This window comes from Eptesicus fuscus, chromosome 9 (assembly GCF_027574615.1).
Source record: "Eptesicus fuscus isolate TK198812 chromosome 9, DD_ASM_mEF_20220401, whole genome shotgun sequence".
NCBI lineage: Eukaryota > Metazoa > Chordata > Mammalia > Chiroptera > Vespertilionidae > Eptesicus > Eptesicus fuscus.
Genome location: NC_072481.1, coordinates 21,973,070 through 22,042,950, shown reverse-complemented (window position 1 = coordinate 22,042,950; position 69,881 = coordinate 21,973,070). Strand labels below are relative to the sequence as shown.

The following is a 69,881-nucleotide window of genomic DNA, read 5'->3' as shown; positions in this document are numbered from 1 at the left end:
GTCTCCAAGACCCCCTTTTCTCTGTGTAGCCCTTCCCTTTGGATATCCTCATCTCCTATCCCCCTTTCCTTAAATAAATTCAATTTTTCTTTCATCACCATCTGAGATGGCTATTTAGCCTGCCTGTGCACCACCAACTTTAACCTTTCAGTAACCTCACAAGGTGATTTGATCATAAATTCCTAACTAGGCAGGACATGGTGAGTAGTCAATAGCCTAGACCTATGACTTCTTTAGTTAAAGGCTTATCTTTGCCTTAAGCCCTTTCCATTGTTTCTGTGCATCAAGGTTAATGTCTCTTTGAAATGCCTCTTTCAGACTCCTCCTTCCACAGGGTGAACACCCTCAAGAGAGTACATACTCTCATTACAAGAGAGCATATATCCTGTAATCACATGGCCTTGCTTGGTTTTCTCCCACCTTTACATAATATTTCTCAGGGTCTCTCCTTAATTCCAAATGCATAAAAGAAGCTGCAAACTGTCATTTCTTGGAAGCATTTATCTTACTAGTATAGTCTATTGAGACCTTGCTTCCACGTGTATCCTTTGTTTAACTCTTACAGGTTTGAATGTTTCTTATATCTACAGAGCAGAAAGGGTGGTGGCAAGGAGGAAGCTCAGGGGTGGGGGCTGAGGCCTGAGGCTGGTGGCAGAAAGATTGCTGCTTCTCCACAGTAGGATTTAGTCCTTGGACTCCTAGTGGCCCAGGGTCCCTGAGGGTCCTGCCTTCAGCCCTGGCAGGACTTTTGGGGTAGCAAGTAGAGTGGGCTTGTTACCAACTGGGGTTACTGGCTAGGCCCTCGGTTCTTCTCATCGACGCAGAAAAGATTTTAAGGTCAACGAAAATGGAAGTAAAGCAAAGTGGGGTTTATTGAATATACACGTCAAGGGAGGAGCAGGCAGTTGAGACAATGGCCCCAAACTTCTGAGTTATATGGTTTAAATGATGAATTTTCTGGATGATTTTCTTTATTTCTTTTTTTAAAAAAAAATATTTTATTAATTTTTTACAGAGAGGAAGGGAGAAGGATAGAGAGCTAGAAACATCGATAAGAGAGAAACACCGATCAGCTGCCTCTTGCACACCCCCTACCGGGCATGTGTCTGCAACCAAGGTGCATGCCCTTGATTGGAATTGAACCCGGGACCTTTCAGTCCGCAGGCCGACGCTCTATCCACTGAGCCAAACCAGTTTCGGCTGGATGATTTTCATTTGCATTCTGGGATGATTAAAAAGGGTTATGTAACTATTTCTTCTACACATGCCCCTTACCCATAATGCACATAGAAAAACTCATGGGGGGGAGGGGTGGTAGTGGGGGCGGGGGATCAAAATTGTGATGCACAGTTTATTATGATTAGTCCAAGGCCCTAGTAAGATTGCATAGAGGTCATGTCCTTTTTCCTCTGAGCTTGCTCCAAGAATCAGATGGTTCTGGACCTGCCCGCTGGCAGTCTGCTGGCTGCTGGGCCACCCATAGAGGGGTGGTCTGAAGGCAGTGTTGGTCTGATCTCATCAGAACTCCAGGGCAGGCCCACCCCAGCCGCTCATGCCTAACTTCCTACCTAACATTTCCCCCCTCAAGGTATGGGAACCCAATTCTTTGGGGACTTTTGGGAGAAGACCACTCTGGCTGCTTCAAGCTGATCAGGGCTGTTGTGGGGCCTTGGGTTCCCATACTTGCCAGCTGTTGACTGGGAGAGGTGGCTGCCGATGTCCATCCAGGGCCCCAGAATAAGAAGTCTGTTATGTGGGTGTGAGGGCTTGGTATCCTTCAGACAGAACCATTTGAGGCCACGATTCCCCATCGGGGAGCTTATATTGTGGCCAGACCCAACTATAATAGAAAATTACTCTTTTCTTTTTGAAGGTCTAGGAGTCAAATCACGCCCAGTTAGCCAAGATACAGGCCAGGGGACTCCCGCCTGGTATACTTTGTCGATTCCCCATCTGGAAGGAAGAAAAGGTCAGGAATTAGAGAGCCCAGCGTCCTGGGGTCAATTCTGGAGCTTGGGGTCCCAAGGCTCAAAGGCGTCTGAAGTCGCAGGCATCTAGCAGGGATGATGAGAGACTAAGGGCACCACCTATTCTCACCATAATCTGAGAGGAGGGGAAATCAAGCCTTTCCAAGTGATGGTGTCTCTGCAGACCTGGCTGGGGTGGGATATGCCCAGGAATCCGGGAGCAGGCAAGTCTGCTTGACCAGGGCAAAGGAGCAGAAGGAAAAAAAAAACAAAAACCCTAGTGTGTCCAGAGACAACAGTGTAAAGGGGTTTTATAGGTAGAGGAGGGTTTTGCTAAAAGGGTCTTGATATAAATGAGGTAGTAGACAGTAAATGGAAGGGCTAATGGTTTGAGGTGAATTTAGGATGCCCTTTACTTCCTAGTTGTCTCATACCTTGCCCTTCTGCATAATACCTTATGTATTCCTTTGATGATGTCTATGCCATTTCAGCTGGAACCCTGTGATCCACTCAGACAGGTGATCCACTCAGACAGGTAGACCCCTATTCTTTTTTTTTTAAATATATTTTATTGATTTTTTTACAGAGAGGAAGGGAGAGGGATAGAGAGCTAGAAACATCGTCCACTGCCTCCTGCACACCCCCCACCGGGGATGTGCCCACAACCAATGTAACATGCCCTTGACCGGAATCGAACCTGGGACCTTTCAGTCTGCAGAACGATGCTCTATCCACTGAGCCAAACCGGTTTCGGCGACCCCTATTCTGAGAGTTTTTACATTGTCCAGATTGTGGGAACACTGTGCCTGCCATAATCCCTGACAGGTAGAAATTCTACCACGGTACTTCCTGCCAAGGGCTGTAGAGACCTGACCCAGTTAAACCCTGAGAGATTTTGCAGGCGATAGACAAAAAGATTTACCCAATGGGTCTGGCTGGAAGAACGAGTGTTATCTGCTGGCCCATGAATGTTATCTGCCCAGACCCTTTGGGGTTTCGTACAAAGTCAATGCCTAACTAGATGTGTAAGGCCTCCAGGGCGGGGTAGAAAAGTAGGTAATAAGGACCCTGGGATTATTCCGAAGACATCTCCTATCCCTTCTATCGGCTTGCTCCAAATAGGGAGAAAAGGGTTTTAAGGCTGTGGTCAGGAATTAGTGGTCTAGGAAGGGCGGAGTTAAAGGTTCCCATTTCCCAGGGAGCCTGTATCTGCTGGATGGAGAGAATGTGCTTTCGTGGGCTCTTCTGGGAGGTTCTAAAAAGCCGGGTGGAGAGCCTCAGTATTAGATCTGTTCTTTTCGGCACAGAGTGGGCATCTCTAGATACAGGTTATCGGGAGCCAATTTATTTTTTTTATTTATTTATTTTTTAAATATATTTTATTGATTTTTTGCAGAGAGGAAGAGGAGGGATAGAGAGCTAGAAACACCGATGAGAGAGAAACATCGATCAGCTGCTACTTGCACACCCCCTACTGGGGATGTGCCCGCAACCAAGGTACATGCCCTTGACCGGAATCGAACCTGGGACCCTTGAGTCCGCAGGCTGACGCTCTATCCACTGAGCCAAACCGGTTTCGGCTCGGGAGCCAATTTAAAGAGGTAGGCCAGTGATGTCCCCTACAGTCTCAGGGCACAGGTAAGGAGGAGGTACTATTTTCTGTGTTGCCTCGCCCTCCCAATCCTGGAAAAGAAGGAAAAGTAAAGCAGCCCCTTCTTCAGTCTCAAGGACTTACGGTTTGTGCAATCCGAGTAGCGGCACCAAAAAGATGTTACCAATTGGGGTTACCGGCTGGGACCTCGGTTCTTCTCGTCGACGCAGAAAAGTTTTTAAGGTCAACGAAAATGAAAGTACCGTAAAGTGGGGTGTATTGAAGATACACTGCGAGCGAGAAGCAGGCCAGTCAAGAGAGAGAAGGACCCAAACTCCTGGGTTATATAGTTTCGATGAGGAATTTTCTGGGTGGAGACTTTCATTTGCATTCAGGGATGGTTGACAGGAAAGGGTTATGCAACTATATATCTTCTGCGCATGCTCTTACCCATAATGCATACAGACAAACACACCAGGGGTGGGGGTGGGTGGGAGGGGGTGGTCAAAACTACAATGCAAATTTTATTATAATTAGTCCAGGGCCCTAGTAAGGTCACATGGAGGTCATGTCCTTTTCCTCCGAGCTTGCACCAAGAACCGGCTGGTTCTGGACCTGCCAGTTCAGGATGTGCCCGCTGGCGGTCTGCTGGCTGCTGGGCCACCCATAGAGGGGTGGTCTGAAGGCCGTGTTGGTCTGACCCCTGTCAGGACCCCAGGGCAGGCCCCACCCTGGCCGCTCATGACTAACGTCCTACCTAACAGGCTTGGCTCAGACCTCAGAACTTGAGGATCAGTCTGAGCTGAGTCTTCTCGATTCCCAAAGCTGATAACTGCGCCTACTTGGTTTTGACCCTTGAGGTCGTGAGAACAGAGATCCCTAGAGGCTGGTTCTGCTCCCAGAGCTCGGCTCCTGCGGCAAGGCCCAGGCACTCCCAACGTCCTTTGGATCCATCTGCTGGGAAGGCGGGAGGAATGGAGGCGATGTCAAGGCTGCCCTCACCCGGCTCGTACTGCTTCTTCAGGCGCTCTGGAGATCAGGGTTTGAATGACATGGCCCCTTCCCAGGGAAAGGAGGATCAGCCAAGACAGTGAGTGATTCCCATAACCTGGCCATTCCACCTGGAAAATATCCCTGGAACCCCACCCCTCTCTCCATTCCTATTGCCCTGATCCTGCGGAGGCCACCATCTCAGTGGCCTCCCCAGATGGTCTCCCAGCCTCCACCCTTCCCTGACCAGACCACTGCCCTGCTTAAACCCTTTTGTGACTCCCCATTGCCTCCTGGCCTGGATCACTTCTCCAGCCTCATCCCTCTCCCCTTTCATTTCGTGATCCAGCCAGACTCGACTGGTTCTCTGTGCACTCTTGCTGTGTCCATGCTGTTCCCTGTGCCTGGAGCACCCTACATGCTGAATCCTATGAGCTGTTCAGGCCTTTGCTCCCTGTAGCCTTGTCCCAGAAGTCCCCTGGCTGTCCTCCACCGGGTTAGGTGTTCCTTTATGATCTCAGGGGCTCAGGTACTGCCCCTGGGGGAATTAAATTTTTATTTTATTTTACTTGTGTTAAATAAATACATAAAAGAGTGTTTACCATCTTAACCATTTTCAAGGGTACCATTTAGTAGAGTTAAGTACGTTCACATTGTTATGCAACGGATCTCCAGAACCTTTCCATCTTGCAAAATTGAAACTATTCCCATGACCAACTCTCCACTTCCCCTCCCCCAGCCCCTGTGCATTGCTTACTTGTCTTTACCCCTCCCCGGTTAGACTGTGAGTCCCTGGAAGGCGGACAGTCTTGTTTACATCTCCAACACATAGCCAGGGACCAGGCCCATATATGAATGTATTAGTTCAACAAACCTGTATGGCCCCAGGTGCTGTGGCACTGTCCTAGACACTGGAGAGGAACCAGGGAATAAAAATCCGTCCTAGTGGATTTTACATTCTAGCTGGGGAGACAGACAAAATGAAACTCAGAACGTGTTAGAAGGTAATAAATGCTATGTGGAAAGTACAGTAGGAAGAGAAGATTGAGGGTGCAGGGGGTGGCGTTTTAATTTTGAGCAGAAGGAAGGACACATTCTCACTAAGGGGCTGGCAGCTGACATCTGTCGTTTGTTCGTAGGGAGCCCCGTGTCTCTGGGGAAAATAGCACTCCTGGTTAAGGGAATGCACAGTGCAAAGTCCCTGAGGCAGGAGCATGCCTGGTGTCTCCTCCTTGGGGAAGTGCAAGGACGTCAGTGTGGCTGGAGTGAGGTGAGCTGAGAGAAAGGATGAGTTCAGAAAGGGAGCAGCCAAGGTGTGAGCGAGGCAGTGCTTGCAGGCTCCTGAGCCCTGTGTGAGTGATGGGGGGAGGGCACACCCTAAGAATAGGACCACAGTTGTTTAATGATTATTCACTTTACTGACTACAGATAAGAGGTTATCTTACAGACCCTGGGAAACTGGAGGATGTGGTGCAAGAAGGAAAAACAGAGCTGTAAAAAGATAAGCAACACCTTGGGGCTAGGACGAGTCCATTGCTCAGAAAAGAAAATACATTTTGAGAATAAAGGACAGGAGACACTTTGATTTGGTTGCTGTGCCTAGACTCTGACCCCCCTCAGGGAGTTTGCCTCAGGAATGCTGACTATTCTTGGGTCCTGGTTGGCAGGCTGGGTTTTAACACCATTGTAAGTTAACTACCTTGTTATGAGACTTCAAGATTCTGGAAGGAGACACAGGGACAACAGACCCTGGGGTCATCCCTGTCCCTCCTTCCCCTCCCCCTTTGCAGCCAATCTTTCTTCCTTATCTATCTATATGATAAAATTCGTGCACTGGGCCTCTAGTATATAAAAGCCTAAGCGATCTTTATGACAAAACAACTGAACAACTGGTCCCTATGATGCACACTGACCACCAGGGGGCAGATGCGCAATGTGGAAGCTGCCCCAGCTCGCAGGCCCCAATTGCCGATGGGCTCCCTGCCCCCCCCCCCCCCCCCGCCCCGGCTGGCAGGTCCCGATCGCCTGATCAGGGCTGGGCCCTGGGCTAGGACAGGGAATGGGGGTGGGGTGTTGGTGGGTGGCGGTGGACTCGGACAGTGAGGGAAGGAGGAGGTGAGGAGGTGGGGAACCTGATCAGCCCTGATCACTGCCAGGCCTAGAGACCCCACCCATGCATGAATTTTGTGCACCAGGCCTCTAGTCCCTATATAATCAGCCAGCTAGTAGGAGGTGTTCGAACAGATTTTTCATAGATGGCCTGCTGCTCTCCCATACTGTCCACATTATTGGAATAAATGCTCATATACGATTCAACCCTGTCTCTGCTTAATTGGCCTAAGGAGTGACAGGCAGCCTGGACCCATCTGTTGTCTGGTTTCATGAGGGGCCTTTGGAGGTTTTGGGCAGAGGAGTGACATCGCCTGACTTCGTTTTTGACAGGATCACCCTGGCTGCTGTGCTGGGAATACACTATGGAGGTGGGTGGTGAACAGTGGAGGCCCCCCTTTAATATAGGACTTGTTGTCTAACTGTGGGGAATCTGGTCAGCTGACAGTCTCCAGTGGTTAACACTTTCAGGTCTGCTTCAGCTGTCCAGGTGGCCAATTTCTGCTTGGGGTGGCCCCAGGCAATGAGTGGGCCAACCCCTGCCACCCAATGTGGGGTCCTCTAATAGACAATCTTTGTCTCCGGATATAGAGCTTCCTGCCACAGGTCTTGTTGCTCAGTCTACTTCCTCCCCTTTTCATTCACGGGTATTACTCCCCAGAACACCCTTTGCACTCTTAACCCTTCCTCAGTGTCTGCTTTCCAGGGTCAGGGGCCTGCAGGAGGGAGACTGTTGCCGTAATCCAGGGTAATCCAGGTGAGAGCTGATAAGGAGGTCCTAGTCAGCTCAGGCTGCTATAACAGAATAGTACAGACTGGGGGGCTTAACCAAGAGAAATACATTGCTCACTGTTCTGGAGGCTGGAGTGAGACCAGGGAGCCTGCACGGTTAGGTTCTTGGAGACTGCCCTCTTCCTGGTTTGCACAGGGCTGTCTTCTCAACCTGTCCTCATCCTTCTCTTGTCTCTTCTTATAAGGGCACTAATCCCATTCATGAGAGCTCCACCCTCATGACCTAGTCACCTCCCAAAGGTGCTACCTCCTAATGCCATCACATTGGGGGTTAGGATTTCAACATAGGAATTTTGGGGGAATGCAGACATTCAGTCCATAATGGGACTTGGACCAGGGTGATGAATACAAAGTAATCTCCTATTTACCTAGGGCTGCAGGGTGGCTGTTTCCTCATTCAGTAGATGTGGACTTGAAGGCTGTGTATATGAAATTGAAATCTATCAGATGCACAATTGAAGGAAGCTCATGCAATTGAGGGAGGAAGACATAGAGGTGTGTACCCTGAGCAGAGAAAGCCAAGGGGACATGAGAGCTATCTTCTGGTGACAGTGATGTGCACTGGGGGACTCTGGGTAATGAACATTAGCCCAACACATACTGGATGAGAACAGTATGCTGTGATGCTCAAAATAGCTCCCAGGCCCAAGGCAGGATGTCCAGGACTGGAATGTCCCTCGTCCATGGTCCTGGCCTGCAGCCTGGAGAAGCAGGGTCGGGCTGGAAGCTCAGCCCATTCTGGGATAGCCAATGATGTGCTCTGATTGCTCTGATCGCTAAGCCATCCTTGGCCAGGCATCCAGAATGTCCTGGAAGATGCTGGAGTGCATGGTGGCAGATAGGTGGAGATCCCTTCTCCCTAAGACCTCTGCTAGCATCCAACCCAAGCTGGGGCTGAGGTACCATGTGGCCTGGGGATCAGGCAGAGACTTTCCTGAGCGTGGTTGTACTTGGATAGTTACTGGCTATGTTGTTAGCTCTGTGCTACTGCCTTATCTGCAGTGTCTCCTTTTACCTCTGCAACAACCCTAGGTATGTCCTGAGTGCTGGGATGAATATGTTCCCTTTGCCCCTTTGATCTGCTCTTCCCCCTTCTCCACCCTGCCTTGTGCCCTGGGAGGCTGACTGCCCCCTGGATCTCTGGCTTCTGGTTGGGTTGGGTCAGTGGGAGCCACCAGCAGGTGAGCAGGGGATGGGAGAGTGAAGTTGGGGTATTTATTTGGTTGGATGCAGCACCTGTGTGGCGATCCTGTCCATTGCTACTCTGGTACTAGCCCCAGGATACGGAAGTTACCCTTCGTGGGTTTCCTGATTCATGCCCATACCTTTTAAAACAGTCCCTCTGGGAAACTCGTTGACATTATTTGGTTTGACTGTGCCATCTGCTTCCCGCCAGGACCCTGATTGATACGGTTCCCATTGTATTGGCGACAAGACAGAGATTCTGAAAGCTTGCCAAGGTGTAGCACGGTGAAGCTGTGATCCGGAAGTGGTTAAGTTATGATTCAGACCTGGGGGGTGGATGTCAGCCCTGCCCAGGGACCTTAAACTTGGCTGGCTTATCCATCTCACTAATGGCCACACTTGAGGGCAAATATGAATCACAGCCGCTGTGTCTGCACGATGATCCGACCTCTCCCCGCCTGCACTGGCTCTGGGCTGCCTCCTGGGTTTCTGGCTCCTGGCCTTGGCTTTACTAGTCACTACATGTTCCTCTAGGTCAGTATAGCCTTTGTGCCTCTTCTGCTTCCCATCCTGGTCTGGCCTTTATGTTGGTGTCCCCTAAGTTTCAGGTCCTCACACAGTGCTGGGAGAGGGGCTGAGCCACCCAGAGGGCTGTTACTACAGAAGAGTTTGTTTCTGTCTCCCCCAGGCTCTGAGCTCCTTGGACTCGGCTCCTACCCCCTCTGCAGTCCCAGCATCCCGCCATGGGCCCGGTGTGGAAAAAATGCTCAGGAAAACGAAAAGGGCTGAATAACGCTTGGGTGAGGCAGGGAACACATGCCTGTAGGGGAGAGACAACTGGCCTGCCGGGAGCATATATGCATAAGGAGTGAGAGTATGACTAACAGGGATTTTGTGTACACAGGGTGGGGATGCGGTTGTGGATGGCAGTGCCTGGGTTATAGAGGAGGGACTGTGATTTGTCTATAATGAGAAGGCAGTGATTGTGTGCGCTCAGGACAGCCTCCCTATAAAATCACTAGAATGGCTGTAGCGGGAGCATAGCGCCCTCTTGTGGCCACATCTCCAACCACAGTAGGTTCCACCCCAGCTCCCACCGGTCAATCCCAGCCCCAGCCTAAATTCAGCCCACACCCTAGCTTCACCCCAGCCATGGAGCTCCCTCTCCTTCCTAGGGCTACCTCTCCTGCCCTCAGGGCCTTGTGGGCGGGAGTGTAGAAGAACAGAGGATGGAGCCAACCTGTACAAAACACAGCCTTTATTGGTTTCAAGGACACTGCCGTGGGGATGCTCCTATTAGGACCTCCACCCCACGCCCCACGAAGCAGGGCCTGCAAGGCTGGCACCAGACTGAGCACATTTGCAGGGAGGAAGATGGGAGCGAAGCTTCCTGAGGCTGGAAGAGTGGAGTCTGGGGAGGGGGACCTGCCCTGAGAGCAGTGGGACTCAGAGGACCCCTGGGTGTCACCAGGAGAGGTTGGTGTCACCAGCGCCTCCTCCTCCTCTTCCCAAGAATTCTCAGGCCTCCAGACCTCCCACTGCTTGGGGAATTCTTCCTCTGCAGCGCAGGGACCGAGTGCTTCTCCAAAGGGCAGGAGCATTCTTTTCGGTCTGGGGCATCCAGCTCAGGGCAAGCTTCTCGTAGCCTCCAGGCCACTGCGCCTGCCCTTCTCTCCCCTTGGAAGCACTTCTCACCTCTCTTACACTTGATTTCCTCAGGAAAGTCTCTCCTGATCGCTCCCTCCCGGGTTGGGTAGAAGCCCTGCTATGAGCGCCCTAAGCATCCCCTTGCGCGGTTGTTAATTAGTTCATTTGCTCATTTCAATGTTGGTTTCCCCTACGGGACGGCACTGGGCCTGCGGTGTGACCTATACCCAAGTATTCAGCACAGCGCCCAGCACTCGAAAAGTATCTGCCCCCGCAATGACATTGGATAGCTCGGGGAATTCAAAGTGGGGGCACCCAGCACCTGTAGGACCCCTCCACCGGCGCGATACCTCCCCGCCCGTCCCCGGGGGCAGACCAGGCATCGCTCCCCAGCCCGTGGTCAGATGGGGGTGAGCGTGGGTGCCGAAGCATGCGGCTTGTCATTTTGGGCGTCCAGGACGAACTCCCCCCCCTCCACCAGCTTATGGTGGCAGCGGCAGGTGGAGGCCCGGCTGGCTGAGGATTTGGGGTTGCGGCTGCCGGGGGGCCTCTTATTGCGTATGCCCCTGATGACCCTGTGGAAGATGAGGTAGCAGATCTCGCTGATGGTGAGCACGATGCAGACGGCAGAGGCGCCCACCATGAAGTAGGTGAAGACCTTCTTCTCCGTGGGCCGGGCGATGTAGCAGTCCACGGTGTTGGGGCAGGGCGCCACGTTGGAGCACTGCACGAGGCGCGGCATGCTGAAGCCGTACCAGAGCGTGTGCAGCACGTAGAGGAAGACGAACTCGATGATGAGCTTGAAGATGAGGCTCAGCAGGTAGGTCCACCACAGGCCGCCGTGCTTCTTGCCCGCGTTGTCGTACAGCTTGGTGCACTGGTCGCCGTGCTTCAGGCGGTGCCGCCGCTCCCGCTCCTCCCGGTAGGCCACGTGCAGGATGACCAGCAGCGAGGGGCAGGTGACGAAGATGAGCTGCAGGGCCCAGAGGCGGATGTTGGAGATGGGGAAGTAGGCGTCGTAGCAGACGTTGGTGCAGCCGGGCTGCTTGGTGTTGCAGTCAAAGTCCTTCTGCTCGTCCCCCCACACGCGCTCCGCCGCCACCACGTACACCAGCACCCGGAAGACGAACACCACCGACAGCCAGATGCGGCCGAAGGCGGTGGAGTACTTGTTCACGCCGCTCAGGAGGGACTGGAGCGTCTTCCAGTCCATGGTGCCTGGCGGGGGCGCCGGGGGCCTGGGGCCTGGTGGGGGCGCCGGGGGCCGTGCACACCTGATGGGATAATAGGAAAGACCATATGTTAATGGAGGGGTGACATTCACCGAGCTTTTCCTATGTTCTGCGCTCTGTGTGGATGGACTCATTTGATCATGGCAAAGACCGTGTGAGGTCAGGGATATTATGCTGCCTAAGCCACAGGGAATAGGCAGGGAGGGTAAGGAACCTGCCCAAAGTCACAGAGCTCGTATACCAGGAGGAACAACAATTCCCATTTATCGAGCATTTACTGTGAGCCAAGCACAGAGCTAAACCCTCTGTGTGCAGGATTTCATTTAATCCTTATAACAACCCCATGAGGTCGATGCTATTAGGCTCCTCACTTACCCTTACAAAGATACGGGTTGCAAAGTGCTTAGCACATAGTCAGTGCTCAATAAATGCTGGCCACTCATGAACTCTAGAGAGGTCCAGCCACGCATTTAAAACTAGAGTTGGATTCAAGGCTGGACTGTGGGTGCCGGGGCTGTGCTGTCCATCCCCTTCTCTCCCCTTCTCTGCTGGATGCCTGCCCCAGGTTCTTACAACTTACCTCGCCGATGCCTCGCTACCATCCTGTGAGGTTGGGGCTGAATCTTATTCTACAGAGAGGAAACTGAGGCTGGGGGAGGGGAACTAACTCCCCAAGGTCTCACAGCCGGTAGGTGGTAAAGCTGGGAGACGAATTCATGTTGGGGTGTGTGTGAAGAGGGGTAATGGCCTAGCTCTGGGGAATAGGAGATCCAGAGACTATCGAGCTAGAACTTCCTGCTCCCTGTGCCAGGCCCTGGGGAAGCCCCAGCTACCAGCCATGCTGGGTGCCAGGCCTTTGTTCAGGCCTCCAGATCACGCCAGCCATGCTGGGTGTGTGGAAACATGTTCTGTTCAGGCCTCCAGATCACACTTTTTCCACTCAGTCCTGGAGTGACTCAGCGGGTGTGGATGGGTGGGTCTGCCTAAGTGTACCTAGTGTCTGCGCGTTGCCATGGGTGTGACTCCACGTGTGTATGGGTCTGCACACACGTGTAAGTGCTCCTGGAGCTCTGTATGTGACTGAGCATGCATGATGCCTGTCGGCCCCCTCCGCCCCCCGCCCTGCACAGCTGCTTCTCCCTCCCTACTGCCACCACCCTGGTCCAAGCCGCCATCAACTCTTGCTGGTATTATTGCCACAGTTTCCTTACTGGCCTCTCAGTGTCTGCTCCTGCACCCCTAGGTCCATTAAAGTGGGTCATGCCACTCCCTTGTTTAACACTCTCTACTAGTTCTCATTACACTTAGAACTGCCCCCAGATTCTACCTCCTCACCCTTCTCTCCTGCACGCTCACCCTGTCTGTCTGCTCCAGCCATACTGGGGAACTTGGGGGCTTTGGTATTTTCCCTGCTGCCTGGAATGCTCTTTCTCCAGGACCACGCATGGCTGGATCCTTCCCATCACGGCGGCCTCTGCTCAAACATCTCCTTAGAGCAGCGATTTTCAACCTTTTTCATCTCATGGCACACATAAACTAATTACTAAAATTCTGCAGCCCATCTGACAAAAAAAAAAGTATACTTTTGATTTGTTCACACTGGACAGCTATTGTTGTGTTGGCCGTTGTCATTTTTAAAATTTGACAATCTCAGGGAAAAGAGGTCAGTGCCCCTGACTAAATAGTCAGCTATTGCATGTTTTAAAACTTCTTGCAGCCGGACTGGGATAGCTCAATGGTTGAGTATTGAGCCATGAACCAGGAGGTCAGGGTTCCATTCCCCATCAAGGCAAATGCCCAGGTTTCAGGCTCCATCCCCAGTAGGGGGCGTGCAGGAGGCAGCCGATCAATGATTCTTTTTTCATCATCGATGTTTCTATCTCTCCCTCTCCCTCTCCTTTCTTCTCTGAAATCAATAAAAATATATTTAAAAATTCTTGCGGCACACCAGTGTGCCTGCCGCAACACACTAGCTGAAATTGCTGCCTAAGAGGCCTCCCTGATAACCCCAAATCTGGGAGCCCATCCCCTTCCAGCCACTCTGCTCCCGTACCATTTCTCTCTCTCTCTTTTAAAAAAATATACTTTTGTTGATTTCAGAGTGGAAGGGAGAGGGAGAGAGACAGAAACATCAATGATGATAGAGAATCACTGATCGGCTGCCTCCTGCTTGTCCCCCACTGGGGATCGAGCCTGCAACCCAGGCATATACCCTTGACCGGAATTGAACCTGGGACCCTTCAGTCCACAGGCTGACACTCTATCCACTGAGCCAAACCAGCTAGGACTCCTTTATTTTCTTTATAGCATTTAATCACTATTTGAAATTAAAGTTTTATTTTTTAAGAATTATGAATTTATTAGGTCATCTGGAAAACCAGATGGGCTGAGCCCCCAAATGGTGCCAGCAACCAGGGACGGGTAGTCAGAGATTTTAAAGGACTCTAGGCGGGCTTTTTCTGGGCGGAAAATTCTCTGGGCAGGTCTTTTAAAGGTTTTATTTTTGTTAATCCTCACCTGAGGATATTTTTCCCATTAATTTTTTTCTTTTTTAGAGAGAGTGGGATGGAGGCAGGGGGTGGGGGAGAGAAACATTGATGTGAGAGATACACATCAATTGGTTGCTTCCGCCCTGACTGGGGATGGAACCCAAAACCCAGGTCTATGCCCTTGACTGGGAATCGAACCGGCGACTTTTAGGTCTGCAGGTTGACGCTCTAACCAGTGAACCAAACTGGCCAGGGCGAAATGGAAGTATTTGTTTATTTATTTGTTTTTATTTATTGTCTGTTTCCCCCACTAGAATGCCAACCCTGTCTTGCTTACTACGTTATTTGTGTCTAGTGCTTGGCACAGTGTGGGTACTCAATGCCTGTTGAGTGAATAAACCAATGAATGCTTACAGAGGCAGCGTGGAGGGAGGGGCCGTGAGGACTAGGTAGCCTGGGGGAAAAACCTCCTTTCACTGGGAGAAGGCAGTTCCTTCTCAGCACCTTGGCCCCCTCGATGCCTCTTCTCTGAGAATCCTGGACAAGGTCGGGTGACTGCGCAAGACCCCATCCCTGGACGCCCTCCTCTGCTCCCTCTGAGACTGGCCTCTGGGGACGGCCAGTGGGATGTGCATGGAAAGTGGAGTCAGGTCTGCATTCAGGCCTCAATTGGCCACCTACTTCCAAGCATTCCCTGATCCCCGTGACTCCACGTCTTTCCCTCTAAAGGGAACCGAGTCCCACTTTCTGGAGCTGTTGTCAGAATCCGGAACCAGCTCCTCCCAGCCTGCCACGCACCTGCCGGAAGCTCCAGACGGCGCGCTCTGCCAGCCCTGCGAGCAGAGGGGTCCGGACACGTGCTCCCACCGACCCTCCTCCCGGGGCAGCCACCCCGTGCAACCCCGTCCGGGGCTCCACCCCCGGACCCGTCTGCCCAGTCCCGCCAGACACACCCCGGGGAGCGACTCAACAGCAAAGAATTTCCCTCCAAGCCCAGGCTTGGGACTGGTGGAGCCGGTCTGGTTCCCCACCGCCGCGGCCCCCCAATAACAGCTCCCGCCATCCGCTTTTCCCAGCTCCTGGGCCGAGCAGCGCCCAGATTTTGTCCCCCCGCCCCCACCCCGGCCCATGGAACTGCATTTGAGGGACAGGGCACCCGTCCCTCGCAGTCGAAAGTCCGCGTAGAACTTGGCTTTCGCGGATTCCAAGCGGATTCCCCAAATCTGACATCCTACACTTGCTCCCTCCAGCGACCCTTCTCCTACACGTTCCCTTCCATTGCAGGCAGTTTGGGAGCTTGCGGACATAAGGGGGGCGTCCGGGAACCTTCCAGCAGCTGGAACCCCCACTCCCGCCCAGAATCGAGGGGAGAGAAGGCAGTGGAGAGGTCCCTCCATCATCCCCCCCTCCCACCCCCCATGCCCCGGATCCTCAGCCCCCGGATCCTCAGCCGCGCGGGCCAGGCGGGATCGGACGCAGCCCGCCGCCGGCCGTCGCCACGGAGCGCTCAGCGTCCCCGGGGGGCCCTCCCGCACCCAGCCCCCCGCCCGCACTCGGCACTTACCCGCAGCGGCGCGGCCAGCGCGGGGCCGGGACGCCGCGTCCTCGAGGTCCGCAGCAGAGGCGGGGGCGCGGGGAACAGGGGCTCTGCGGACGCGGCGGAGCTCACCCTGTGGCCGGCGCCTGGGGGCGGTGGGGAGGAGGGAGGGTCGGGGGAGGAGCCCGGGACCCCGCCCCGCCGCCGAGGGTCCGGCTCTAGCCCCGACGCTGCGGCGCGTTCCCAGGTCTCTCCCAGGTCCGAGCCTCGGGGTTTCAGGTGCGAGCAGGGGCCTCGGTGGCCATGGGCAGGGCTATGGCCAAGGCTCCAATGAGATTAGGGGCGTGAAGCACTATAAACTGTCAAGTGCTGTGGCCCGGGCCGGGGCTGCAATCACGGCTCGCCCACGCGCGTTACCACTGGTGCGGTGCCCGCGTCCTGCAGGTCAGGGTCCCCGCCCGCCCCGACCGCGCGTGGGAGCACTCTTGGGGACCTGCCTTCCCGGCACGACGGGTCCTTGGCGGCCGTGCTGCCTCCTCTCTGTGTCCCCCAGTGAAGTATGTGCTCTTTGGAGAAGCCGGGTGGGAAGGGGCGAAGCGAATCCTGCGCCTGGAGGTGAAATGGGGTGGGGGCAGGTCGTTGCCAGGAATTACTACGAGGGGCCCAGCCCGTGGGAGGAGGTGGGGTGGGTGCGTGCAGAGGTCCCCGCTGAGGGAGGTGGGCCTGCGCCTGGGCTGCGCTCTGGGGACTAGGAGGTTTTGTCTCATTTACTAGTGGGCCCTGGTTAGGAAACCCATGAGCGCCCCTGGCACCCCAGCCTTTGGAGGGGAAACCCCAGTGTTTCCGGTCTCCCCCAGGAGTCCTGGGATCTTAGTCACATTGGGCTTCAGCCCTGCAGTTTCAACAGCAATGCTGTTGCTGACACAAGGGTGACTCATTTTCCCAGGAGTACCCATTGGTGTGATTAAAGGCACCCCGCTCCTTTATCCTGAAAAGTGCCCCCAAACTTGGGAAGATCAATGACACTGCCACCCTACTCATGGTGATAGAGAGCAAACAGGGTCCCGGGGGCTTTGAGACATCTTTGTGCCAGGCAATTCCCGAGGCTTCATTTCCTCCTCACAGTGCGGGGGGCGGTGGTGTGAGCCTTCTCACTTTTATGAATGAGAAAACTGAGGCACAGGGAGGTTAGGTGACTCGCCCAGGGTGACACAGACCAGTTCTGGGGGCCTCAGCCATGTGCCCACTCACTGGGTCCTGGCCCGCAGAATCCTTGCTGAGACTCAGCAGTGCTGGGGTGGCGGGGGTGGTTCTGTGCCTGAGCGGGTGTGGGGAGATGTGTGAGTGTGATGGAGTCCATAACTCTGCCACCTGCTCCAACCACCTGCTGCTCTGCTGCATTTCAGAGCAAAACTAGATACCCGCTCAGTGTGGCTCAGTAGTTGAGCATCAACCCATGAACCAGGAGGTCATGGTTTGATTTCTGGTCAGGGCACATGCCAGGGGTTGTGGGAAGGATCCCCCAGTAGGGGGCATGCAAGAGGCAGCTGATGGATGATTTTCATCATTGATGTTTCTATCTCTCTCCTTCTCCCTTCCTCTCTGAAATGAATAAAAACATATTTTAAAAAAACAAAAATTAAAAAATGAAATACCCACTTCCTTACCTCGTAGTCACTCTTGAACCCATTCGAACAATGTTTCTGTTCCTACCATGTCACTAAAGACAACCCCATCAAAGTCACATGGAACTCCATGATGCTAAATCTAATAGCCACTTCTCTGTCCCCATCCTCCTGGACTTTCAGAAGCACCTGACACAGCTGACCACCCCTTCCTTCTCACACACTTTCTTCTTTGGCTTCCGTGACACCACATTTCTCGTTTCCTTGTACATTAGAGGCCTCCCATCCCGGCCTCCAGAGTGGGCATGTCCCAGGGCTCCGCCTCCTCTCTCCTGGGTGAGCTCCTCCAGTCCTGGGGCTCCCACCACCATCCATTTGCGGACGAATCCCACATTTCTAGCGCGATTCCTATCTTCTCCCCAAACACCAGACTACGTGGCCAGGGCTGCTCCCTGACCACCAAGTTTCCAGTCCCTTGTTTTCCTTGCTGAGATCAACTGCATCTTTACTACACAGATATAGTCCTCTTCATACATTTACCCCATGGAAGTATGCTATGCCCATGAGTTGTACTTTGCTGTTTGCACTTCACAAAATATAGGCCATTGCCCTGCCAGTGTGGCTTAGTTGATTCGGCAGCATCCAGTGCACCAAAAGGTTGCTGGTTTGATTCCCAGTCAGGCCATATGCCTGGGTTTTGGGCTTGATCCCGAGTAGGGGGTGTGCAGAAGGCAGCTGATCAATGTTTCACTCTCAAATCAATGTTTCTCTCTCTCTCTCTCTCTTTCTCTCTCTCTCTCTCATACACACTCCCTTCCTCTCTCTCTAAAATCAATAAAAAGAAGACATTGTCCTCTCTCAGTAGCTATAGACCTAGCTCATTCTTTTTTTTAAATAGCTGAATAGTATTCCATTTTCTCCTATCAGTAGATGAAGAGCTGCCTCTCAAAAAACCACCACCAGCTGAATAGTATATGTACCATAATCTATTTAATCAGTTCTATATTAATGAAAATTAAGGCTGTTTCTAATCTTATATTTCTTTCTATTATAAACACACTAGTGGCCTGGTGCATGAAATTCGTGCATGGGAGGGGGGTTGTCCTTCAGCCTGGCCTGCACCCTTTCTAATCTGGGACCCCTCAGGGGACATCCTTCTCACAATCCAGGACCGCTGGCTCCTAACCGCTCACCTGCCTGCCTGCTTGATTGCCCCTAACCACTCTGCCTATCGGCCTTCTAGCCCCCAACGGCCCCCCCGCCCCCACACCAGCCTTCTCGCCCCCAACTGCCCATCCCTGCCAGCCTGCTCGCCCCTAACTACCCGCCCCACCCCCCACCGGCCTGATCACCCCCAACTGCCCTCCCCTCCTGGCCTGATCGCCCCTAACTGCCTCTGCCTTGGCCCCGCCACCATGGCTTTGTCCAGAAGGACATCCGGAAAGTCTCCCGGTCTAATTAGCATATTACCCTTTTATTAGTATAGATTATAAGAAACATCCTTGGACAAAGCATCATTAACATATTTTTAAAAATTATATCTATAAGATATATTTCTAGAAGTGGAATTTTTGGGTTAACCCTTTGCACTCACTTGCTTTTTCCTCGATTCCTTTATTCTAATGCTAACCGTGTCGAGTCACACTCGACATCCAAGTGCAAAAGGTTAAAGTTGTAGACTCATTTAAAATTTTGATAAAAAAAAACAAACAAACAAACAAAATTCTAAAAAAGACAAAAAACACCCTACCACTTTGATAAATCCCCTCCATAGATGTATCAGTTTACGCTACCAGCAGAGATGAGAGGCGTTGTTTCCTCATGTCCTTGTCAATATAGAGTATTGTCAAACTGAATGATCTTTGCCAGAGGTACCTCATTATATTTTTCAATTGCATTTCTCTTCTTCTGAGTGACAGTGAACATCTTTTCATATACTTAAGAGCCACCTGTGTTTCTTTTTCTGTGAATTGTCCTTTGCCTTTGCCCATTTTTTCAATGGGATGATTGGATTTTTTATTATTTATTTCTTAGGAGCTCTTTACATATTAAAGAAAGAAGTCCTCTGACAATGGTACAAATAGAAAAGATTCTCCCCTCCCAGTTTGACACTTGCATTTTGACTTTGTGTAGTATTACACTTCTTTTTTTTTGGTAGTCAAATGTATCAATTTTATCTTTTATGGCCTTGGGGTTTGCTCATAACTAGAAATGCCTTCCCCACTCTGAGAATTGAAAAAAAACAATTCTCCCATGGTTTCTTCCAGCTAAAGTAGTGCTTTAATGATAGAAGTCAGGTCATGCCATTCCCCTATTAAAACCTTGTGGTAACTTACCATTACCTTTACGCTAACACCCACTCTCCTGGGACTAGCCTGCAAAGCCCCAATGAGCTAATCCTGCCTCACCTCCCGCCACACGTCCCCATGAGCACCAGTCCCCGGTCACACTGGCCTTGTTCAGTCCACCCTCTGGCCTTTGCGTTTGCTGTTCCCTCGGCCTGAACTGCTCTTCGCCAGGCAGTTCCCCCTCCTTATCGAGGTCTCACCTTCTGGTAGAGGTAGTCCCTGGTCTCCCCCTCGGAAGTTATCTCACCCACGTCCTCAGCAGTGACGCTTCGGGGCCTTGTCTGAAATGACCTCCGGAGAGCAGGGAGCTCGCTGGTTAGGCTCAGGGCCTGGAAGTAGCTGACGCCCAGTTACTGTTTGGAAAGTAAATGTTGGCCGCACGTGAGGTGTTGTGTGAGAGCTGTTTGTATTTGAGGTTGGGTACCTGTGTGTGAAGGGGCAGCATGGGGAGTGTGTGCAAGTTTGGCGTGTGTGGTTGTGAATGTGCGTGACTGTGGAGGTGGCTGGTAGGGTTTTGTGAGATGGTGACGATGGTGGTGTCTCTGGGCGGTTGTTTTTTGTTTTCTCTGGTGACCAGGTGATTTCAGTGCCTAGGTCTGCACATCCTGACCCTGCCAGATGCTGTCTCCTCACTCCCGACATCAGGCAGTGACCCCAACCACTGGCCTTTGCCTATTCTGGAAGGAGCTGGCAGAGTCTCCATTCCAGAAAGAGGCTCTGAGGCCCTGCTGTCCCACATTGAAGTGCTGCTGTCTGAGCAGGGTAGTGTGTGGGAGGGCATCTAGGCCATCCCCCAGCCTCGGGGCAAGGCTGTGTTGTACCTGGTCTTGGCAGCTTCCCAGCCACCCCCACTTCCCCGAAGGCCCACACCTGCTGTCTGAGGGTATTGGGTCCCAAGCCTGACACCTTACCTCTTCCGGCCCAGACTTGGCCCAGGCTGGTCTTGATCTCAGGCTGCCCCCTGTGTCGGCAACTCTGTCCAGACTTCAGGCCAGGGCTTCCCGGGAAGGGGCAGGGCCTCCTCTCTCTGGTTGGGATTTTCCATGTTTGCAGGCCAGGTGGAGGGATGGAGGCTGCCAGCCCTGTTCCAGCATGTCTGGGGCCATGACTAGGGAGGAAGAGATGTCCCAGACTCAGGCTATAATGTTTTCCTTTCAAAACACCCAGAGTTACTTGCAACTTCTGCCTGCACAACTTTATCCTTGAATAAAGGAGGTGATATACGACTTTCTAAGTTGCTGCTAGGATTCAACCATTCTACATGTCTACTGGATCCCACCTTCTCAACCACCCAGGACCTCACTCTACCTCCTCTCTTTCTCCTCCATCACCACCCCTTTGCTCTTCACTGGCTCTTTCCCATTGCAATAACCATGCTGGTATTTCTCCATCTTAAGAACAAACATTTGTTTGGAAAGTAAATGTGGCCGCACGTGAGGTGTGTGTGAGAGCTGTTTGTATTGGAGGTTGGGTACCTGTGTGTGAAGGGGCAGCATGGGGAGTGTGTGCGTTTGGCGTGTGTGGTTGTGAATGTGTGTGACAGTGGAGGTGGCTGGTAGGGTTTTGTGAGGTTGTGGCGAAGGTTTTATAAAACCTCCCCTGACCCCACCTCTCCCAGCATCTGCCTCATTTTTTCCCATTTCTTTATAGCAAATCTCAAAAGAGTTATCTTGCCTGGCCAGTGTGACTCAGTGGTTCGACCCATGAGCCTAGAAGTCACGGGTTTGATTCCTGGTCAGGGCATATGCCTGGGTTTCAGGCTCGATCCCCAGTAGGGGGCGAGCAGGAGACAGTCAATCGATGTTTCTTTCTCATTGATATTTCTCTCTCTCTCTCTCTCTCCCTTCCTCTCTCTAAAAAAAAAAACATATATATATATACATACACACATATATATATATATGTGTGTATATATATATATATATATTTTTTAGAGAGAGAGAGAGATATATATGTGTGTGTATATATATATATTTGTTTATATATATGTGTATATATATATATATATATATTTATAAAAGAGTTATCTTGATTCATTATCTCCATTGTTTTGTCTTTCTTGAATTCACTCTAATCAGGCGTTGGCTCCTCACAGTCCACCCAAACTGCTCTTGCCAAGGTTCCCATAGCTGAATCCCACGGCCAAGTTTCAACCCTCATCTTGCCCTGCACTCCCAGCAGCTTTTGGCCCCCAGAACACCACTCTCTCCTGACACTTCTTCCCTCTGATCTTTCTTTCTCCTTTGCTGGTGCCTCCAGACCTCCCTGACTTCTAAATATTGGAATGCCCTGGGCCAAAGGCCTCGCACTCTCTCCCCTGTCTTCAGTCTTTTGGTAATGTCATCAAGTCTCAATAAATACCAAAATTAGGCTGACAACTCCTAGTTACTTATCTTCAGCCCAGACATTTCCCTTAAAAAAAAAAATCTTTATTGTTGAAAGTATTACATGTCCTTTTCCCCCCACATTGACCCTTCTAGCCTGCCCCCAACCTCACCCCAGGCCTTCACCACCCTATTGTCTGTGTCCCGGGGTTATGCATACTAGTATATGCATACCAGTTCTTTGGTTGATCTCTTCCCACCCTTCCACCCACCCCCGCCTTCCCTGACTCCAGACCATCCTCTGCAGCTGCTTCTGGACCCTCCCTATGGAAACCTAGCAGATATCACAAGCCCCTTCCTTAGGATGGCCAGATTTAGGAGCAAAGCAAACAAAAACAAACCCCGCTCAGTTAAATTGGAATTTCAGATAGTGCATGGGACAGGCTTCTGCTAAGAAGAATTATTTGCTGTTAATCTGGAATTCACATTTACTTGGGTGCCCTGTATGTTGCCTGACAATCTACTCCTTATTCTCCTCTCAACCTTCTCTTCTCACGTACTCTCTGAGTAAATGGCAATTTTTTAAAAAAAATACATTTTATTGATTTTTTACAGAGAGGAAGGGAGAGTGATAGAGAGTTAGAAACATCAATGGGAGAGAAACATCCATCAGCTGCCTCCTGCACACCTCCTACAGGGGATGTGCCTGCAACCAAGGTACATGCCCTTAACCAGAATCGAACCTGGGACCTTTCAGTCCACAGGCCGACGCTCTATCCACTGAGCCAAACTGGTTAGGGCATAAATGGCAATTTTACTCATCTGCTAGTTCAGGCCCCACAGGCAGAGTCATTACTGACTCTCTTTTCTCATACCTTGCATTCAATGTCAGTGACTCATTTTGGTGCTTTTCTCAAACTATTTTCAGAATCTGGACACTTCTCATGGACTCCATGCATGTTATCCTCGTAACATGAAAGCCATGAGCCAACCCCCCCGCCCCCCCATTATTGCAATAGCTTGTAGCTGTCCTCCCTGCTTTATTCCTTGCCCCATTCATCTGTTGCTAACACTGCCATCCCTTTTGTTCAAAATGCACCACTGGCTTCCTCCTTACTTAGATGACAGTCAAAGGCATCAGATGGCTTGAAGGAACCTACGCGAGCTGGTCCTTCTCAAGCTTCATTTGGAAGCTCTGGCTTCATTGTCCGTGCCTCTCTGCTCTCCCGCTGCCTCATTGGCTTTTTTGCTGTCCTGGGTGCGCACGGGTCTTCCCTAGCCTCAGCACCTGTGGACTCGCCCCTCCTTCTATCTGGTACCCCCCCCCCGCCCCCCCCGCCCCAGCTCTCTGCCTAGCTTGCTAGTGGCCTTCCTTGGCCTCTTCATCTCGAATTGAGTGTCACCATTCCCTACCCACTTCCTGCTTTATTTCCCCCCCTTTAGCACTACAATCATGTAACATATTTTACATTTTTTCTTATTCTTCTTGTTAATTGTCTTTCCCATCGCTAGAATCTAGGAGGACAGTACATTTTGTCTGTTGTGTCCACGGGTGTACTCTCACTGCCTAAAACAGTGCCTGGCACTTCGTAGACAAAAGTATTTACAGAATGAGTGACTGAGCACCCCCCCATCCACGCCCAGCACACCAAGCTCCGGCCAGGCCAGCACACAGCAGCGGTTTCACTGGTTCCCTTCTAGCTTAGCATCCCGTCCTCCTACCCCCCAGAAGGTCCTCCCTGACCACCTGCCCTCCTCCAGGAAGCCTTGACTGACTGAGCCTCATCTGTTTCCCCTCTTCTTGCCTCCAGGCGCAAACCCTGATCCTCAAGGGTTGGCTGAGCTGTCTGTCTGGCCTCACCTAGCCTTTGCTTCCTTCCAGATGGGAGGAGGCTCTTTGCTTGGGCTGTCCGAGCTGCAAGGGTGTGGGGTATCGGGGTGGCTGGGGAAGCCAGCTGGGGCTGAGGTGTGTGCAATATGCCTGAAATCAACCTGCCATCTGCAGTGTGGGAGCTTCTGGGGCCTTGTCCCCGGGCGGAGGAGGTGATGAGCACTGGGCATTGGGAGTAGAATCTCAACTGGGTCTGGGCTGCGGGGTCATGGTTCCTAAACTCTCTGTTCCTGTACATTGGAGAGATCTTGACACTGGCATCTGAGTAGATGGCTTGCCATTAGCTGAGCTTGGAAGCACAAGAACAGGAGCAGGTGGGAGAGGCAGAAGAAAATGATGGAGATCGAGAAATGATATGTGAGTTTGTAAATCCAGCCATTTGGACGAGGCCATTGGAGCTTTCTGACATGACCTGTAAAAAGCCTTTCTGATGATGCAAGTGCACAATAGACAGTTTCGCCCCATCCCACACTCCATCAGGAGCCTCTCCTAGCCCTCCCAGAGCCTCCGGGGTGGGGTGTGTGTGCAAATGCAAAATGCTGCAGCTGCTGTGGAAAAAGTTTGAAAGTCCCAGAAAGTTCAGAAAGTTAAATGTAGAATTACCACATGACCCAGCAAGTCCACACCCAGGCATATATATACTTGAAAGATCTGAAAACAGGGACTCAAACCTTTACATGAATGTTCATAATAGCACCCTTCATAATAGCCAAGACAAATGTCCATCAAAGGAAAAATGGATAAACAAAATGTGGCAAATCCATACAATAGGTTACGATTCATTCATAGAAGAGAATCAAGTACTAATACATACTACAATATAGATGAATCATGACAACATTATGCTAAGTGAAATAAGTCAGACATAAAAGTGTGGGTCGTGCATCATTTCACTTACATGAAATATCTGCAATTGGTACATTCATAGAGACAGCGAATTGTTAGGGGTTACCAAGGGCTGGGTGGAGGGGTGAGTGGGGGTTGGGGCTTATGGTTTAATGGGTACAGAGTTTTTGTTAGAGGTGATGAAAAAGTTCTGGAAATACCGGTGATGGTTGCACAGCATTGTTAATGCAATTAACTTCACTGAATTGTACACTTAAAATGGTAATTTTATGTTATGTATTTTTTTATCACAATAAAAAAATTAAAAAAAAAAGAGAGTAACCCTAGCTGGTTTGGCTCAGTAGATAGAGCGTCGGCCTGCGAACTAAAAGGTCCCAGGTTTGATTCCAGTCAAGGGCACATGCCTGGGTTGTGGGCTCAATCCCCAGTGGGGGACTTGCAGGAGGCAGCTAATCCATGATTCTCTCTCATTATGGATGTTTCTTTCTCTCTCTCCCTCTTCCTTCCTCTCTGAAATCAATAAAAGTATATTTTAAAAAAGGAGAGAGTAGAGGGATGGAAATACGGATTTGGGAGTCAGCAGTGTCCAGATGGTAATGAAGGTCATGGAGAGGACAAGCTTACTCAGGCAGGGTGTGGAGGCTGAGGAGAGGGGACAGCCTGGGACAGAGCCCTGAGGACCTGGGGGTTGCTGAAGGAGATTGGGAAGGAGGTGGGCACAGCAGGAAAACTAGAAGAGTATTGTTTATGAAGCCTGGGTGTGTTAGTTTGTCTTTTGATTGCAGAAGACAGAAATCCAACTTGGATTAGCTTGGGCACAAAGGGGAATTGATTGGCTTGTAGAAACATGGGAAGGGCAGGGGTACCTCGGGGCCCCAGAAGTACCAGCTGGAGTCAGGTCTGGATGTGTCTAGGACTTCTCTCCTGCTTGCCTCACCTGTTGACTTCCTTCTCTCCAAGTACTGATGGGCTTTAGCACAAGGCTTTGCTCATGGTCACCAGCAACTCTGAGGTCACACTTTCCTACGTTTTGTTGCTACATGCTTTCCTTAGAAATGATTCAAGTAATCTGGGGAAGAACCCTGAGCGGCCTCACCTGGAGCATGTATCCACCCTAAGATCAAGGGGCCAGGAGCATGACTAGCAGTTTAGAGGGACAGGAGACGTGCTGGGTGGACGGAACAAATAAAGTATTGATGGCACTTGGAAGAGGTTCAAGAAGGAAGGCCATCTACTCTGTCAAATGGCTCATTGCACCCATTGGGACTGGAAGCACCCACTGGGCTTAGTGACAAAGGAATCGTAGGTGTACTTGGCAAGGGCAGAGTGGTTTGAGTGAGGTGGAGGGGCAGAGACTGGATCATAGCTGGTGGGTTGAGTGGGAGGGAGGAAGTAGAGAAAGCAAGCGCAGACCTCTGTTTCAGGAGGCACGGTTGTGAAAGCCAAGAGAGATAAGGAGGGAACCGTGGGACACAGGGGGTCAAGGACAGGTTTTGTTTGTGGATGGGAGAGATGTGAGCATGCTTTAATGCTAAGAGAGGAGGAGAGAGTTAGAGGTTAAAAAGGCAGGAGAGAGTAAGGAGGTGGGAGACTAGAGCATTTTCTACTGTGTGGGGGAAAGGAGGAAGGACCTGTGTGGACACTGGTCTGTAGATCTGGTGGCCATTGACGGGAGAGCATTTTCCTGGGATAGCTTCTACTTTCTCTGAGAAGTGGGATAAAATCAAGATGTAACTGGCTAGAAGGTTTGAGGAGAGTGAGAAGGCTACCACCATGCAAAACAGCAGAAAGGTCCAAGCAGAGAAAGATGAGGTTTGTCAGATTGTGCAGGAGAACAGGAATCACTCTGGTTGTGTGATTCGCTCTAGCAGAACCTAGCACAGAGTGTAGAGATGGGAAAGCATAGTTGGACTGATCTGGGCCTGGAGTTTGGCTAAGAAGGAGGGGCAGAGAGACGATGGGGATATTCGTAGGATAGCAATTCATTCTAGTAATTATCTCAGCAATTTAATACCCTTTTCCTGGATGCCTGGCATGGTGCAGGGCCTGAAGATATATCGGCAAACTGGACAGGAACTGTTCCTGCCCTCATAGAGCTTGCAGTCTAGCAGGGAGAGCAGATATCAATTTAGAAGTTTCCATGTGAGATGAGGTGGTGGGAGATGGTGGAGCCTAGGTTTAGGCTGGATCAGAAGGAAGCAAACGGCGGGGGTTGGCAGATTGGGAGAGGGTTGCAGGGTTGGGTCTGGAGGTACCTATGGAGGTCACCTGTTGATCTGTTGAACAAACATAAACAGATGTTGAGGATGGAGCTAAGTGAGAGAGTGGGGGTGACACAAGCCAGTAAGCCAGGACAAGCAGAACAGGGAAACTGAGACAGATAGTTAAACAGCAGTTTGCAGCCATCTAGTAAATCTTATCTTCCTTAAACCAGGGACACTTAAAAAGAGTCAGTGGTTTGCACTTCTCCCCAACCAGGTGCCATTTGCCAACCACACCCAAGGAGAAATGGAGTTAAGAGAATAAATCTCATTTTGGTTCATCAGCATAAAGCCGGTGAATATTCTATTGACATCCTCTCCTGCCCGGCCACCAGCGTGGCTCAGTGGTTGAGCATTGATCTATGAACTAGGAGGTCTCAGTTCAATTCCTGGTCAGTGTATGTGGCCAGGTGGTGGGCTTGATCCCAAGTGTGGGCCTTGCAGGGGGCAGCCGATTAATGGTTCTCTCTCATCATTGATGTTTCTGTCTCTCTCTCTCCCTCCCTTCCTCTCTGAAATCAATAAAGATATATTAAAAAAAAAAGAAAAGAAATCCTCTCCTAAGCACCCAGACTCTAAAACCCTCAAAACAAAGGTCCCAGCATGCTCTCTCTGTCCCCCAGGAACATGCCCATGCCTTTGTTTTCCTTCTTCCCCCAAAGGCATGCATCTCCTATACTCTAAGGGACCCCACAAGGCTAACAACCAGCGTGAGCAATGGGCAGTGGCAGTACATCCCAGGCAACTCCCCTGTCCCTGTCAACAAGGCCCTCTTTTCTCTGACTTCTTAGTGATTCAAAGCAGACCAGTCTAGGCTCATTTCCCAGCCCTTCTTTGTTTCACTGTCCCCAGCTTTAACAAATGTCCTCTAAAATTCACCTGGACTGGTGTTGTGAAATTTTTCCTGCATGAAGTCAAGAACCCACACACTACCAGCTGGCCCTAGGCAGACCCATTCCCATCTAGGTCCCCTCTTTGGTAACAGGGGGAATCTGTGGTTAGAGAGTGGGATGACCTGCACCTGTCTCACTGTTTCTTCCTTCCTCCCATTACAATAGCTGACCTGTCATCTTCCTGTTGAAGCCCGAGCCTCCATCTGGGCTCTGCGCTCCATTCCCTCTGGCTCTCTTGGGTCCCTTGACCATCTTTCCCCTCCACTGGATTTACCTCACCTCCATTTAAATATTTCTAATTCTCTTAAAAAAATATTTTTATTGATTTCAGAGCGGAAGGAAGAGGGAGAGAGAGAGATAGAAACATCAATGATGAGAGAGAATCATTGATAGGCTGCCTCCTGCATACCCCCCACTGGGAATCGAGCCCACAGTTGGGCATGTGCCCTTGACCGGAATCGAACCCGGGACCCTTCAGTCCACAGGCCGACACTCTGTCCACTGAGCCAAACCAGCTAGGGCTTTCCAGTTCTCCTTTATTGTAAAATAAAATTTTTTGACTGCCTCCATTTCCTTGCAGTTAACGCCCTTTCATTTGCTATTCTTCTTGCAGCCACCATTTTCCAATCAGTTGTCCACACTTGCAGTCACCAGTTGCTTGGCTTTCACTGTCCCCTCTTTGATGATAGCCCTGCCATGAATATCAATGGCCATCTTTGTTAATCTAATGAACACTTCTCATTCCATATCTGATTTGACCCATGGCTGTATTTGACCTTAATGATCACTTTCTCCTCTAGAGACTCCTCTTCTAGAACCCTCTATTTCTAGAAACTTCTCTACATTTGTCTCTTGGCTTCTGTGACATCATCTTCCTCCCCTGTGACATCATTCTCTGGGCTTCTGTGATATCTATTTACCCCACGGTCCCCTTTTGGCTGGCTTCTCCCCATTCTACTTGGCCCTTTAAGCCTCCATCCTAGAGCATTTTCTCATCTCTCCCCCCGAGTCTCTATACAGTGTTAGCCACTCTCAAGGCTCTAATTTCCACCTACTGTAGAGGCCCAAATAGAAAGTGACTCCAAGTAAAAAGCAACCCCTATATTCCCAATGAGGGGACCCTCCAAAATCTTTGGGGTCTGACTTGAACACATAAACTTTTAGCATGGTTGAAATAATTTATTAACTTAGTTTGCTATACACTTTAAAAATCACATATTACACAGTGTAGTAAGATGTGTTATTTTACACCCCATTCATATTTCATCAAGCAATTTTATTTAAGCTTTTAACATTCTTTTATACCTGTGTCAATATCATTAAGAGTTTGTTATCATTAACCTTTCACAGAACACACAAACTTTGTTTTTGCTCAAATATTTGTGACACAGCACTTTTTCAATCTGTGTATGATGCTGGGAACTTTATTCATTGCCACAAAAGCCTGGTTGCATAATATTAGGATGCATGAATTAAAAACAAATCTGGTAGGTGTGTATTTGTCATCTCCACAACATAACTACTTCCTTTATTGCTCTTTAAGTGGTTTTTAAAAAGGGATTGCTTAAAAAGACAATACTTGCAACACCCCCAAGAATAATGATTGAATCTATGTGCAATGTGTTTGCCTCCACTTTTTTTCTGATTCTGCCATGACACCTCCATGAAAATCCAAAACTTCATTGATTGAGGTTATTTCAGGCTAATGAGTTTCCCCCAAAGAGCATTTTGCTGTTCAAAAGGCAGTAATTGAGAGCATGCACCATAATGTAGACTTCTCATAAGGACTTGAATATAAGATAAATCCTGTTTACCTGAGGGGTAATTTTGGAGCAAAATCTTATCTTATATTCAGGTGTTTTGCTTACAACCCCCAAATCCATATCTCCTGACCAGTCCTTTCCCCCCTTCTACCCAACAGCCTACTAAACATTTCCATCTGGGTGCCAATCACTGTTCTAGATGCTGGTGGGTAAAGGAGGAACAGGACTGGGTCCCTGTTCTCAAGGAGCTCATCCTAGTAGGATGACACAGAGAAAAAGCATGTAAACAAATAAGAACAGGTCATATACCAGTAAATGCTATGAAGAAGATAAAATGGGGTCATGTGGCAGAGTGACTGTGTGTGGTGTGTTTGCTTCATTTGGGAAGAGTGGGTTAGAAATGGCCTTCCAGAGAAGAAGATGTTTGAGTTGAGAAGTGAACACCGAGGAGACAGCCATGTGAAGGTCTGGGGAAGAGTGTTGTCAGCAGAAGCCAGTGAAAGGACCCTGAGATGGATATTATAATCATATAGTCAAGTTAGCATGTTCCAAATCCCAAAAGCTGTTGTGGCCTGAGCACAGCTGGAACCTAGCAGAGTTGTTCCTGTAGTCTAGAGTAACCTTCTGCCTCTATGCCTGTCACTCATAATTCAGGTTCAGCCTTAGCTTCAGAGCACAGGCAGACGGGATCTCATTTGATGCTAGGTATTGCGGTCATGGTTAAAACTCACTTAGGGAAAGGATTTCAACATTAAGCTATGGGGCTGCTTCTCCCCAATCCCTCCTCAGCAATTCATTGTGTGGAGTTCTGTCATCTCAAAGGTTGGTGGATTTTGCTTGGGATCAGTGCTCTCTATTCATGTCCTTGCTGGTCTCTGAACACATTCCTGTTGCGTTAAGACTTGAAAGATTGTAGATGTGTGATGTCTAGGCACAGAATGCTAAGAGCTGTGTTACTATTCTTAGTTTGTAAGTTGTCCTTTTGATACCATCTTGTTTTCTTTTGTAGGTATAAATAAACACTGTTGACAATAATAAAAAAAAATAGACCCTGAGATGGGAGAAGGCCAGTGTGAGCAGGGCATGGGGGAAGGGGAGGACCCAGGGAAATGAGTTTGAAGAGGCAGCCAAGGCCTAACCATGTAGGGCCTTGCAGGTCATGGAAAAGAGTTTGGTTTGTTTTCATTTTTATGGCTACGATGGGAAGTCATTTACAGGGTTTTTAAAAAAATATTTTATTGAGTTTTTTTTACAGAGAGGAATGGAGAGGAATAGAGAGTTAGAATCATTGATCAGCTGCCTCCTACACACCCCCTTACTGGGGATGTGCCCGCAACCAAGGTACATGCCCTTGACCGGAATCAAACCTCAGTGGATAGAGCAGGCCGACGCTCTATCCACTGAGCCAAACCGGTTAGGGCCATTTGGAGGGTTTTAAGCAAGGGAGTGACTTGACTGATCTGATTAACATGATAGAACGATTTCTCAGCTGTCACATGGAGCAAGAATTGCAGAGAAGCAAGAGTGGAGGCAGGGAGCCAGCTGGGGCAGGTATCCAGGTGTTCAATGAGGTGGCTTGGCCTGGGATAGAAGCATTGGAGATGGTAGGAAGGGAATGGACTTTGAACATATTCTGGAATTATATCTAACATGAGTTGCTAATTAATGATGGATACAATTATGAAGAAAGAGACATCTCGGTTTTTTGAATTGAGCAGCTGGATGGATGGGGATGTCATCTTCCAAGACGGGGAAGACAGGGAGACAACATAAACCTGCTCTCTGTTGTGGGGATTAGGAGTTCAGTTTTGGATTACCAATAAATTTGAATACACGAGAGTAAAACTCCTGGGAGTGGTTGGGTCTGAACATATAAATGTGGGAGTAATCACTTTATAGATGGTTTTATAGATGATACTGGACAAGATCACAGAGGGGTAAATATATATATATATATAAAGAAAGGAAAAGAGGATAGAGAACTGGGCCCTGGGGCATCCTGCTTTTAGAGATCAGCAAGATGAAGGAGAGGCATCAATGGGGATCAAGAAAGAGCTATTGGTGAGGTAGAAAAAAAGCCAGGCGAGGGTACTGCCTGGAGCCAAGGGAAGACAGTGTTTAAGGAGGGAGATTTCAATGGCCAAATGTTGCTGAGGGAGCAAGATGTGGATGAAGAACTGACCATTTTGATTTGCCAACTTATTGGCCATTGGTGACCTTAAAAAGAGTAGTCCTGACTAGAATGGGTAAATGTGATGAGGAAGTGGAGATAGCAAGTGTAGAAGATTATTTATTTATTTATTTATTTATTTATTTATTTATTTGGTAAAAGGGGCAGTAGCTAGAGAAGGATGTGGTGTTAAGAGGGGATTGAGGAATAAAAAAAAAGGAAAGAGGAGGCTGGGCAGCACCTGGGGCTCCAGAGACACCCGCCCCAGGTGGGCATGCCTGGCTGTTAAAAAATAAATAAATAAAAAAGGGAGAGAGGAAAACATAGCATATTTACAGAAAGGGATTGTGAAGCAACAACTATGAAACAGTCCAGAGTAAGTGAGAAGTGATGGGGCCCAGTGTCCAAGCGAAGAGGGGATCTATTTAGAGCAGAGACCCCTCATCCATGTTTATAAGGGAGAAGGCAGAGTGAATGGGCACTCACGCCAGGGGGTTGACAGACTTGGTGGGGGTGGGGGAGATAACTTAGTGCTTGTCTATTGCTTCTATTTCCTGGAGGTATATAATGCCTGGCTATCATTGGAAATGGAAGATTAGAATGGGGGCTAGAGGTTTTGGGAGAGGCAAAGGTGAAATACAGCCATCTTTGAGGATAAAAGTGTTAGGAAAATGTAGCATTTCTTAGAGGTGCTGAGTTCCCACTTGAGGTTTGTAGTCAGAAGTCTCCATTGAAACCATTCAATCCTCTTGTATTATTCTCCAGGTACTCTGGAACAGGTGCCACATGGAGAGCTGGGCTTAACTGGAGTTAGGGTCTTGCCTGGTGAGTAACTACAGAAGCACTGAAAGGCAAGGGATGGAGGTTATCTACAACCAGCAATTACATGCGGACCTATGGAGTCTAAGATAGGAAAGGGAGGATATGAAGGGGGTGATGGATGGTGGAATGGTGGTGGGTCAACAAATGGGATTGCTGGAGTGGGAGCCAGAGTGAGTGAGCTGGATAGATAGAAGATGATGCAGCTCTTGGTACAGGAAAGGTCTAGGGTGTGAGCACTCATGTGGGTGGGTTCAATGGGTGGTGAAAAAGATGGTTAGAAGCAAGGAAGTCAAGGAACTGAGAGGTCAAGGTGTTGGATATGAAATCATCAAGAATGATAATAAGCATAATAGCCAAGAGATACATTGAGCCAAGGACAGAGATGGTCCATGAATGAGAGGAGATAAAGAGGAGATCTTATTTGTGTCTCAGACTCAACCCTGTCTGAAACCTGCTCCTCCCCTGGGTAAATGCACCACCACCCAGAGCCAGAAACTTGGGTGTCACTTTGATTTCTGTCTCTAACTGATCCCCACACCCAATCAACCACCAAATCTTTTTGATTCTATCTTGCAAACATTTCTTAAACTCAGCTACTTCTTCCCATCCCCACTATGCACACCCTAGTTTGGGCCACTGTTGTTTCTCAATTGGATTATTAGTGTCAGTTCCCAAATGGGTAGCCATCCCTGCTCTGGCTCCTTTCCCTGCACTGTAACCACAGATACTGCAAATTAGACCATGTTACTTCTGTGCTAAGTCTCTCCAGTGACTTTTCATTGTCCTTAAGGGTAAAGTCCAAAACCATTAACAGGGCTTTACAAAGAAAGCCCTGCGTGACCTAGCCGCTGTCTTCTTCAGCCTGACCCCTCACTTGGTTGACTCTCCCTTTCTAGGCCTTTCATGTGTTGGCCCTTCTCCCTGGAATCCCCTCCCTGCTTTGCTTGGCAAAATCCTTCTCTTTCTTTAGGTGTCAGCTTAAGAGGTCTCAGGGAATTTTTTCCTGGATGCCTGGATATTGGATTCACCTTCCCCCCTCTCCCAGCACCCCATGCTTCCCCAGGACACCAGGATTTTAAGAGCTTTTCTTTTCATAAAATGGAAGCTCCATGAAGTCAGGGATTGTGTTTGATTCTCCCCAGATGTATCCTCAGCACCTAGCATGGGGCCTATCACATAAAAGTGGACAATAAATACTTGTCGATTTGAATTAGGTGGAAGATTCTAGAAGTGGAGCAGTGCTGAGTGAAGACAAAGTCTGAGGTGTGGTCCTGTGAGTGGGTAGCTAAATGGAGTGGAGGAGGAGGTCATGAGAGAATAGGAGTGCATGGAATGAAAAGGACAGAGTCATACACAGGTGGTCGCCGTGGCCCCGGGCTGTGAGAGAGACCAAGTCATGTGCCCAAGTCTTCCTTCCTTCCTTCCTTCCTTCCTTCCTTCCTTCCTTCCTTCCTTCCTTTCTTTTTCTTCCTTCCTTCCTTCCTTCCTTCCTTCCTTCCTTCCTTCCTTCCTCTTCCTTCCTTTCTTCCTCTCTCTCTCTCTTTCTTACATTTATTGGAGTGACATTGGTTAATAGGATCATGTAGGTTTCAAGTCTTTAAGGGAATGAGGAGAAGTAGGTGGCAGCAATATGGGCCAGAAGATGGAAGAGAAAGATGGCAGGGGCCTAAGCTAAGCAAAGAGTTTTCAAGAAGGTGGAGGTAGAAAGGTCTGAGAGTGGTAATGAGGGCAGTGTGGGGGTCTGGAGAGTGTGGGTGGGATGAAGATAAGAGTGAGATGACTGAAATGTTATCCAGGCCCCTCTGGAGCCCTCAGGCTGATCAGATAGTGTTCCGTCCTTGTCTGGCTCAATGGCCCAGGACTTGAGACCTCTGGGAACTCTACACATGAAGAGGACTGCCATGAAAGTAATCAGGTCCCAGGATGCTCTCCCAGCAGCAGCCCCTGGAATGGGGAATCTAGGATCTCAGAGGGAGTTGACTATGGTTGGTCCACTGGCCTGCACATGGGAACTGCCTTGGTCTGAGAAGTGTGGGGGTTACCTGGTTTTGAACTGGTTTTTCTTTGGGATAGGAGGTAGAGTTGCCCTTGATTTCTGAAGTTCAGTAGATGGTATTGGGCGCCCTGCCCATACCCCTGTTCTGGGGACACCCATTCTCCAGCTGCTGTGAATGTTGGTTACTCATGGCTTATAGCTGCCCCTGGAGAATTGATTTTGACTGGGCAGGAGCCACCACCTCCTTCTGCCCTCCTGTCCTCAAGGTGACCTGTAGCCAATCACGAACTGATTTGAGAGTTTCAAAGCCTGATGCCCTTGCCTCCAGTGGGGACAGCTCAGTGGTGGGCTTTATGATCCAAAGGTCCCTCACCCCATAGGACTCAGGCCAAGGCTAAGCTTCCCCGAGCCCATACCCTGCTCAGCTCTGCCCCTTCCCTATCCTGCTTCCCTTGCTCCTCCACAAATTCCTGTTGCTGGCTCTGCTTCCCGGGACCCTGATCTTATCCCATAATCTGGGGTGAACATGGAAGCTCTCTATTTGACCACAGGGGCCACAGCCTCCATAGACTCATCCCAGACTCTGTGTGGACTTAGGTCTCCTCCCATCCCTGGGCCAAAGTTTCCTCACCTATGAATGAGAACTTTAGGCTGGCCTTAGTTAGTAAAACAACAACACAACATACATACAAACAAAGAGAAAACACTTCACCGAACTCTCTGGGTGAGGTGTGGTGGACGATTCAGATGAGCAAGACTCAGTCCTTTCTGCCACGCAGCTCACAGCCCATTTACTCAGTTCACAAGCATTTATTGGAGGCAGCCGGGCCTAGATGACTCAGCGTCCTGCCCTGCCCTGCCCGTGAAGGGCTCACAGACTGATGGAGAAAAACGACTGCTCCAATTTGGGGAAAATAACAGAGGCAGAAGCTAGACTGGTGCTTGGAGAAGGTGGTAAAGGCTTTCTCTGAGGTTCTAGGAAGGATCTGAGAGGAGGGCAAAAGGACATTTAAGGAAGAGGGAACAGCATGTCTGTAGGCACAAGGCACAACACAGCATGCTGTGTCTGGCTGGGGAACCAGGAGTTCTTTGGTATTACTGATGGGTGCAAGGAGGGAGGAAGCAGGTGAGGTTGGGGAGGCCAGGGGGGGTCCAGGTTTAGGGCAATGATGGGTGGTGGTAGAAGAATTTTTTACTTATTTATTTTAAATATATTTTTATTGATTTCAGAGAGGAAGAGAGAGAGAGAGAGAGAGAGAGAGAGAGAGAGAGAGAGAGAGAGATAGAAACATCAACGATGAGAGAGAATCATTGATTGGCTGCCTCCTGCATGCCCCCTTCTGGGGATCGGACCCGCAACCCTGGGCATGTGCCCTTGAACGGAATCGAACCTGGGACCCTTCAGTCCGCAGGCTGATGCTCTATCCACTGAGCCAAACCAGCTAGGGCATATTTTATCTTATTTATTTTATTCTTTCCATCACCATTTATCCCCTCTATGCCCTCTTTTTCCTCCACCCTAGAATTTTTAATGCAGAAGGAACAACATGGTCAGATTCCTATACAGAAAAACCACTCTGTCCTTATAGTGGAGGGCAGAGGGGAGGGGCCCAGTGAGATGTTAAGACTGTGGGGTGGGAAAGGAGGGGCAGACTCAGGAGGCATTGCAGGGGCTGCAATAGTGGGATTTGGTGCTGCACTGGGATGTGGGGTGTGAGGGGCTGGGAGAGGGGAGGGGATGAGGATGGCAGGCCAGCTCCTGGCTTGGACAACTGGCAGTGCCCTTCACGGGGTGGGGAGTGGTCTATGAGGAGGGCAGGTTTGGGACCTGCTGAGGGGAGATGCCAGGGGGCCTCCTGGAGGGTCGTCCTCTGGGCGGTTGGTGGGCGCTCTGGGATTCAGGCAGGTCCAGGCTGGAGGTGGGGTTTTGGAAGTTGCCAAGGTTTGAGTGATGAGGTGGGGGTGGAGGAGAATGAGGGAATGTGTGTCCAGGAAAAAGAAGGAAAACTCCTCAGACTGGAGGATCTGTGAGGGATCCTTTGGCGTGGATGCTCTCAATGGGCTCTTGGCCTGTGGGGCTATGCCTCCTCGACACCCTGGCAGATACTCATCCTGGACTTGCTCTCAGCACCATCCACCTCCACTAGACCTTCCCTCCTCCCCTCAGAGGGGACTCACCCACCCAGGACCTGTGCTGGGGAGAATCAGGGAGGCTGGATGGGGAGGCAGCGGCCTCCTGAGCATCACACATTCATCTGAGGAACGCTTGCTGAGAACTGACTTGTGCTGGGCACAGGGTCTCCGGGGGTCCCTCTCCTGCCTGGCCAGCTGGTTGCAGAGTCCAGAAACCCCTGGAAAAGTGTCTTTGGTATCCCCCACCATGTCCTGAGGGCACACTCCGTGTGTGTGTGTGTGTGTGTGTGTGTGTGTGTGGGGGGGGTTGTGTGAATTGGGTGATGGCTGAACCAGGATCTGAGGTTCCCAGGCTCAGGTGCCCACTGAGTGGTCCTGGCCTCCTCTCCAAGGTCCTTGTGACGCCCCTGCTCTCCTACCCATCACTCCCCACCTGGTCTGCAAGGTACTGAGACAATCATATTTATTAAGGGTTTTGACATCCCCTATTGCCATATATAAAATGCCTGCCATTAAACCTTCTTCCCCTGGGGCTCAGGACCCTGAGACAGAACTGCCCCCCAGTACTGGCCCCTGGCTGGGCTTCATGAGCCCCACAGCCCCCTTCCTCGCATGCCTTGCTGCAGAAAGTGCCACTGTCCTGTGTGGCCTCAGGGAGCAGGTGGGGGACACGGTGGTCCCAGTTGCCAACCTCACAGGTTACGGATACCCACCTGCATCCACCACGGCCGAGCTGGCCTTCATTAGGACAGAGTTCCCATCTTGGGGGTGGTCTCCCTGGGAGAGGGCATACGGGGGGCACGAATCATGCAGGCGACTCCGGCGCCGAGACCGATGGCGCCTGGGGCCCACGATCTCCAGGCACCTCTTGCCCACCAGGTAGGCGACCTCACTGAGGTTGAGCAGGATGCAGACCACCGCTGTGGCCACCATGAAGTAGGTGAAGACCTTCTTCTCCGTGGGTCGGGAGATGTAGCAGTCCACGGTGTGGGGGCAGGGCGGCTGGGAGCAGGCCACCACGCGGGGCATGTCGTAATGGCCCTCGTAGAGGCGGTGGAAGGTGTAGAGGAAGCCGGAGTCCACGGCGGCCTTGAAGATGAGGCTCAGCAAGTACGTCCACCAGAGCCCGCCCCGCTTCTTGCTCGGATTGTCGTACAGGGACGGGGCGTTGGGCCCGTGCTTCAGGCGGTGCCTCCGCTCCCGCTCCTCCCGGTAGGCCACGTGCATGACCACCAGCAGCGAGGGGCACGTGACCAGGATGAGCTGCAGGGCCCAGAGGCGCACGTGGGACACGGGGAAGAACTCGTCGTAGCAGACGTTGGGGCAGCCCGGCTGGCGGGTGTTGCAGACGAAGTCCTTCTGCTCGTCATCCCACACGTCCTCCGCCGCCACCACGAACACCAGCACCCGGAATATGAACACCACCGACAGCCAGATGCGGCCGAGCGCCGTGGAGTACTTGTTGACTCCGCTCAGGAGGCCCTGCAGGGACGCCCAGTTCATGCTGGCGGCTCCTCACGCGGGCGGTGCACACCTGCGTGCGCCCACTCAGGCCGGGGAGAACCTGGAAACGGGTGCCCTTTATTAAAGGTGTGATCGGCAAAACTCTTTCACAACCACCGTGTCATCATGTCCTCACTCGCTAGGACTTGGTGGGGTAGGGATCGCCTCTGTCCCCATTCCACAGGGAGCAAGCTAAGGCCCAGAGAGGCACCGGCTGGAGGCCTCACAGTGGCGGAGCTGGTCTTGAACTTCTGTCTTCCAGTTCCAAAATGAGGGGATATTTTATTCTATAAGTAATAGATACGTGTGAGGGATAATCGGCCTGCATGGACGTGCCTGCCAACCTCGGACTCCTTTCAGCCCTGTGGGTCACCGACTTCTAAAGAAGCAGTAAGAAGATGTGGATTGACGGATCCACTCTGCTGTTCACTCCAGGGCTGGACCAGGGCTGGACCAGGGCAGGAGGGGAGGGATGTGTATCTTTATCCTCCAGTTTCCTCCAACAGGAGCCAGGCCCGGAGCTGGGTGCCTTCCTATCAGCCTCTTAGGCAGACGTTTGAGCGATATCCATCCTCATTCCTCCTCTCTGGCCCCAGGACATCCCCGCCTTGACTTTCCCTCCCAAACCAAACAGGCTCTCTCTTTGGAACAATGGTGGCTTGGCATCATCCTGGCCCACCCAGTCCCCACCCTCTGGGTGCTGGTCCCGTTTGCTGACTGTCCTGACCACAGTGGGTTCCTCTGGAATTGCTACCATTCTGGTTTTAGGGGAGGGACTGGGGCAGGGACGGAGGCGGGACTCTGGCACGGTCCTCCCTCCCCCTCCCCCCCCCCATTTACCTTTTGTCTCATGGACATCCCCTTCTGCATTTGCTTAGTGGCTGTTTGCTAGCCAAATCTCCTATTATTTCCATTCAGGTCCCTGTCCTGTGTGCTCCATCCGCCACACCCCCTAATTGGAGTGTCATCACTGACCCAGCCCCTCCTCTGTCCCTGTCTCAGATCTCAGTGTCTTCAGACCTCATGGCTTTGGGACATTTTCTGAGCATCCTCCTTCTCTCATGGATACTCAGATGGTCTATTTAACTATCCTCTATGCCAGACTACCCTTCTGGAGGGCAGCCCCCCGTCTTATCATCTCTGTATCCACAGGACTCAGCACTGCTCCTGGCCCAGTGAACACACAATGTTTGCTAAACCAAATAGAAACGCCACATCTTCCTGAGCCTTCTTTTCCCCGTCTCTCCTCTGGTCCTCTGTCCTCCCTTCAGTCTGGTCTCCCCAGGGATTCTCAGTCCCCTCTGCTTTTCCCTGGAGCCCGGCCCACAACCAAGGTTCCCTGGGGTCCTCAGACCTGTTGGTCCCTGCTTCCCAGCCCAGCCTCCTGCCCAATTTGGTCCTCACCTTTCTTGGGTCCCGAAGCCTCTCTCCAGTCCCTGGGTTGGCCCGTCTGCCTGAGGGCCTCCCAGAGGCAGCTTTTGTTCTTTACTGCCCTGCTGGGTGGGGCTTTCTGAGCCAATGAGCCAAGGAGAGTGAGCGGGTGGGCAGGCAGGCTGGCGGACTTCCCCGGGCACATATTCAGAGCAAACACCTGTGGCTCTTTTCTCCTGGCCCACGCCTTCTCAGCCTGGCTGGGCATGGCTGGGTCGAGCTACCTGGTCTGGCAGGTATGTGGGTGAAACTGCAGTGAGGGGCGGGGGGTGGAGGGGGGGGGTGCGGGGAGGCATGGGGGTCGGGGGCAGGAGCCTGCCTGGTATCCTCATTCCTCAGGCCTGGGCCAGCAACAATGGCATTGCTCCTGTCCACTTTTTGTTGCTTTATTGCTCCCTGCCCCCAGGCCTCTCTCCTGCCCCTTTCTCTGGAAGGCTGGTTCTGAAGTCCTCAGCAGCTGACATCTATGGAAAGGGGCAATCTTGATTCAGCATCCTACCCTGGTGGGGGCATTTCTAGGGACTAGAGCTTGGGCTGCTGGTAAGGCGTGTAGGGGGGATGGGAGGGGCTGGCTGTGTTCTAGACGAGGGAACCCACTGCCCTGGTGGAGACAAGGAGTGCAGGTTGGCGGCATGACATGCCCCAGCTGTCAGTCCTCTGTGGCCAGGCCTCCGGGGAAGCCGGAGTGGGACCCAGTGGGACTGCAGAGGGGCCTCAGGGCAGTGAAGGTTAATGGGTAGCCAGGGAGGGGCTCTGCCTCATTTCCCACAAGCATGTATCCAGCGCTCCCTAATACCAATGATTAACATTTATGTGGCCTTTTACAGCCGGCTAACCCCATGCACAACCATGAGCTCATCAGTCCTCTGAACAGCCCCACAGGTGCATTCACCCATTTGGACAGGAGCCACAGTCACTTTCCCAGAGTCCTGATGAAAACTGGGCTGGAATGCAAGCGTTCTGACTCCAGTCCTGAACTTTCGACTGCCCAACGCCGCTCCCCACATTCTAAGATCCATTCTCTTTGCAGGCCTAAAACTGCAACGGAGGTTAAAGGCACGAGCAGGCAGCATGACCCCTAGGAGTGCTGGGCATCCCTTCTGGGGGAGAGGATGGCCCCTCACCTGGCTGGACCAGGGGCAGAGAGAGTGACCAAATGACCCGATCAGGGTCACAAAGGCCGAGGAAGCAAAGGGCACCTTGAATCAGTGGAGGAGTGGACTTTTATTAAGCCCTGGCCGTGGGTCCCACACATGAAAGTGGCTTGCACATCTGTTCTCTAATTAAACTCTTCCTCATAGCAGCAACCCAATGAGGTGGCGTCACCATCTCCATTTTACACAAAAGGAAACGGAAGTGCCCAAGGCCACACAGCTGGGCAGGTGGCAGGAGCTTCCCACCGCTAAGGCTGCACCCGTGACAGATGCTGGGCCCACCCGGCCAGCCCAGGGCAGGCAGCCCCTCACAGGATGGTTTTCTTCACATAGTCTCGAGCGAGGTCTGGTAAGAGAGGAGGGTGAGTGTCTGAGCCCAGGAAGATGAGGTCCCCTGAGAGGAGGTCCTCCTGTTTGCAGGGAGAGGCGCCGGCGGCCCTGGCTTTGCTGGCGGCCAGGCACTCGCGGCACCTCTTGCTCACCAGGTAAGCCAGCTCCACGAGGTTGAGCAGAATGCACACGGCGGCCGTGACGACCATGAAGAGGGTGAAGATGTTCTTCTCCGAGGGCTTGGAGATGAAGCAGTCCACGATGTTGGGACACGGAGCCGCGTGGCACTTGACCACAGGAGGGAGGGTGTATTTGGGGTAGAACGAGTAGAACACGTAGAGGAAGATGATGTCTATGCCGGCCTTGAACACCAGGCTGAAGACATACGTCCACCAGAGCCCACCCCGCTTCTTGCCGGGGTTCGGGTAGAGGCGCCCGCCGTCCTCCCCCACTGCCTCTCGGTGCTTCTTCTCCCGCGCCTCCCGGTAGGCCACGTGCATGACCACCAGCAGCGAGGGGCACGTGACCAGGATGAGCTGCAGGGCCCAGAGGCGCACGTGGGACACGGGGAAGAACTCGTCGTAGCAGACGTTGGAGCAGCCCGGCTGGCGGGTGTTGCAGTCGAAATCCTTGTGGTCGTCACTCCACACACGCTCGGCGGTCACCACGTACACCATCACTCGGAAGATGAAGACCAGAGACAGCCAGATGCGCCCGAAGGCTGTGGAGTACTTGTTGACCCCACTTAGGAGCCCCTCGAAGATCCCCCAGTTCATGGTGGATCCAGGCGTCGGCTGCTGCTGCTGCAGGGGAATGATGATAAAGAGTCGCCCACATTTATCAAGTAGTCACTGGGAACACTTGAGAGAAATACGTCATCGTACCTAATCCTCACAGCCCCAGGGGAGCTAGGTTCTGTCCTTGAACCCATTTTACAGATGGAGGAAACTGAGGTTTAGAGGGGTGATACAAGGTCACACAACTATTAGGTGCAGAGCTGGGATTTGAGCATAACTAGTTAAGAACCCAACTCTTATCCATAAAAGTGGGTGAAGGCGAGTCCTGGGAGCCCCTCAACCCTCTCAGGGCCTGTGGCTCTGGTCTTGCAATCCTGCAGAGCGAAGGCTTAAGTAGGCGGGGCATTTGGCCTCCTCCCTCTGTTCCAGCCCTGGCCCTCCTCCCCCGGGAGTGAGCCTTGGGAGGACTTCTCTCCTTTGCCTTTTATTTGACTTGGAGGACTAGGTTGGAGAGGAGGGCTGGAAACTTGCCCACAAACTCCCACCCTAACACTCAGTTAAATTATCCAGAACGTATCCTGCTCAGGTGCAACTCACCTGAAGCAAGGCCAATGGCAATCCAGCTGAAAGATAAGATAGGGGTCAATGGCTCTCTTTATACAATAAGCTTTCTCCAGTAGCCGGGTAATGCAGTGTTTACCAAACTGGTGTTCCATGGAACCCTATCCCCTAGGCTGGCTGTTGGAGTAGTGAGAGAAAAGGAACCTGTGTTCAAGAAAGGAAGGGGTTCGTTGCGTTCGGCAAAGTGAAACAGGCCCCTTTCCGTGACCAGGCTAATGGACTCACAGTGTGACTCTCCCACAGGGGGACAGAATATACAGTATTGTCCAGACTCCTTTGACCACAGAATCCATTTTCATCATCGTATGGAATAGCCTCGTCAAGACACCAAAATGGGAAATGCTGCTGTCGTTACTCCTGCTGTCAAGTTTGGGGTGCTAGACACAGGAATCAGATTTACCTCCATTTAAGGAATGGGACTGCTGTTCAGAGTGAGGGGCACCCACTTTCCCTCTTGGAATTCTTCTGGCTGGTTCTTGCGGGGAGAGGCCCAGGCACTAGTCCCACCCTGCCGCTCCCCAGGACCTAGGGAGCTTGTCCGCACAGCCTCTCTCTCTAAGGGGCTCCTGATGCCCTGCTGACTGCTGGTCCCGGCTGAAGGTCACCAGGATGTCTGACCCCCAGGACCTGCAGCAGTCAAGCAGGGTAATGGTGAGAGCCAATACCTGTTCGGTGTTTATGCAGCGCCAGGCTCTATTCTGAGCCCTTTGCATGGATCAATGCAGCAGCAATTGTAGGAAAGGGTATGATAATTTTTATTCCCAATTTCTGGATGAGGAAAGTGGAGCACAGAGAGGTTAATTAATCTGCTCACAGTTATACAGATGGTAAGCGGCAGAGCTGGGATTGGAACTCAGGCAGGCTGGCTCCAGAACCCACACTCTGGGGCTAGGCCCCTTTCCTGGAAAGCTGCCTGGGTGTCTGGTCTGTGCCCACTCCCTCCTCTACCAGGTAGGTCCTGGCTGAGGGAGGCTGGGGTGTCTGCTCTCTACCCTCTTTCTCCACTGTTCTGTCTCTACCACCCTTCACTGGGAAGTGGGGGCCCCTGCTGTGAATCATCAGCTGGGCTTTGCTCAGTCCTGCTAAGGGGGTGGAACTTCTGGCAGCTTCTCAGGGAATAACCAGAAGGCTCCAGCCCTGAATCCCCAGGGGCTCTAGGCCCAGCCCACGTGGGGTGGGGCAGGGTAGGGCCATGCAGGCCCAGGCAGCGCTGCTCCACTTGCCCAGCTCCCGATTTCCCTGTGAGCTCCTCTCCACTAAGTCCCTGCCTCCCACCTCTGCTCAGTTGGGAAAATCCCAGAGCAGAGCAGGGAGGAGCCCTTTATTTCTCCACCATCAGGACCCAGGGTGGCGGATATGTCCAGGTCACCTTCCTCAGCTCTCCACCAGAGAAGTTTCTGTCCGCCAGGTGTACCAAGGGACAAGGTACATTTGGATACAGATGATCTTACCTGAGTGGCTACTCCTCAGGGCTCTCCGGGTACTGGCTCCTGACAGCCAGCAGTGGACTCAGCAGGCAGCCGGAACTCATGTCAGAACCAGAGAAGGTGTTTGGGGAAGCCCATTCCTGGGATGGAACCTGAGAGAGTGCTGCAGCTTGGGTGTGTCGCTGGCCTAGGAAGGGGAGGAGCTGCACTTAGCAGGGCGATTGGCTGGGCTCCACCCTTCCCAGGCTGCCTCTGAAGTGGCCCAGGAAACTTAGATATTCACTCCTCCCAGGGTGCTGAGCCCTGAATCCTGGCATCCTCTCAGGAGAGAACCACAGGTCCACTCTGACCCCCTGCTTGTCCTCCCATCCCTGGCCTTGTGTGGGTGGAACCTAGACATTTCTGAAAAGTCCCCTCTGTTAATTCTTGGTCTCCAGACTCTCCTCTTTCTCTGATTGCTTCTCCATGGCCTTCTATTCTCACAGCTTCAGTTACCTTTGGAAATGCTGTGACTCCCAGATCTGTCTCCAGCCTAAATGCCTTTGCTCCACCAATTGCCCCCACTTGAATGTCCTTCTCTCACCTTTCTTTCTTTCTTGTCTTAAAATAAATATATTTTTATTGATTTCAGAGAGGAAGGGAGAGGGAGAGAGAGATAGAAGCATCAATGATATGAATCATTGATTGGCTGCCTCCTGCATGCCCCCTACTGGGGATCGACCCTGCAACTCAGACATGTGCCCTTGACTGGAATCCAATTTGGAACCCTTCAGTCTGCAGGCCAATGCTCTATCCACTGAGCCAAACTGGGCATTCTCTCACCTAGCCTACTCCTCCAAGAAGCCTTCCTTGATTGTGCCCCTCCAGGTGGCGTAGGGCCCCATCTCTGGGCTTCCATGGCCCTGAGCTTCCACGTCATCGTCAGTTTGTATTGGAATAGCTGCTCTTAACTGAGCTTTGTTCCAGGTAGGACCCTTCTGTTGAATGAACACATCAATCCACACCAATAGACTTTTCGGGGGCTTGTTGTGAGCAAAAAGTGGACTGGCCCCTGGACCCCAGGAACTCGCCAACTTGATCTTTGATTACCAGCTAATAAGTCTAGTACCAGCTGCACAGCTTCTTACTGACTGCAAAGAGGTCATGGAATAGTCTCCCCATCCTGTTGCTGCCGAACCCAGTTTAGTCTTTGCACCCCAACGCTGAGTGCATGACGAGTTGCACAGAGAGCTACTCTCTCCTGCATACACTGCCTCCCCCCTCCCCAAAACACTCACACCAAGCCCCTCCCCAAACCCTCCACGATGACTGTTCTTCTCCCCTATATTCCCCCCAGGGAGCTGCTTCTTCTAACACCACACACATTGGCCTTTCCAGCAACCCTTGCTATTTATTTATTTTTTTAAAGAGCCAAGCACACTTTTATTAGTCTCTGCAGCAGGCTCACCGGAGCCCCTATCTACAGGGGACTTCTCAGGCTCCTCTGGCTACTGGGCAGGGATGTTAGCAAATCTGTGGTGGCTGGGACAGGTGGGGGGAGGAGACTGGAAGGAGATCAAATGGGGAGACTGTTGGACCACCTCCAGGGAGGCACGTGTGTGGCCTTCTGGGCTGAGACAAAGGTGGGTCAGGCCCCAGAAGTGAACACTGTCATCTCCCCCAGAGGAAGGAGGAGACACAAAGCCTAAGAGGGTGACAGCTGCAGCTATGGGCCAAGCGTCTGGGGAGCAGAGTGCACTTCCTGATGGAGGCACCGTCCCAGGGCTGGAGGTCCCTGACAGACCTCACCTGCCCCCTCCCCAAGCACGGGGACATGGGAAACAGGTGTTTTGGGAGCACTGAAGGAACAGGGGACCCAGTAAGCTGGTAGTGGGAAGGATGAGGCTAAATGTACAGTGTTTTGGGTTAGGTATGTTAACAAAACAGGCTATATATTTATTATGAAACGTCCTTCCAAAAAACTCACATCTCCCCCTCATCCCCTTACCCCGTAAGCTTCCTAACCTGGAGGGGCATCATGATCTGACCCCTGCTCCCACCAGCCCCATTAAATGCCCCCTTTAATTCCTTTGAGTGGCACAACCTGGCTTCTCGCCTACCTTCCCCACTCTCTGCGCTCATACTGTTAAAGGACTGATAATGGCCTTGTCAAGTGTTTTCTCCTGTTTCCCCACCAAGCCTGGAGCTGCCTGAGGAGGGACCTGGCTCCTGTCTCCAGCACCTGGGAATGTGACGCCACATGAGTTGTGCTCTCTGTGTCCTGACGTATTTGGGGGAAACATACCCATATGTGTCTATAACGGATTTCTGGTGTATCTGGCGGTAGATACAAGGATTTTGAGTTAACATTGGTGCCTGGGATGATAGGTTCTTCCGATGTTGAGAGTGAGGGTAGGGAGTGGGAGGGGATGATCCGAGCTTGGAATGGCTAATGAAGAGGAAGAGGCAAAAGTTGGGCGGGTCTTGGGGAGAGGATGGGGTCAAGAAGAAAAAGAGGTCGGTTGTTCTATGCGCAGGGTCCATGGGCTGAATCTCAGAACCAACAGGGCGACCACCTGAGCAAGCCGATTGAGGACCCTCATGCATGCTCATGGCCCACAGGGGGCTGGGCTCTAGCAGGATCCTCCTGCACTCCCTGGGCCTGCGTAGGGCGGTTCATAACCGCTGCGAACATGTGTGGCCTCCTGTGCGTTGGTGGACACCACCTCATAGTGGTCCTGGTGCGGCTGTAGTCAGGCCCTCGGACTCACTCCCTCTGAGCTCCTCACTCCCTCTGAGCTCCTGCGCTGGGGCAGCAGCTTGAAAGGCACCAGAGGGGGCAGAACTGAATTGTCTGGCATCAGGGCAAGAGCTGGGGGTGGGGCACAGCTTTCTCCGGACAGAAGTCCGCTGACCTTTGTTTTAAATTCAAGAATCATTGCTGAGACACTGCTGTGTGCCAGGTGCTGTGATTGGTGCTGGGCTACACAGATAGAGAGGGGATCAGAGAGGCTGGGCAGGGCTTCCCAGCCTGGGACAGGCCCAGAGATACACTGATGACGTAAGAAAGGCCTTGAGGGTGAGCTCCAGTGGGAAGAGGCTGGACTGTACTTGTGCTGCCCAGAGAAGGTGCCTCCCATTTGAAGGGACCTGCCTTAAGGCAGGGAACCCTTGCATCTGGCCCCACACCCCTGCATCTGGCCCTACATCCCTGCATCTGACCCCACACCCCTGCATCTGGCCCCACACCCCTGCATCTGGCTCTACATCTCTGCATCTGGCCCCACATCCCTGCATCTGGGGTCTCATACTGCTGGATCTGAATCTCACCTCTGCTACTTTTAGATCTGGGCAATCTCCCTGCTTCTCTGCTGTGCACTGAGGCATGTGCCGTGAGGGGTGTCCTGAGAAGACGCCAAGTGTGATGCAGGGCAAGCTTGATGGGTTGGTGTTCTTATCACCCCAGACGGCAGAGGTCAGTGATGGCACAGTGCCTGGCACAGAGGAAGCCCTTCCTGCGACTGTCCCTGAGGTAAGTAAGCTGTCCACACACACCTGACATGGGGTAGGCATTCACAAGAAAATAACTTTCTCCCCCTTACCCTATTCCTATGCCCTTTCTCTCTGAGACGCAGGGAGGCAGAGCAGGGAGGGGGAGACAGATGTCCTCACCAGAGAAAATCTCATGTGGATGGATGTTGTCTTTGGGTTAAAAAGGCAAAACCCGGGCCAGGCAGTGACTGTTGGAGAGATGGGGAGGGCAGGCAGGGAGCGCCTGGGAGTGTTTCTCATTAGTGCATAGACATGGCCTGTTGGCCTAATTAACTCTAAGATGCCCTTTATCAGCAGGTCACACGGGGCCAGCATTCAATGGACAGTGTGTCTAAGAGCCACAAACACTGCAGGTCCCCAGCCAGCACAACGCAGTCCCACGTGTGCACACTGTTAGACACAGGCCACACTTATCAGGCTCGGTGTTGCACACACATGGGACAGGGTTCTTTGTTTTTGTTTTACATTTCTTTCTTTTTTTTTTTTTTTAGAGAAAGGGAGGAAGGGAAAAGAGAAACATTGATTTGTTGTTCCATTTATTTATGCATTCATTGGTTGCCTCTTGCTTATGTCCTAACGAGGGATTGAACTCACAACCTTGGCATATTGAGATGATGCTCTAACAACTGGGCCACCCGACCAGGGCTAGTGCTTTGTTTCGTTCACCGCTGTACCCTGGAGCCTAGAATGGTGCCTGGTAGCAAGTTAGGTCTCCATGTATGTTTATCGAATGAATGACGTATGAAATGCACACACCCTACAAAGAGAGTCACACACATCTATCCCCCTTCCCATCTTCCCAGCACACTGTTGCCAAGTACAGGAGACAGGAGACATAGGAATGGGTCAGCTACAACACTGTGAGAGGTGCTCTAAGAAATATATGACAGAGAAGGGAGTGTCAAGTTCTGCTAGCGGGGAGCCAGACAAGTGACTTTGAAGTTGGATCTTGAAGGATGTGTAGATCACCCGGAGGAGCCCAGGGGGAGAGGCCTTTGAGGCAGCGGGCACACGTGTGCAGAGGACCTCTGGGAAAGACAGACAATCAAAGAGCTTTTGCGTGTGGGCCAGTTGGGGAGCAATGAGGGCACCAAAAGGCAAGGTGTCTGGAAGATCAGCAGGGACCTTCTTGACCATGAAAAACTTGGAACACTCTGCTAAGGAACTTGGATTTATCTCTGTGCAGAGGAGGCCGGGGGGGGGGGGGGGGGGGGGGGGGGAACCGTTGGATTGGTGCAGTCGATTCTCATTATTCGCGGTAGTTATGCTGTGTGAAGTCACCACGAACACTCACTTAGGGAACACTGAAGTTTGCCGGTGGGGGAAATACAGGGTTAAGTTCTGGTGAGCCTCTGGTTGCAATATTTTCATCAACCCGAACAACATATAACTTTGTTTTATATGTGTTTCTATTTCAAGACACCTTATCTCACATATATTGTTGAATCATTGACCCTGAACTCAACGGCCAACAGCACTCTTAACTGGAGTCTGAACAAAGCTCACCTCACTCACGTATCTCCCCCCCTGAGGCATATCACAGGCTTCCTGCACTTAGAACCGCTGGATAGCACTGCGGCACGATGCTTGGGGGCCAAACAGCAAAACCACTTTCTGAAAGCACAAAAAATGTGAAAAAGTGGCAAAAAATTGATCTCAACTAGAACATTTGTTTACAGTATGAGAGCTCAGACAAGAGGTCAGAGTGTTGCCTTGTTCAGTCTTAGCTGGGAACGTGCATGCCGGGAGCCTCAGATTTTTCACTGCTCTGTGCGTGCCCATGAATGACTGCGAAAGCACCGTGAGTATTGATGTAGGGTTAAACAAATACATCTTAGTGAGTATACAAACGCATAAATATGGAAGTCCTGAATGAGGGCCACTGTATGTTTAGAAAGCTCCCTCTGTTTGAGAGAAGAGGCATGCGAGACGATGAAAAAAGTTACTGCAATGATTTGGGCAGGAGATGAGCCAGAGAGCTGGATTTGGGAAAGTGGGTAATTACAACTGGTGGTGTTTGGGGTCTGCCTGGTTGTAGGGGGGAGGTAGGACGAAGGCCCAGGATGGTTACTAGTTTGCTATATTGGTGATTTGGCAGGTGGTGGGTGTATTGTTAGAAGTAAGGAATACAGGAGGAAAAGATGTTTGTTTGTTTTTAAAATATATTTTTATTGATTTCAGAGAGGAAGGGAGAGAGAGAGAGAGAGAGAGAAATATCAGTGATGAGAGAGAACCACTGAGTGGCTGCCTCCTGTTCACCCCCCACTGGGGATCGAGACCTTGTTTGGAATCGAACCTGGGACCCTTCAGTCCACAGGCAGATGCTCTACCCACTGAGCCAAGCCGGCTGGGGTGGAAAAGCTGGTTTTTGAGGGGAGGGGGTAAGGTGATGCGCAGGTTCCTCCCAGATGTTTGGGAGTTGGTGAGGTCAGTGTCTTATGTGCTGAGTGAGGGTGTGGAGGACAGCCACATGGACTGTCCACAGCCAGTGTTGGCAGGAATGGCTGGAGCCCTCAGCTTCAAAGGGGGTGGTGAGAGTCATTGGAGTGGACCAGGCAGCTTTGGGAGAGTGCGCTGATTGAGAAAAGGGTCCCGGCAGAGCATTGACATTTTAGTAAGCAGGCAAGAAAGAGTTGCCTTCGGAGGAGAAAGAACAGCCAGGGATAAAGAAACCAGGGCGGGCAGGTAAGGGGAGAATGTCATGAAAGAGCCCCCCAAGGAAACTCACCTGCAGTGAGGCCAGTTGAGGTTCCTGGTGACTTTTGCCAGAGTAATTCAGCGGAGTGGTGGGGACAGAAGCTAGAGGGCAGTGAGCAGAGAAAGTGCAGATTGCACCTTGCCAGGGAGGGAGGAAGGCAGGGCAGTGGGCAGAGGGATCAGAGCTGAAGAAGACTTCACTTCTTCCGCTCATCTAAGCATGCTTAGACGAAAGGAAAGGAACCGCTGGACAGCCCCTGTGCTCTCTATGTCCCCCCAATTTCCAGCCCAGGCATTTCTGACTTGTCATCATCTTCAACATGTTCTGGCTCCGGCTGACTCTTCCCTCAGCCCCCACTTCAGGAGAAGGTCCTGGCCTCCTTGCTTCCTGCCTGTTCTCCCTGCTAATGGGTGTGGGACATGGGGGTTGGACTCTCTCTGGAGACCAACACTCTTACCCCTGATGCTCCCTCTGAATATGGCAGGCTAAGGGCAGTGTAAGCACTTTGGCCTGGTATCCCACCAGTTAATCATCAAGACTACTGTTCCCAAAAGAGAGAAAACTTTTTGGTCCCGGGGAACAAGGTAAGTTGGCCTGTGGGGCTGTAACAGTGGGAACTGTAACCTATCCCTCCATTCATTTGACATTGTTTCTGCAAATGCTGACTCTGACTAATACATAACTTGTAGATAAACAGCATCCTACCTAATAAGAAGGGAATATGCTAATTGACCATCACACCCTCACAAAGATGGCAGTGCCCACAGTCAATAAGGAGGGAATATGCTAATTGACTGCCATGCCCTCAAAGATGGTGGTGCCCACAGCCACAAGATGGCGGCTCCCAGTTCCCTCAGCCCCGCTGGGGTGGCAGGCGCAGCACGGCTTGGCCTGCCCCCAGGCAGGTCCAGCAACTCTGCGTGCCTGCCTCCAGAGTCCCCCAGTCCCCTCAACCCCCCAGATGCCCAGGGCCAGCCTGAGGTGCAGGCAAGCCTTGGATGGCGGCTGCCCAGCTGCCCAGGGCCACCCGAGGCTCAGGTAACCAGAGGCTTGTGCTGCCAGCAGTGGCAGCAGCATAGGTGTGATGGGGGCATTTCTTTTCCCTGATCGCCGGGTTGCCTCCCACCCCTGAGGGCTCCCAGACTGTGAGAGGGGGCAGGCCAGGCTGAGGGACCACCCCCCTCTGGTGCATGAATTTTCATACACTGGGCCTCTAGTATTTGTATAAGAATCTTAGGAACTAACTTCAGAAGATACAGACTCCAACCTTCAGTCATCCCAGTTCCGAGAGATTTGCTGACCTTCAAATGTAAAACCAGGATGATGTAGAACCAGGATGACAAAGACCAGGATGACCACACCAGACCATCACTTGACCAGTTTCTAGGTCCTTATTGAAATAGATGGTGCTGGTTTGCATGTAGAGAAGTTTTCAACCTCCTCCTCTTGATTTCTTTGTTCTGCTTTGCCTCTCCCTCCTTATAAAAACCTCTGCCTGAGCTGAGATGTAGAGATGGGCTTTGTGATGAGAGTGCCCCACCTTTTCAGGTGGCTGGCACTTGAATAAATCACTTTCCTTTTTCACCAGCATCTGTCTCATGAGTTTGGTTTTTGTGGCTGCAGGCAGCAAAACTTGGGTTTCAGTTATAGGGCCAGGTGGTTTCCATTCATTCTACTCAGAAGACAGAAAAGTGAATTGATGCCCCAATGGGAACAGCCCTCCACCAATGACTGACAGAAGTTAGGGGATAAATCCACCAGCCTCCTCACCCTTCTGTTGAGATAACTGTGAGGCCCATGTCCTACTTTTCCCCCAGGGGTCTGTCCCCAGCAGGATGAAGCTCAGTTGCCTGTGGAGGTTACTCACTCCATCACACACCCTTTATCAACTTCCTTCCCTTCCCTGCCTCACTTCCCATCCCCGTGCTGCAATTTCCCAGGGCTACCTTCCAAATAGACAACTTGCATGCAGATCCATGTCTCACACTGGGCTTTTATTATTTACTTATTTATTGAATTGACTAGTAGCCCGTTTGCACGAAGATTCGTGCAATAGACCTTCATTCACCTGGCTGCCTGCACCAGTTTTCTGCCGGCACCAGGGACCCAGGCCTTGGCTGTGGCCACCGCCTTCTGCCTTCTTTCAGGGTCCCGGCTTGGCCCTGGGCAGTGGCCTTGGGCTCGGCTGCACCCAGCGTCTCTGCTACCCGATCAAGGCTGGGAAAGCCTAGGGCGGCTTTCCCCGGCCTTGGGCTCCGCCGCAGCACCCCAGCGTCCCAGCGTCCCAGCGACCGCAGGAGCCAGCCGACCCCCCAGGTCGGCCCACTCCTGCGATCGGAGCAGGCACCGCGCTGGCGCCCAAGGCCGGGGAAAGCCTAGGGCAGCTTTCCCCGGCCTTGGGCTCCGCCACACCCCAGCTTCCCTGCAACGGTTTCCTGGTGGGCGTGGTTGATGGGCGTGGCTTGGTTGGTGGGCGTGGCTTGGGTGTAGCGAAGGTGCGGTCAATTTGCATATTTGTCTATTATAAGGTAAGATTGGAGTGACATTGGTTAATAAAATTATATAGGTTTCAGGTGTACAAATCTGTAATACACCATCTATAGATAAACATCATCTGTATACTTTATTGTGTGTCCAAGTCAAGCTTCCTTCCACACTATTTATCCACCCTTTACCCTCTTCTACTTCCCTCCACCTCCCTTCACACTTGGCTTTTGAAAGAGCCCAAACTGAGACAACTCTTGCTTAAACAGACAGCAATCTCATTTCCTGTGGAATTCTCCCATCCTTATTCTAGCCAGTCACATCTCACAGAGCTTGCTCTCCTGTTGACTGTTAATTGACCCAAGGTGGGGTTGGTCCCAAATTGATCTAACTAGTTATACTTCTTTGCTCAGTGGATTGGCCCACTGTGTCAACATAACCCACCCTGACCTACTAAGGATCCTTCCCTTGGATTTTTTTTTCTTTTTGCACTTAAACAATTTATTGATTTCAGAGAGGAAAGGGGAGGGAGGAAGAGCTAGAAACATCAATGATGAGAGAGAATCATTGATTGGTTGCCTCCTACATGCCCCCTACTGGGGATTGAGCCTTGCAACTTGGGCATGTGCCCTGACTGGGAATCAAACCGTGACCTCCTGGTTCATAGGTCAACGCTCAACCACTGAACCCCACTGTCTGGGCTTCCCTGAGACTTTTGAACATGGGACAGAGAGTATCCATCTGGTGATAAATTCAGTGTGAAGTGAGGCTCTGGACCGGTTCGTGGCCTGCTGTTTGGAAATGTTCTGCTGTGTAGACAAATGCTTCTGGGACAGGAAGGAAGCAGAAACAGGAGAGGAGCAAGTGAGTGCTTAGAAGGCATCTGTGTAAGCAGCTCCATTCAGCTTTGGAGCCCAGCGACACTGTTTTCCTTCCCACATGCAGATGCGCCACTATACTGTCCCTTTGCCTGAGCCTGTTTCATTTAGGTTTCTGTCACTTGCAACCAATACTTTGTAACCTTCTAACAGGTTTGCTGTTTAACAGAGCCTGGTGCACAATAGGTGTTTAATAAGTATTTGTTGACTGACCTTCACCTTCTGGACCCCACTTCCCTCCTTTGGATGTTGGGTCAATAACAGGGCCTGATGGTAGGTGTCCAGGAAGAACGGCATGAAGATGATGATGATGATGGGAGTGAAATGGGAGGAATGGCTTGGAGACACTTTTTCTTTTGAGCGAATCAATAAGAAGGGCAGAGAAAGGAATGAAAGTTTATTGACTCTGTTATGAGCATGAACTAGCCCAACTCCTCGCATACATCAGAGTATAAACTGGGGACCTGGAGGCAAATGTTTTGTTTGGCCTTCATGATGCTAAAGAAACATTTCAATTAATTGCCAACATGTACAAATCTGGAGAATCCACATGAAAACATGGATGGGGGCTGTGCTCGAAAAACATGGATGGGGGCTGGCAACTCAGGACCCATATTCCCTGTGGCATCAATAGCTGGAGTGACCATCAGCTGCCCCCTTTTGATGGGGCATCCACTCTTCAGTTTGCTACAGACCCCACCAGGTCCCTTCACTCATGCATGCTACCAGCCTGGTCCTTAGTCATTTGAGATTGTAATCCTGGACATTCTCAGACAACCTTCCCAACAGCCTTGCAAGGTGGGTGTCCTTAGCCCCATTTTACAAATGATAAAACTGAGGGTCAGGGGTGAAGTGATTTGCTCCAGGTCACACAGTTAGGGACTAATGGAGCTGGGGTTGTAGCTCAGTTCTTTCTGACCCCAAAGTCCATTCTCTTGTCACAGCATGGGGACTGTTTGACTGCATGTGTAGGAGTAGGAGTAGGTGGAGAGGTTTTTAATTATTATTTTAAAAAATATATTTTTATTGATCTTAGAGAGAAAGGGAGAGGGAGAGAGAGATAGAAAATCAATGATGAGAGAGAATCATTGATTGGCTGCCTCCCATACGCGCCCCCCCCCCCCACCCCCCACTGGGGATTGAGCCTGCAACCTGGGCATGTGCCCTTGACAGGAATTGAACCCAGGACCCTTCTGTCCTCAGGCCGATGCTCTATCCACTGAGCCAAACCAGCTAGGGCAGTGGTCGGCAAACTACTGCCCTAATGAGTTTGCCGCTCTGTTACTAATGAGTTTGCTGACCACTGGATAGGGGCTTAATCACAAGGAACAACAACAGCCTGTAATTATTGGAATCGAGAGTCTAGGTCAGTGGTCGGCAAACTCATTAGTCAATAGAGCAGCAAACCGCTGCTTGTGAGTCGCATGTGGCTCGCGAGCCGCAGTTTGCCGACCACTGGGCTAGGGTGAGAGGTTTTATCAGTGATGGAAGTGGGGGCTGCCACGGATAGAGGCAGATAGATTTGAGGGGAAGATAATACAGTCAGACTGGGACATTGCCAGTTTGAGGGGACCACAGGCTGTCCAGGAGAAGGGGTCCACTCCTGGGTAACTTTTAGGACATGGAAGCTGGGCCTGGTGGGCTGAGGTAAACAGAGAAAGGAATGGTTGTGGCTGATTAGCCAAGGGAGAGGCAGGAATGATGTCAGAGCCTAGGTGGCCGGAGATCAGGATTGGGGTAGAGGGAGGAGAGGAGGGTAGGAATGGGGGAAGCAGGTCTGGTAGAGGGGAGTGTGTGTCCAGATTTAGCGTATTGGTTTTGTGCATGTGGGATTTACATGGGGAGATGTCCCAGGAGAGTTGGCTGAACAAGGTTGGAGCACAGGTGAGAGCTCCAGGCTGGAGATAATGGTCAAGATGAAGCTGTGATGTCCAGGACAGACAAAAGGACCCAAGCCGTGTGTGTGTGTGTGTGTGTGTGTGTGTGTGTGTGTGTGTGTGTGTGTGTGTGTGTGTGGAGGGCGGAATCAGGGCCTCAGTATTGGCTGGAGGCTGGCGAGATGCCTCCCACTCACTCTCTCTGACCTTCTACAAGGTAATGAGGATGCTCCTCCCTCCCCCACTGGGCTTCCCCGGGGATGTTTGAGCAAAATGAATGAGACTGAGGCAGGAAGGGAAGGAGGGAGGGAGAACTGGTTATCGCTTCCCCTAGGCTCCACGTGGATAATTACACAGCTCTCTCAGTCCCAGGACTGGGCCAGGAGGCAATCCATAAAGGCAGCCTCTCAAAATTAATGGGACTCCAAGGGGTTTGGGACTCTAAGGAGAGCCATGATTAAGGGAGGCTGAGGCAAGATGAATGAGAGACAGGAAGACATTGTCTGACAGAAAGAGTCTGAGAGGCAAGGTCTGAAACAGATGGAGAGAGATGAAGAGAAAGTCAAAGGAAACTAAAGCCCAGAGAGGTTAAGTCACCTGCTCAAAGTCACACAGCCGTGAAGCTGGCATTTGGCCCCTGTCTGCCTCCTTAGCACATAATCTTAACTCACTCAGTGGTTCCGCCTTTGTCTTCACTGAGAAGTCAGTGGGAAATGGACTGCAGTAAACCCTGGACCGGTACCCAGGGAAGAGCACTGACTTCTGGAGAAGGTGAAGGGGGAAGAGGGACCAAGCTCTCCTTGTCCTTCAAGGATTCAGCTCAGACTGGGACCCCTCCCCCACTGAAACCGAGGGCTTGCCCTCTGCCCTACCAGCAAGCATTCCTTCCTCTATCTAGATCTTGTGGAAGGGTAATTGTTTTATTTTCACACCTGTTCTCCCCTAGGCCGTGAGCCCTTGAGGGCAGAGCTAGACCTGCAACATCTCTATTCTGGCACAGAATGCACAGTAAGCACGTTTAAGCCCAGCAACAATGCAATGAGGAGGTGTGATGATCATCACCCCCATTTCACAGATGAAAAAACTGAGGCACCCCCATTTCACAGGTGAAAAAACTGAGGCCTAAAGAGGTTAAGTAACTTTTTTTTCGGTTCATTTTGAACATGCCAAGATTACTTTTATCTAAAGGCCTTTGCATTTATTCTTTCCTGTCTGCAGTTTTCTGTCTTCAAATCTCCACAAGGCCATTAGGGTTAGGGTTAGGGTCAGGGCCAGATATTAGTGCTGTCTTGTTGTGTAACAAATAACCCCACTATGTAGTAGCTTAAAATAACAAATATTTATTAGCTCAAAGACTCTGTGGGTCAGGAGGTCCAGAGTAGCTTCACGACCACATTGTGGCTTTCATGGGACCTACGCACTCTTGCCTGTGTTGGCCCCTTCCTTCTTAAAAGAATATTACAAAGTATATTTTATGGTTGTGCTGATATATTAATGGATATATTAATATTTTATATTAAAGTTTTCTTATTTGACCTAAAAATTCTTTTTCCAAATTTTAACAGAAATTGAAACATTTTTGGGGGTCCTAAAAGTATTGTGGGCCCTGGGCAGTGTGCCAATTGTGTGTAGTGGATGAATTGGTCCTGAGTGGCTTAGCCCGGTAGTTTCGGCTCAGGTTCTCTCATGTGGCTGCAGTCAGGATGTCGCACAGGCCACTGTCACAGGAAGGCTTTCCTGAGACCGGAGGACCCACCCCCAAGATGGGGTATTCCCATGGCTGTTGGCAGGAGGCCTCAGCTCCCAGTCACATGGACATCTCCTCAGGGCTGCTTGAGCATCCTCATGACATGGCAGCTGGCTTCCCCTAGAGTGAATAATCCATAAGAGAGATGGAGAGTCAGGAGGAATCCACAGTGCCTTTTATGTCCTATCTTGGAAGTCACACGCAGTCTCATTCCATTACTTCTGCCATATTATTTTTGTTAGAAGTGAGTCACTAAATACAGCCTGCCCTAAGGGGCTTATGGGGAGGGAAATTAAATTCTACTTTTTGAAGGCAGTGGACATATTTTAAAAGAATTTGCGGATATATTTAAAAACTATCACACATGGCTTCAGAGAGGCCATCCCTGACCACCAATTTCTCTCCCCACTGCCATCCCCCTAGTGCTAACGCATCACTCAGTGTAGCGCCACCTGAAACTACCGTGTTCATTTATCTGCTCAGCTAGAAGGTAAGCTCCCTGAGACTGGGATCTTGTCTGTCTGTTCACTGCTACTACCCCAGGGTCTAGCATACAGCCAGGCACCTACCAGTCTCTCAGTAAGTATTTGGTGAATGAATGAATGAATGAATGAGTGAACAAATGTGGTGGTGATGGTGGGAGAAGCAGGAACCACTTCAAGCAGGTGGTGGAGGGGGTGTACATGGAGAGGCTGAAGCTCTCCTGGAGGGGGTTGTCTTGGGATGGTTCCCCAAAACCCAGGGGCTTGGGGAGAAGAGGGGAGAGTGGAAAGGGGATGAGGCTGTCTGTCAAGAGAGCATGGGATTACTTCGTGGCCAGGAGACTCAGATTGTCGGGTCTAGCAGGGGAGCCAGGCGTAGGAACAGGTAGATGACAAAGTATTATGACAGGTGCATAGAAGGGTGTTTAGGACTCATTGGGCTGGATCCTGACAATGTCACCGAGGACTGAGGCCCTTTCCTCAGACCCCACATTTGACTGGACCTTGCTCACCATTGATGAGTCCTGGAGAGATGGGCTCCCCCACTGGGCTGCTGCAAAACCAGCTCACCTGCCTGTGCTGCTCCATTCAGCCTCTGGGAGGCAGCAGAGGCCCAGGCTTGGCTGTAGCCCCAGCTCCCCAGCCCCGCCGTCAGCCAGCCATCAGCCCAGAGAAGCATTCCTCAGCTGGGTTGGGTGGAGGGGCGCTCAGGCTAAAGGTTTAGGGTGTCTATGAGTTTTCTTTTTTCTTTTTATACAAAACATTTGTTGCTTACAAAACATATGCAAAAACAACAAAAACAAACAAACAAACAAAAAAACAAAGGCAACCTCCTTGCTAATTTTCTTCTACATTAAAAAAAATCTCATAACTAGTGTTTTTATTTTCCTTAAAAAAAAAAAAATCAGGCATAGGCACAATTTGCTGGTGGCTTCTGAAGAACAAGCCAGTTTTTCACAGCGTCTCTCCAACAAGTGATATGTTTTAACTTTTCCATGTTTTATACTTAAGGCATTTTTTTTCTGATGAAGTGTATATTTCTTGTTTGTGTTCCAGTTTTTACCAAAAAAAAAAAAACAAACAAAAAAAAACCCCACAAAAAAGAAAAAAAGAAAGCTCCTTCCAGCCAGGGCTTGTGTAGCAAGGCTGAGATGCAATTTCAGGATCCATCAGGCAAGTCCCAGCATGTGGGGGTAGCTGAGGCCTGGGGGTGGGGACAGCAGGGTCCCCAGGAGGCTCCTGGACCCCACTGTCAGCCTCTAGGGCCCCCATCACTTGAAGCCTCCTTAGGCTGGTGCTGGCTCAATGCTGACCACAGGTGTATGTGAGGTGTGGACTGGCTGGCCCACGTTGAGGAAGGACCCGACACGCTGTGTGACCATTCCAGGTTAGACTGAGGTCAGGTCACTTACCCCACGGTGGCGTACCTTTCACATACGCCCAGCAGGGTTGTGGGCCTCACTCAGGCCCGGGTGGGCTGCTGAAAGCACCATCTGGGGGTCTCCAACCACGCCTGACACCTTCTCCTCTTCTCGTCGCTTCAAGCACGCTGCTTTGGGGTTGAGGTTACGGTCTGGCACCTGCTGCCCCAGATTCAGGATGACCGACACGGCCTGGTGCAGGATGAGCAGTTTGGTCTGGGGCTTCTCACTGTTGAGGTGCAGCTGGCACATGCGCCCCAGCTCCTTAAAGGCCTCACTGATGTCTCGGACACGCAGCCGCTCTGGTGCGTTATTGGCCACCCGGCGCTCCTTCTCCCGCTCAGCCTTCTGCTCTGGGGGGAGAAGGTCGTCCTTGTCCTCCTCCGGGCTGGTCCGGATCCTGGGGGCCTTCAGCTCCTTCTTCTCCTCCTCTGAGTTGTTGGCCACCGACACATTCTTCTCATCCTCCTTCTCCTCCCGCTTGATCCCACTGGTACCTGAGGCGGTGCCCCTGTGACCAAGTCCACTGTAGGAGTCAGGTTGCCGAGAGAGGTCGGGGAGGGCGCTGGGCTGGTTGGGGAGGGCCACATGGTTGTGCATGAGGCTGCCACTGCCCGAGAGGCCATCCTCGGAATGGCTGCCTCCAACCAAGCTGGTGTGCCGCCCACCCAGTGGCATGATAGGGCCGGCAAAGCCTGAGGCCAGTGTTCCATGGCTGGGCAGTAACCCATGCACGAGGTGCCCACGGCATGGCTACGGAGCACGTGGACGGCCTCATCCAGGTGATCTTCCATCTTGTTCTGCAGGCTCTGGAGACCCCCATCATAGCTGGGAGATAAGGCACCGGGGGCTCCTGCTCGGGGCCACTGCGACGTCCCTGCCAGGCCCTGTGGGGAACCCACAGGGGGTCGAAGGGCTAGACGAAAAGTTATTGCTTGAGTGATCCCGAGAGTAGATCGAGGCCAGCGCCTTCCCAAGGGCGTCCCCAAACTGCCAGCTGTGGTCCCTCGGGAGCCCATGAGACCTTCGGCCCCACGGACAGGGGGCGTGTGGCTGGCAACGCTGCCATAGGTGGCCGTGGGGGCTGAGAAAGTGGACACAGCTGGGAGCCCACCATTCACCTCCGCACTGTGCAGGTGGGAGCCCGTGCGCTCGTGCTGATGCAGGACGCCAAACCCACCGCCACTACCACCGCCCACGGGGCTGCCGCAGCCTGGTGGGAGGGGCGGGGGAGATGAGCTCCCACCCAGCATGGGCCCGAAGCCCGCCTGCCCTGGGGGGCTCCAGAGCTCAGCCGAGGGGTGCAGGCTGCCATCTGCCATGTAGAAGGGTGCTGGGTAGGTGCTGCTGGGGGTCTTGGCAGATGGGTAGGGGGTGGGATCCCTGCCGTAGTCATCACCTGAGCTGGGTGGGTACACTGAGGATGGAAGACCTGGCGGCACCTTCCGGGTTTTCTTGGGCTGCGTATCAAGGCTGCTGTCCGCAGCTCTCTGCCGCGCATGGCTGGGGTAGGAAGAGGAATATTGGGATCCACTCTTGACGCCTGAGGGGGACAGTGGCCCGGGGCTGCTGAGGGCCAGCTCCCTGGGCAGGAAGCCAGCCTGAGTCAAGCTCCCAACACTTGCATCTCTCCCGAAGGCAGTACATGCGCTCCGCTCGCCACCCTGGCCTCCAAGTCCCGCTCCCAGGAATGTAGATGAAGAGAGGCTGCCATGGGACTCACTGAAGTGGGCGCTTTCGCTGTAGGTCCGGCTGGGGTCGAAGGAGCAGCTGTTCTGGTCGCCAGTGCCCCAAGAGCCCGAGCTGGGCCGGTCCTCCAGACCTGAGCCTCCAAACTGGGCACCAGCCAGGGAGGTGGGCCGGCCTTTCCCACTGGCCACTGGCAGGGGAAACATCATGCTGCAGTCCAGGAGGTCACTGAGCTCTTTGTCTGTGCCCACGGGTGCCATCCTCTGCGGCTGGTTCATTCTCCAGCTGCAATGGTGGGCTCAGGGGCCAAGGTGGGTACCTCAGTCCTAGAGATGGCCCTGCTCAGCGCGGACCGGCCCGCAGCTCACGGGAAGCGGCGCCCTATGAGTTTTCTTTCTGGCAGATCAGAGGGCGGTGCTTGGGGTGGCGGTGGTGCAGAACCTGTCTGACTTTCATAAGGGAACTTGGACTTGACCTAAGAGCAATGGGAAGTTTACTGAAGTGTTTGAAGCAGGGAAGCCACAGCATCAGATCTGTAGTTTTAGAAAGGTCACTCTGGCCGCAGGAGGACGGACGATGGGAACAGTGGCAGTGGTCCAGGTGGGCGAAGACCAGGGTCTGCGAGGAATCAGCCAGGCCTCTAGGCAGATGGTGGGAGGCTTCCTGGGAACAGCGTGGTGGGCGTGGTGCCAGACCCCAGAATGAGCTCCCAACTGCAACGGCTGTGGTGGCAGAGGGCTCAGGACACGGAGGGGGCAGCCTCCAGTCGCACATGGACTGGCTTGCCAGGAAGGGTGTCAGGGCTGCATATCAGGACCAAAGGCCTGGGACCCACTGAAGCACAGGTGAGGTGTTGACCTGGGCACCAGGCGGAATCTCTGACCAGACCGGACTCCCAAGGACAGCTGCCATTGTGGTATCTATTCTTCTCCCTGCCCACACGCCCCAAAGGTGCTGTTGCCAGACGTCAGGGAAGACGTGGGGAGAAGATTCATTTGGGCTTGGCCCTGATCTAGAGTTGACCACAGTCCTCAGCTTTCCTACCCAGGGCTGAATCCAGGGGTCCCACCAGCCCTCACCCCACCCGGCTCCAGGTTCTCCTTCAGAGCCGGTGCTGAGTGGAGCCTGGCTGGGTGATCACAGGTGGCCGTGTGCCGGGAGGTGGCAGTCGCACTGGGTGTGGCAGAGCACCTGGCTGCCTCCCGGGGCCCAGGGAGGGGCTGGCTCCTGCTTCCAGCCTGCACGCTCTTGTGTAGAGGATGGAGGGTTCCTCTCTGAGCCTCTGGAAAGGTTTGGGGTCTGTTTCCTTTTTCTCTTCACACGGGCTATTTCCTACATCTGGAACATTCTCCTGCTGCTCCCTTTTACCTGGCCGACTCCTATTCATCTTTTATGTCTCAGTTTAAATGTCACTTCATTGGAAACAATTTTAGTTTCCCAATTATTCTTGCTCAGTGCATCCTTTGTTTTCCCTGCAGTGCATTTATTACAAGTTATTATACTTTTATTTATGTGTGTGTATGTGTGTGTGTTAACATCTTAATCCCTGAGAAGACTGGAAGTTCCCTGGAGGGAGGGGAAATTGTCTTTTACTTATCATTATGTCCCCAGACCCTAGCCCCCTGCCTGGGACACTGTAGGCACTCCAAAATAATAGTTGAAAGAGTGAATGAAAGAAGGGAGGAATGAATGCACTATGGATGCCCCCCCCCGCCCCCCGAGGACATCTTTGGTGTGTTGAGAATTCATAAAGTCGCAGAGTAAACCCATCATCTCCCCAGGTCATCACATTTGCCTGATGGTAAGGAATTAGAAGCCTCATTTACTTATTAATTAAATATTTTCCATGATAAAAGTCATACATCTTTCTTGTCAAAATCCAATCAATAGGCATTATATTTTTATTGAAACAAACCCTGACACATTATGGAGTAGAATGCGAAGTCCACCTGGCTTTTAAAGAGAACATATGAGGCTTCAGAGACATTTTGAGCTTAAGAGAGGCCTGTGGTCCCAGCCCCTGCAGGTCAGGAGTCGCTCCTGTGGATTGGGTACTGCCGTGGTGGAGTCTGAGAAGCTATTGTCAGGCGATTGTGCTGCTGTGGGTGTTGTGGCTGCAGAGCACAGAGCGATTCTCACGGTGAGCCTGCGTCTGTCTGGACTCCAGAAAGCAAACACTGGCCTTACATAACGTGGAATCTGCCGCCAGATTCCGGGCAGGGCCTGGAGGGGAGTGTTAGGAGGGGTAGGGATATAGGGAGGCACCCTGGGGGTCATCCGGAGGGAAATCTCCTTGGTGGGGAGATAGAAATCTTGCAAGTGGCTCGAGGCAGAGAGTTCACTTACTAGGAGGAGTCCTGTAACAGGTCAGCTGTTTTTCGGAGGTGCAGAGCTGGCTGCCCGGGCTGGGGCCTTCAGAATTGCAGAGAACTGGGATGGGGTGGGAGGGGTGCCATTGGGTTGGCTGGAGTGGGCAACCTATAGCTAGTCTAGGAGACCAGGAGTGAGTGAGTCATGGAGAATGCCAATGTTACGTGGAAATACAGATCAAGGAGTGGAATAAAGAACTCAGACCACAGCTCTGGGCTCGAATCCTGGCTATGCCACTTTTAGTTATGTGACTTTGGTCAAGCCCCTGTCCACTCTGAGCCTCAGTTTCTCCCCCTGTAAAAGGGGGCATCCTGATCTCCATCTTTAAGGGGGTTCTGAGGGTTAAATTAGGACTTAGCTCTCTGCACATTAGAATCACCGGGGTAGTGTTTAAAAAACACTGATGCCCGGGCTTTGGCCCAGGTCAATTGAATCAGAATCTCGGGGAGGAGTTCCCAGCGTGTAGGATGCTTTAAAAGCACCATGTGCTTCTCTGTGCAGCCAGAGGGGCGAGCCCTAAACAGGTGATCCGACCGTAGCCTCGTGATGTCTCCAGCAGAGGAGGCAGGGAATGTTTCCCAATTAATCCACAGCGGACTTCCCCGGCTTTGTGGTCAGTCAACAAGCTGCTCTGCGCTTCTAATTAGGCAGCTCTCCTTTTCTTAGCTGTCCCCTCTGTGTTTGCTCAGAGCTGCTGGGGACCAGGGGCGGTCAGTAAAGTGCTCTGGTGGGGATGCAGCTGCCTCCTGCCCAGCGGTCTCGGGTGTGACAGGTAGACGGACCTACAGGGAGAATGACACAAGGCCTAGAGCAAGGGCCCCCTCCCAGCCTGGCCTCCCAAGAAAGCCAGAAAGAGAGATTGTGGCTTAATGCTTGAACTTGACTGTGGAAGCTCCTGGCCACCTGGAGGGGCTTATGGAAACACAGAATGCTGGGCCCTACTTCCAGAGTTCTGGATTCAGTCTATCTGGGGCATTTAAAAAACAAAACAAAACAAAACAAAACAAAACAAAACAAAACAAAACAAAATAAAACTCAATGATGCCCGTTAAAGCACTGAAAAGATGACTTCATTCAAGGTGGGGAGCTATCGCGATAGGTATAGGGACCACTGTGATGGGATTTTGCAGGGAGGGAAAGAGATTGGGCTCAACTCTGAACACAGCGAGGCCAAGTGGGAACTTACAGGCAAGGAGCAGGGTAGGTGTCCGTGGAGGGAAAGCCACTGAGAGGAAGCATCAGAGGTAAGGGGAGGGGGCACGCGTTCTGGCTAAACCGACCGAGTGGGATTCTTGCTGAAGGCAGGCCAGGGCGATCGGACATCACCTGGGGATGGTGGAGGACGAGGCACCGATCAGATATCGGGGTTGGTCAGATGTGGAGGGTGGGCATTCTGGCCGAACTGACTTAGTAGGATTCTTGCTAAAATTGGGCAATGCGAGATGAACATGGAAATGAAGGCCCAGTTGAAAAAGAGCTCAGAGGAGCCTGAGTGGCATTTGGCGGAGGAGGAGTCTCTGTTGGGGTGGGGTCAAGAATGTGCGTTTCTGCCAAATTCCCAAAGTAAGGGTACTGGCCCCGGGGCTACACTTTGATAATTGCTGACTTACAGAGGCTCAGAGAGAAGTCAGGCAAACAGACAGAATCTGAGACACAGAAACCCAGGTGCTGAAAGAGAGAGAGAGAGAGAGACTGGTTTCTGTCAGAGGGGAGGTGGGTTGTGGGGCTGGGTAAAAAAGGTAAAGGGATTAAGCAAAACTCATAGACACAGACAGCAGTATGGTGATTACCAGAGGGAAAGAGGGTGGGGAGGAAAAGAGGGTATAGGCGGGATATATGGTGACAGAAAGAGACTTGACTTGGGGTGATGAACACACAATACAATGTTCAGATGATGTATTATACTATACAATATTATACAATACATTGTATTATACTATACAATATTATACAACATCCAGATGACGTATTATACGTTTTTAATGCCGCGACCCTTTAATACAGTTCCTCATGTTGTGGTGACCCCCAACCATAAAGTTATTTTCGTTGCTACTTCATAACTGTAATTTTGCTACTGTTATGAATCGTAATGTAAATATCTGTGTTTTCTAACCTTTCGCGACCCACAGGTTGAGAACTGCTAGCAGGGTCGCCTAAGACCATCAGAAAACACAGATATTTACATTATGATTCATAACAGCAAAATTACAGTTATGAAGTAGCAATGAAAATAATTTTATGGTTGGGGGTCACCACAACATGAGGAACTGTATTAAAGGGTCGCAGCATTAGAAAGGTTGAGAACCACTGTATTATGGAATCGTACACCTGAAACCTATATAATTTTATTAACCAATGTCACCCCAATGCATTCAATAAAAATTAAAAAAGAAAAAAGAAATAGGCCCGGAGAAGTGACAGACAGCCCACGGACATGCTCTGAGGCAGAAGTACTGAGGAGGCCAAGAGACCCAGACACATGGAGGCAGAATGGAGTAGGGACAAGGACCCCGATACACAGATTTAAGGAGGGGACCCCTCCCTGGCGCCTCACCCAGGTTGGGGAATGAGCAGATACCTCAGGAAAGGGAATGGCTGCCCCCAAAGATAGGCAGACAAGGAAATGCAGAGAAGGGGAGACTGAGGGGAGGACCCGGAGGAGGGGGGAAGTCAGAGTAAGCAGATTTAGGTAAGTTGCCAGCTGTGAAACTTTTGATATTTAAATTGTCCCTGTGGGAGTGTTGGCCCAGGTCATGACCCTCGGGGAGCCCAGTGTGAGTGGCTTTATAAACAATGGCTCCTCTGCTCTGCTATGGGTTGGCTGGGATGGGACCTTGCTCTTCCACTCGAAGGGCGGTTCCTGTACCCTCTTCCAGGAAGCCTTCCTGATTGCACTGCCCCTGGGCCGCTTGTCTCCAGTTGAGTTCTGTGGCCCCAGCCTTTTGGACGTCGGCACGTTGTTTCCGGTGTGACTTTCTTTGTAGCCCTCAGTGTCCCACGGGTGAAACATGGGAGGGGGTTGGCTAAATAACCCCCAGGGCCCTTCCCATTGGAAAGAATTCGTTTCACTTTCTTCTGAATCACGTTCCCTGCCTTTAAAACTTTCTTGAATGAGGCCCCTCAATATATATTTATTCACAAAATATACACGCTGTAAGACATGCATAAAACATAAATTAGAGGGGATGAGATAAAATCCAAATAGAAGTTACAATAAGTGTAGATTTTTTTCTCTCCTGGGAGTCCTCTGCTCTAGTCTGCGAGCTCCCTGAAGCCGTCTGTCTCGTGTAGCCCACACAGGACTTTCTTGGCCCCGGAGAGGCTGTTCTGTGATTTTTTTTGACGGCAACCGTAAAGAGAATATTCACTCGGTGCTCGCTATGAGCCAGGTGCCATGCTAAGGGCCTTGCATGAATTAACTCCTCTAAGCACCATCACAGCTCTGAGGTGGGTACCATCATTATCCTCACTTTCCAGCCGCGGGGACTCGGGCACAGAGATGGTGGATAGCTCGCCATTCTCACACAGCCAGGAAATGGCCCCGTGGGGATTTGAACCCTGGTCGGGCCACCAAACTCGCAGGTGATGGAGGGTGTTTCTGCCTCTGAGGCCTGGCCCTTGAGCTACATGCTCCGGGAAGGTGGAGGCCAGGCCATCTGTTTTCATTAGGACTGTTACCGCCACAGCTAAATATTCCCAGAGGACTTCCCCGAGCCGGCCAGGCGCTGTACCCAACTAATCTCCTTTTCTCTTTCCTCACCCCCTCAGGTCAGTGTGGCTGTTCTTAAGGAGCCTGACCCTGGCGGGCAGTGCCCTCCCTGGGCCTGGCTGGGGCACTTTCCCGTTACCCTGGCTGAGCTGGGAGGCGCGATTTATCCATAAGCACATTAAGGGATGCATCAAGTTGCCCTAGAAACTAGACTCTAGTTAAGTGCCTGAAAAGTAATTATAAACTCCAGAATATTTTTCAGCCGAGCAGGTGGCTGGAAAATTAGAAATCTATTTCTGAGCCACCTTCTGCTTTCCAGAAAGACTGCGGATACGTTTCAGGCAGGGCTGCGCCCTCGTGGGCTCCGCGGAGCGTGTGCGCGGACACGAGTGTGCGCGCACCCGACTGGGCACGGCGGTGACGGGGAGACGCCGGGCCAGGGGTGCGGCGGTGGTGCCCGCCCTTCCCTGGCGTTCCCTGCAGTGCGGATGTGGCAAACCGCCTTCTCTCTGGTGTCACACCGAGAGCTGGGTTGCTAGGACACCGGAGCTGAGGAGATGCCAGCTGATTTGCCAAACAATTTTTCTTCCAATTAGAAATAATTAGACAAAGGGAGAAAGTGTGCCCTTGGATGGTGACAAGCAGGCTTGGAGCTCAGGGTCCCCCAGGAGCCACCAGGGCTTTGTGGCTGAAGCTGGCCAGGAGTGCTGTCCCTGGGACGCAGCCCCTCTCGGGACCCAAGCCCCGACTCCCGCAGGGAGAAAGAGAACTCACCTCTATTAAGTGTCTCCCACACGTGGGTGTCAGGCCCACTGTCTTACAGGCACCATCCTCTTTCACGCTCATGACAAGCAGGGAACGAGTGACGAGCATCTCATGCTGTCTTCAGGGCGTGCCAGCCGGGCTGGGCTCCTCTGGTCCCCAAACTGCTTGGGGTCCTTGCACCTGCTCGTCCCTCTGCCCAGATGCACTTGCTCCTCTTCTCTGCATGGTCGGCTCCCCCTCCCCTGCTTCCCCGCCTCGGCCCCTGGTTAATTTCCTCCATGGCGCTCATTTGGGCTGGAAATCATTTTGTCTGTTCACTTGTTTTCTCATGTCTTCCAGGCTAGAACGCCAGCTTCATGAGGACCCGGGCAGTGTGTGTCTCACTCACGGCACATGAAGGACTCTCAGTGTCTGTGTGTGGCGTGAGTGACTGAATGGGGGTCTCTGTAGGATGGAAAGGAAGCCCAGGCTAAGTGACTCGAAGGCTCTTCCCTCAGGTCGGCAGCTAGGAAGTGGTAGATCCAGGCTTGGGCCCCCTAGTGACCTTACTCCTGAGCTGGTTTATTTCCCGTGGCACCCCGCTGCCTGGGTCCTTGCCCCCTGCTCCTTCTGGAACTCAGATGACAGGAAGCACTTTTCACACGTAGTGTCTCATTATGTCCTCACAATAGCCCTTAGGAAATAGGTTGTGTTGACACCCCCGTGTCACGGATGGGAACAGTGAGGCCCAGAGTCACAAAGTTAGTCATTGGCAGTCCTGGAACTTGAGCCCAGGCAAGGGGACCCCAGGGACAACTACCCTACCCTGCCACATGGCCATGATTTAGACCCTGAGGCCTTCCCTCTTATGGGGGGAGAATCATGCGATGCAGCCGGCCTCTCTGAGAGCGGGAGCAAGCTGTGTTCTTTCTGGAGGCTCCAGGGGAGGGTCTGTCTCCCGGCTTCTTCTAGCTGAGACAGGCTTCCACACTCCTTGTCTTGCGGCCTTGCATGACTCTAACCTCTGCTCCTATCATCACTTCTCTTTTTCTCTCGCTCGGACCCTCCTGCCTCCCTTTTGTAGGGAGCCGTATGATTACATCGGGCCCACCTGGATAGCCCAGGACACCCTCCCCACCTCAAGATCCCTCACTTAATCGCACCTGCAGCGTCTCTTCTGCCTTGTAAGGCAACATGGGCAAATCCCAGGGATTAAAATGTGGACATCTTTGGGGGCTGTGTTGTCTGTCACTGGCCCAGTGCCCACCTGTCTTTTTTGGTGATTTCTTTCGCTCTACTTTCTCCCTCCTTCCCACCCCACTGCCCCGCACCCTTGACCCCAGGCTTCACTCTATCGAGGGGCTGCCTCCGTGGACAGGCCATGTGTTTTCTTCCCAGACAGCTCTTGGCCATGAAACCTGCGACATTTTAGAATGTAATATTCTGGTGTTTCGGTACACCGCATTGCTGTTAAGTGCTGAAACGCAGGCAGTTTTTGTTAGTATACCAATATTATTTCAGTATTTAAAAAAGTCTGAATCGTGGCTGTCTGGAGCCTTCCCAGAGAGTTTTATGCCACATTAAGGTTTCCAACTGAACAAAGGTGCACTCATTCAGAAAGTGTTCTAAGCACCTCTCAGCCCTCTGTGAGACCCATTCAAGATCTCTTACTGCAGGTTTAATTCCCACACCCTAGATGAGTGGCTGAGCATCTTTCCCCATATTTTGGGCACTTGTCTTTTCTTCAGAGCCACGTTGGGTCTCTGATGGAATCTGCCTAGAATCAGAGGAGGGGAATGGGGATGGTTGGGTGCAGAGGATTTTAAAGAAAATGGGAAGGTCTGCTAAGGGGGCTTAGGGGAGAAGGGAGGGAAAAGGTGTAGGGAGATTCCCCAGGTCCAATTCTTAGTACGCCTCCACTATTTTCACCAATTTATTTAACAAACTCAGACTGTAATGTGTGCCGGGCTCCATTCTAAGCACTTTATAAATCTTAACTAATTTACTCCCCAACCAACCCATTGAAGTAGGTATTATCATTATTCCTGCTTCACAGACAAAGGCATAGGGAGAACAAATAACTTTGTCAAGGTCACCCAGCCTTGGAGGAGCAGACTGGGACTGGAGCAGGCATTTTGGCATCGCAGCCCATACATTTACCGCTGCACAATACTATATTTTGCCTGGTGACTAAATTCCCTCTCATCTCCCCTCCTTTTCCCTCCTGAGCCAGCTGCTTCCTCCTGGGGCCGGTTCCTTCCTTTCTGATAATTTAATTTGTCCAGGACTTTCCTCCCCATCATCCTACCGGAAGAGACTCAAGCAGAAGGACTGAGGCAGCTCAGTCATGGACCCCGCCCCATCTTGGATGGAATGACAGGTGAGGACCACATGTGGGGTTCCCTGGTAATCATGGAGTGCTTTTAACAATATTCTG

At 51.6% G+C, this 69,881-nt stretch overlaps 4 protein-coding genes across 5 annotated transcripts; all 4 read right to left on the bottom strand.

Moving 5' to 3' along the window:
* Positions 1-9,877: 9,877 nt before the first annotated feature.
* GJB3 (gap junction protein beta 3) lies at positions 9,878-15,667 on the bottom strand. Of its 2 annotated transcripts, none has more exons than XM_008156967.3 (2): positions 15,567-15,667; positions 9,878-11,555 (listed from the first exon to the last, which is right to left on the bottom strand). In XM_008156967.3, the coding sequence occupies exon 2, from the start codon at positions 11,492-11,494 to the stop codon at positions 10,682-10,684; it is 813 nt and encodes a 270-aa protein (XP_008155189.2). In that variant the 5' UTR covers positions 11,495-11,555; positions 15,567-15,667; the 3' UTR covers positions 9,878-10,681. The 2 variants fall into 2 exon arrangements, with proteins under 2 accessions (XP_008155189.2, XP_054576570.1); XM_054720595.1 differs by lacking the exon at positions 15,567-15,667 and adding an exon at positions 12,870-12,937.
* A 21,357-nt stretch (positions 15,668-37,024) lies between these two features.
* GJB4 (gap junction protein beta 4) lies at positions 37,025-39,547 on the bottom strand. The gene is made up of 2 exons (XM_008156968.3): positions 39,519-39,547; positions 37,025-38,175 (listed from the first exon to the last, which is right to left on the bottom strand). Exon 2 carries the CDS (start codon positions 38,112-38,114, stop codon positions 37,311-37,313), a length of 804 nt encoding a protein of 267 aa, XP_008155190.2. The 5' UTR covers positions 38,115-38,175; positions 39,519-39,547; the 3' UTR covers positions 37,025-37,310.
* Positions 39,548-40,759: 1,212 nt separating this feature from the next.
* On the bottom strand, positions 40,760-67,811 carry GJB5 (gap junction protein beta 5). Its single transcript, XM_054721072.1, has 4 exons — positions 67,475-67,811; positions 43,839-44,001; positions 42,364-42,389; positions 40,760-41,832 (listed from the first exon to the last, which is right to left on the bottom strand). The coding sequence occupies exon 4, from the start codon at positions 41,803-41,805 to the stop codon at positions 41,008-41,010; it is 798 nt and encodes a 265-aa protein (XP_054577047.1). The 5' UTR covers positions 41,806-41,832; positions 42,364-42,389; positions 43,839-44,001; positions 67,475-67,811; the 3' UTR covers positions 40,760-41,007.
* LOC103300161 (transcription factor E2-alpha-like) lies at positions 58,756-60,963 on the bottom strand. Its single transcript, XM_054721071.1, is given in 4 exon segments — positions 58,756-59,669; positions 59,672-59,837; positions 59,839-59,921; positions 59,924-60,963. Coding segments are annotated over 4 exon segments (1,953 nt in total). The 5' UTR covers positions 60,900-60,963; the 3' UTR covers positions 58,756-58,941.
* Positions 67,812-69,881: the final 2,070 nt, after the last annotated feature.

What these genes read in the sequence shown, in the direction of transcription:
- GJB4 (XM_008156968.3), bottom strand. Translation starts at nt 38,114, where the DNA reads ATGAACTGGGCGTCCCTGCAGGGCCTCCTGAGCGGAGTCAACAAGTAC.
- GJB3 (XM_008156967.3), bottom strand. Translation starts at nt 11,494, where the DNA reads ATGGACTGGAAGACGCTCCAGTCCCTCCTGAGCGGCGTGAACAAGTAC.
- GJB5 (XM_054721072.1), bottom strand. Translation starts at nt 41,805, where the DNA reads ATGAACTGGGGGATCTTCGAGGGGCTCCTAAGTGGGGTCAACAAGTAC.